General features: G+C 41.2%; 1 protein-coding gene across 2 annotated transcripts; it reads left to right on the top strand.

The window, feature by feature from the left end:
* The first annotated feature begins 15,323 nt into the window (after nucleotides 1-15,323).
* Nucleotides 15,324-60,621, top strand: FHIP2A (FHF complex subunit HOOK interacting protein 2A). Of its 2 annotated transcripts, XM_054982707.1 has the most exons (18): nucleotides 15,324-15,875; nucleotides 21,423-21,501; nucleotides 22,409-22,578; nucleotides 29,293-29,397; nucleotides 29,590-29,712; nucleotides 30,870-30,908; nucleotides 33,394-33,678; nucleotides 34,995-35,191; nucleotides 35,437-35,551; nucleotides 35,657-35,733; nucleotides 35,811-36,003; nucleotides 37,289-37,458; nucleotides 38,302-38,445; nucleotides 40,910-41,000; nucleotides 50,191-50,334; nucleotides 54,191-54,331; nucleotides 56,088-56,191; nucleotides 56,279-60,621. In XM_054982707.1, the coding sequence occupies exons 1-18, from the start codon at nucleotides 15,831-15,833 to the stop codon at nucleotides 56,382-56,384; spliced, it is 2,328 nt and encodes a 775-aa protein (XP_054838682.1). In that variant the 5' UTR covers nucleotides 15,324-15,830; the 3' UTR covers nucleotides 56,385-60,621. The 2 variants fall into 2 exon arrangements, with proteins under 2 accessions (XP_054838682.1, XP_054838683.1); XM_054982708.1 differs by lacking the exon at nucleotides 30,870-30,908 and having other exon boundaries at nucleotides 15,325-15,875.
* Nucleotides 60,622-60,948: the final 327 nt, after the last annotated feature.

Below are 60,948 nucleotides of genomic sequence, written 5' to 3' on the forward strand. Positions count from 1 at the left end.
ATCCCTGACACTCCTTGGGAGTCAGAGCCGGGCATGCCAGCGCCCCGCCCAGCAGTGCCCGTGGCAAGCTCAGACAGCTGACTCCGAGACAGTCTTGCTGTAAGGATGAAGGAGAGGGGATCATACCTGTTAGAGCTTCTTGAAGGGTGAGATAGAAAATATAATCTAATAATAAAAGAAGAATTTCAGTTGGAAGTGCAATCCCAGAAAACAGTGACCTTTTTCTGAATGCTTGCTAGGAGAGCTTATCAATACTGATCTGATTCCAAACTGCGCTAAGGAGAGTTCATCCACTGCTAGGGAGCGCTAGGAGCACCATAATTTTTCTAGATAACTAAAAACAAATTACTTTATAATAATTGTTTATAAATGGGCCTATAATGTTCTTTTGCCTATTTTATGCTGAGAAGGGCAAACCTAAGCCTATAAGGGATTGAGGCCCACATAAGGACTGAGCTGCATATGATTGAGCTGTTGTTCTCTCTTCACTCAGCCACAACAAAACTCTTATGAATAAATAGTAAATATCTTTGTCTAAAACTGTCAGTCACGAATCCCTTCCCAACACTGAACATTATTTTTGCAAGAGGAGTTACAGGTATCAGCAGATAAAGTAGTTGGGTTGAGCCAACCTCAAAATGTGTGACTGTGCTGCCATCTTCAGGGTATATAAAGGAATGATTTTTCTCCCCAGTCATCAGGTTTTCTCATAATTAGATTTACTTCATACAACTTCTGTGTTTTTCCTACACTATACATAATTTTTGTTTCAAACACTTACTCTTGCATATGTTTTTACCTTTGAAGACTTTCTTTAATTCCGGTTTACTTACTAGTCAATTGCTTTTGTCAGCATACACTCAAGGGCTTTCACATTTTTGGATTTTCTCTTGGTTTTGAAAACTGAATTGCTTATAACCTAAACATTTCACATTTTGCCAATACTAAAACAATGGTCATCCAAATTTAATAGGTGCTTGATAGCAACTGTGGAAAACAATTGTGAAATTTGTTCATTGATGCCCTCTGCTGGTGATAATCTATATATAATTGCCAGTTTATTCAGTCTTCCTGTTATATTGATGGACTTATTTATACATTTGCACTGAACACACAGAAATGATGTTTAGACCCTAAGAAGGCCTGAACAGGAAGAGTGATGTTTAAATCCCATCTTTTAAAAAGTGAGAGTAATTAGCTCTGGTTTTGAACAGATTGCCTGTTTTACAACAAATTACCCAAGGAGGAGCTTGGAGGAGTAGAATCTGTAAGACTACAGAAGCATCCTGCTACTATGCTTACTTGGTAGTTTTAGACATGTGTAAATGTGTAAATAATCTCCAGCATTAACCTTTGGGAAGGCTGGAAAAAACTGAGTTTCACTGATAAACTAAAGAGCTCCCACACCTCGGATTTGCATCCCTTCAGCTGTGGTGCCTGGCTGCTAGGCCAATCATTATTCTACCCTCCCTGTTATGGGAAGGGTTAATAAAATCATGCAGCTGGGAGGGCCAGCATGTGGATATAATTGTGTCCAGGCAGTGGACCCCTTATCTTGTGAGAGAGTTCAGCAACAGGCCTAGAGAAAAATGCCCTGCATGCAGATAGGCAAATCGGCCAGGAGAGAGCAAATGAGGGGTAAGGAGGGGATCCTCCCACTGCAATTCATATGGGCCTCTGCTGGTGACATCCTATTAGGCTTCTATTAAAGGGGCATGACTTTTTTTTTCTCCAGGCAGAGAAAAAATATTGTCAAATGATTTAACTCTCACTATAGTGAAGAAGCCAGAGAGGACAAGTGAATGAGGGTCCTAAAAACCCATGTTTGCAGAATAATCACACTTCATAAAAAACCTCAGTTGGGGTTTGTCATGATTAGGAGGTGGCTCCCTCCTTCCTCTTGATCACTGATTCTTCCCAGTAGTATGCCACCACCCAAACTAAACAGGCTTGACCCTTCAGTAATTGCTTGGGAAGCTGCTGAGACTCTGAGCATGTACAGAACACTAGCAAAGGTTCAAGCAGGATATGTTGGCATAGCTTAACCAAAGAAAGGTCTTTATTGAATGACAGCAGAATATAAAATACAGAGAACACACAGTGTATAGGAAGTTGCCTTGCACTAGGCTGGCAGCTGCGTAAAAGAAAAGAAAGAACAGAAAGTTGCTAACGTCTAATTACCATGTTGGGACTTAACAATTAATACCTGAAACATTCTCTGCCAGGGTTGGTGTTCTATACTTGAGGAAGGTGAAGGCAAGCATGGCCTTTCAGATCCTTCACTCTCCGTTGCCAAGCCCCTTTATAGTCTCCTTTTCCATGGCCAGCAAACTGGCCCCTGGTCATGTAGCCACATGTAGGCCCAGATGCGAATCTTATAATGGACCAAAAGGCGAAAGCAACGTCCATTTATTTATCCCAAGGAGGTCAGTTACACAAACATCTCAAGGGGAGGTGTCAGTTGAGCAAATGACGTTTCAGTGTCCTGCCCTCTCCTTCCTGCTTCCCAGGGCTGGATTAGAAAAGGTGAATTACAGGCCAGTTTGATATAAAAAGGCCCACGTCCCCACCGAAAAAAGGAGGAGGGGAACCATACTAAAAGTGAACAGTAGATGTCACAAAAAATAAAAACTAGACTTCAGACGCTATTTGGGATTGTGTAGCAACCCAAATGACATGCAAAAACAGGCAGTACAAAAGTCATAGTAGTGGCAATGAGCAGGAGGAAGAACGGGGTGTGAGGGAGGGAGCTGGAGGCAGTGAGCAGCCAGAGCCAGTAGTGAGGAAGGAGAACCTGAAGCCAGTGGAGGGAAATAGGATTCCCCTACCCCTCTGATTCCTTGTGGTTCCCTGTGATGGATGGCTTCCAGTTCTGTCCTCCAGGTGCCACCATCATTCCCTGATCCCAGGGTATGTATGCAAATTCCTAGATATTCCAGCCAATGAGAGGCCATAGAGGGGAGGAGGAAAGGAGTTGTGGGGAGGGGAGAAAGACCTCAAATAGAGCTTAGCCTGGGATAGAAATGGATAAGTGTAGGTAACTTGTGCTTGACAAGTCAATCTTTCTTAGAGACATAAGTTGGGAATTTTTAAAAGGATCAAGGCAGGATCCAGAGATCAGCTAGACTTATCTCCTGAGTCCAAAGGTGATTGGACTGGGAAAGTGTGGGAACTGAATAGGTGAAGTTCACACCTCAAATATTTCTATCCATGTGGTAAAGGCAGCAGTAAAGGGACCAGATATCCCTGGGTTTGGTGAGCTTTTCTCAAATAAAATGAATCCACCTCTCTTACAAAGAGAAACTAGGTTTCAGTTCAGTTGTTCAGTTTTTACCTGGACAGTCCAGTATTTTGGGGGATTGTCCAGAAAAAACATCCCCCAAATACCGGACACCTGGCCTGGCCCCTCCCCCTCCCTAGTTGGTTGCCTAGCCCAGCTGCCCAGCCTCGTGCAACTGCGTGGGGCTGCCACTGGTCCGTAAAAATGACCTACCAGCCCAGGTGCCAGGCCGGCCTCTTGTGCCTGCATGGTGCCACCCAGAAGTGGCTGCCCAGCCAGCCCAGGCACCTGGAAGGAAAAAAGGGGGGCAGAACCCTACAGGATACAAAAATTGATTCTTTATATAATATTTTCAAAATTTCAAAAGTGCAATGTGCTCATAACGCTTCATACAGTGTCTTCAAAGTTTCAAAAATGCAACGTGCTCATAACACTCCATACAAGATTCAGTACATATTACATAAGCAATCTTACAAGGTAGGATGAATAAGAGATGATACCATTTGAAAAACCAATTCATGAAATATTTTCCGGGAGATAATAGCCCACATAGGCTTAAGTCTTTGTTTGAAGTCAGTTTATCCTTCTATGTTATTATGACTTAAGGTGGAAATATCTTAGTTGTTATTACATTCCAGCACGGTGCAGAGGTAATTGCCAGTGAGGAAACAAACGCTGGGGAGTGCTTCCTCCTGGGATAACACACCATAGAACGCTCTCCCCTGGAATGCTCTCAATCACTCAATCTGAGGCCGGCTGCGAACAGATTTCACGCCTGCTTCTTCAGGAGCTTCTGTTTCTAAACCAAACATAGGGCTTATCAGCTATGCAGCGAGCAACATTCTTCAAGTTTGTTAAACAGAGGAAGTTATACTCACTTAACCACCAAGTAAAAGTAAGCATCAGCCATACATTCATTCATCCCGGTGTGGGCGGCAGTGTCCTTTACACGCACGTCCTTTCCTTCAAACCATCCTCTTAAAAAACCAGCAGTCCCCTCCTTTTCTTAGTGTCTTAAAGTTACAGCACAGTCCAAAAATCCATTACATATATCTCATAGATAACAATTCATCAACAATTCATTGTTAAGGCCATAAGGTTTGATGGAATTGAGCCTGAATATCCAAAACGCTTCTCTTTGTAACAGCCGAGTTTGTGTTAAATCCTGGTTACGTTCCCTACAGACTTCCAAGATAGAGACCTTAATGTCATTTTCTGAATGTCCCATTTCATTGAAATGGGAAGTAAGAGGAGCCTCCACTACATTGTTCCGAACACGTGAGACGTGTTCCAGAATGCGTACCTTAGTAGGTCTCAATGTACACCCTATGTACAATAATCCACAGGGGCATTCTATGGCATAGATTGTCCCTTTAGTGTTACAATTAGCAAAATGTCGAATGGTATGTTTTATGTCTTTGTAGGTGAAGACCTTCTCTTCTTGAAAAAACTTACAGATTTGGCAATGACCACACTTAAAATTACCCATCGGTAGTTGTTGTGTCATTTTTTCCTGGTGGATATCTGCCCTGATCAGGCTGTTTCCTAAGTTGTTTGTCCTCCGGAAAGCAATTCTAGGTCTCATCTCACAACCCTTAATATTTTCTACAAGTCCCCAGTGACGGTAAATGATCTTTTTAATCTGATTTGCTTTCGGAGTATAATCCAGAGCTAAGGTGATCCTATTTTCCTGTGTAGTTGTATATTTCGCAAATAATGATTTCCGATCTATTTTAGTTGCTCTATTCCATGCCCTTTCAATTACTCCTACTGGATAATTCCTTTGTCTAAATTGTTCACAAAGCTTTTTACCGTCCCTCACAAAATCTTCAAGTAGTGTGGAATTCCTTCTAATCCTTAACAGCTGGCTGAAAGGTATATTAGACTTCAAGGGCTGGGGGTGGAAAGACCAATAGTTCAAGTATGAGTTACGGTCAGTTTCCTTATGGTAGGTCTTAATCCCGACCTTACTCTCAACATTTTTATAGGTGATAACATCTAAAAAATTGATTTCCTGTTTGTTGATTTTCCATGTAAATTTCACGTTCGGGTCCCTACTGTTAGCCCATGTACAGAAATTTTCCACTCCTTCCATATCTTTATATAGGAAGTATAAGTCGTCAATAAATCTATAGTATCGTACAATATGCATCCTAAAGGGGTTGGACCGATCCAGAATGAACTGGTTCTCCCATCTGCTCATAAACAAGTTGGCGATGCAAGGGGCAGCAGAGCTGCCCATTGCTACGCCCCTAAGTTGAAAAAAGTATTCAGTCCCCATTCGGAAATAATTTTTTTCCAGTATGAGATCTAAAAACTGGAGTAAAAGATTTCTTGGTAGGGTACCTGTATAAAACTCCAGAGCCTCCTCCACTACCGCTCTTGCCGTTTCATGTGGAATAATCGTATACAGGGAAGAAACGTCCATAGTGAGGAAGCCTGTGCCTTCCCCCATCTCAATGCCTTCAATTTTATTAATAAAGTCTCTTGTATCCTGTAATAACGGTCCAATCTGTGCTACTGCTGGTTGAAGAGTCGAATCAATAAGGATGGCGAGTGGCTCTAATAGGGAGCCACATCCTGAAACTATTGGGCGACCTGGTGGTGGAAAAACTTGTTTATGGATTTTGGGCAGTATATAAAAGATGGGGACCCGTGGGGATTTCACCAACAATGCATCATATAGCTTGTCATCTATCTCCCCCAGTTCCCTGGCCTCGTCTAATACAATCTTAATGATGTTTTTAATATGATTGGTTGGGTCCAAGGGAACTTTTGCATAACTGCTACTGTCTGTCAATTGTTTGTTGACTTCTTCCATATATACATCCCTATCTAGAATGACCGTTCCTCCACCTTTATCTGCCTGTTTAATCACAATATTATCATCTCTCTTAAGAGTTTGTATGGCTAGTTTTTCTTCCCTTGAAAGATTATGCCAGCAATGTGTGGGTTTGTTTTCAAGCTTCTCTATATCTTTAATAAGCATGTATTCAAAGGTTTCCACCCGATGATCTGAGACTGGGGGGACAAAAGTAGACTTGGGTCTAAGACGCTTGGGCAGTCTGTTGTCAGGGTCCTGAGTATGGGACTCTGAATTATTGAAAAAATTTTTTAGTTTAATGAGGCGAATAAGTTTGAATAGGTCTATTCTAGTCTGGAACGACTGATATATTGGGGTGGGTACAAACCCCAGTCCTTTATTAAGGACCGATAGTTCCGCTGGACTTAGGGGCCGTTTAGAGAGGTTAACAACTAAATTCTCTGTTTCTGCTTGAAATAGTTCTTCCGTCGGCCCCGTCCTAAAAAAGGTTGTCTAGTGTTGGAAGAATATATGGTTCTGTTTCGGAGTTGTCGGTCACCTGGCAGGTCTCCTGAGACAATGTGGTGCCACTCCCAGGCCACAGAAATGGCCTGCCACCCCGGGCACCTGGGCAACCTCCTGTGGCAGCGCAGTGTCACCCAGCAGCAGGCAGTCAGCCTGGGCAGCCTCATGCAGCTTTGCAGTGCCACTGAGGAGTGGCATCCAGTGGTGGTGGTAGGGAGTCAGCATGATGACATCACTTCCTGCAGCGACATCATCATGCCGGCTTAGGAGTGTACACACGCAAAAGGTAAGTTCAGTCACCCAGTTTCTCCCCAGGGTCCAGTATTAGTCTGGACCCCATCTGGCAACTCTAGGAGAAACAGCCTATCAGTTCTGTAGTCCTGTGAGTGATTCTGTAAGGATTATTAAGGGAATAGCAACCCAGCTCAGCTGTGAAGAGAGGTACATTTTTCATAAGGTTCCCAGCCCCCCACTGGGGTTAGGGGATCTGTTGCCTTCTCGCCACCGCTCACCTCTCTGGTGGGAGGGAAGGTGTGTGGAGACTGGCAAGAGCATGTGGCAAAATGGTGTATGCACTCCACAGGCTTCTAGTGACATCACTTCTGGAAGCAACAAGGTTTCAACAGTATTTTTTAGGAATCAGCCCACAACATAGCAAAAACACTATACTGAGACCCTGTCACTTTTGGTTTGAACTGCAAGTGACAACATTGGGAGCCATGCCGAGCATGCACTTTGTGCATGCATACATAAAAAGAACCAGTGCCCTTCCCACCCACCTGGCATCCCCTGCCCAGTTTGAAGGTAGGGGGACTCAGCTACCCTGCTTTTACACTATCTTACTTGCCAGCCAAAATAAGCTTTTCAACCCTTCTATGGAAGATACAATAAACTAATTATTGTTTTGTTAAAAGGTTTCTGTATGAGTCCAAAAGTGGGCGGGGAGGGGGGAGTACAAATCCTCTTGGAAAACAGTGCTGCCCACCCTAGATCCACTAGGTGACTTCAGTGATTTACCCAGCCATCTTAATAATTACATTTAGCCTTACTGACCACTTGCAACCAAACATTTATTAAATGCTACCCTTTGCTAGTCAGTTAGTGGGGACGGGATTCTGTTGATAGGCTGAGGGGAAATGTGGATGGACTGTGAGGGATCTACTGTCAGTTTATTCTAGATCAGCCCCTCATTTTGTCAATCATCCAAGTCTACAGTTCCTGAGAAAGAAAAATTGGCCACAGCTGTGGAGAATTGTGATGGGAAATTGAATCAGTAACCAGGAAAATATAGTCTTCTGCTACTGCTATCTTCAGGTGTTACACTTTGCATCAGTTGTGAGGTATTGTATTTTGGCATCCTCCTCCTTCACACTTTGGAGTGCATCATATTTCATGTATTATTTTATTCCCATGTTGTGAGAACTACCACAAACTTTACCTAGCTGGTTAGATTATACCATGAACTAATTAAAGTACTGAAAGAAATGCTGCAGTAGATGGTAATAACAGAGAGGAAACCATCTTAGTCTGTTGCAGCAAAACAGGAGTCTAGGCTAGAACACCTTTGACAATTTTTTATTCCAGAATGTGCTTTTGTGGACTAGAACCCACTTCTTCAAATGCAATTAGTTTCTAGTAGACGGGTGATTACAAGAATGCCATATCCTTTACATGCATTACAAACGAACCTTGCTAGCAGTCATTTCCTAAGGTAAGAATACCTTGCAACTAATAGTGACTCCAGTTCAGTTCAGTTTTATGACTCAATGTGGGCTGGGAACAGCAGCATTGATTTTAAAAAACGTTCTGTGCCCCACATAGTTCTAGCCCTTTATTCCCTTGATTCGTGGTTACTTTCAAAGATACAATTTTCATTCAAGAATTTGCCCACAAGTTACTCTCATCATTAAATAATATAATATTGGAAGGCTTTTATATTTCCTCATCATTGGGTGGATAAGCTTAGCCCCATCTTTGGACAAGTCCGGTAATTGATCTTTCATCGCAAGAGTGACTTGCAGGTGCAGTTGACGGAATGATGGACTATAGCAATGAACGCTGACCTTAGGGTCTCACAGCTTTCCTCCCCAGCATTTAGAATAATTGAATCCCAGGCTCTGAAGGGGCCAAAAGGTTATACCCCCAACAACAACAATCTCCCAAGGGAGCATCCTTCTATGCGGCACAGATTGATACCCACAATTCACGCTAGTATATCAAAGGAGAAAGTGAACTGCACCAGGCTAAAGGGCATTCAGAGAAGATGAAGGATGGCCTTTTCTGTTCTCCTGTGTTTAATCTCCACCACACTTTCCTCTATCCAAAATTCCCAGTTTCATTTAGCATAAATGTGTGCACCTTGTTTTCCTCATAGCTTCAAATCTGAGTTTCTAGTTTGCAAATATGTCATTCATTTGTTTGGTGCAGAACGCACTATTGATATTTTTGACTAGTTTACTATTGGCTTTAGTAAAAAAGAGATAGTAGAAAAGTGACTGTTGTAACTGTTGAAGTTGGGTGGCAAGTCAAGGCACCATTTTGGGACTTCTATGGGCACAGCTGGCATTTCTCTCCCTAACTCTAGTTGCTCTATAGCCACTGCCATCACATATTCAGAGAACTATTTCCCATATAACCTTAACACCTACATTTTAAAATCGTTTTATTCTATGCAGAGATACTTCAATATAAGCCAACTGAAATCAATAGACAGACTGGAGTAAATCCATACAGAATTGCACTGCAGCAGTTACTCAATGCGGTTTTATAATTGAAAACACTTGGTTCCCACTCTGAGCCCTTCAGGAAAGGAGGGTTATAAAAAGTAATGTCCACTTTATGAGGAGCAAGTGAACAATCCAGAGTTTGCAAAACTGTCATGCTGGGCTTGCTTTCATACTGAGGCTCTCAGTTCATCATTAGTTTATGCAATGTGTCCACTTAGTCCCTTTATACCCCGCATAATGGGGCTGCTGCTTCCACATAACCATGGTGACCCATGTGATACCTCCCCCAACAAGTCAAGAGCTTGTAAGGCACAGAGGTTATGTTCTAAGAGATCCAGGTTTGAATCCCCACTCTGCCATGGAAGCTTGCTGGGTGACCTTGAGCCAGTTATATACGTACTTTCAGGTTAACTACAGGATCGTTGTGAGGATAAAATGAAGGAAAAGGATGTAAGCTGATTTGTGTCCAGAGTGGTGAGAAAGGCATAGTATAAATGTATGTTCCTACTGGATAGTTTCTGTCTTGTTTAATATGTCAGATTTAATTGTTTATACTTTGTTTCAGCTCTGTAAAGGATTTCTAATTGTTTTCAAATCTCTGCAAATTTGCATTTACACACCCTATTGTATTGTTCATTAAATGTCCCAGCTGTTGATTGTAGTGACTTGCACTGTGTAATCTGTCTTGAATCCCAGTAAGAAATGCAGACTATAAATAAGAAAGAAAGAAAGAAAGAAAGAAAGAAAGAAAGAAAGAAAGAAAGAAAGAAAGAAAGAAAGAAAGAAAGAAAGAAAGAAAGAAAGAAAGAAAGAAAGAAAGAAAAATGCAGTTAGGGTTTCCAGATACCTACTTATGGCAGGCAATTGGTCAGAAATTCTGGCCTTGGCCTGCAGATGCTGGCTGGCCATAGTGTATGTGTGTGTGTGGGGGGGGGGGGGAGCATGTGATTGTTGTCCCTGCAGGATTATGTTGCTTCTGGAAGTGACTGTGTCACACTAGGGTTGATTCTTTAGCACTCAGCCAAAAATACACTATTTTTGGCCAAAAAAGCTATGGTTTTGGCTGTGTGCTAGAACTGGCTCCAGTATGAGGTCACTGCTTTCAGGTCATGCCAGAAGTGACATCATCACATGAGGATGCCAATTGTGCATCCCTGGTAAGATCCCGCTTCTGCCCCATCTCCCGCCGATTACCAGGGGGACCTGGCAACCCATGAATACGGGTCACTATAAATGTTACTTCCGTCTTGAGTTTGCCATGGAGCCAACCCGGGTTTGTGCAGATACAGGAGCACTGGGGAATGGCTTGCACAAAAAAGGAGGGCCCAAATGGGCTCGGAAAGCTGCTGCGGGGGGAGGGAGAGCTCCTGCTTTTCTCCCAAGTGTTTTCCCCCATGGAAAACAGTGTTGAGGGGTGGCCCATTTCTGTTGCTGCACGCGCACACAACACCTCCACCTGCAACAGCAGAAATAGGAAAACTCCCCTCCCCCCCACCTTTTTCCACAGGTGGGGGGGGGGGAGCTTGGGGGAAAGGCAGGAGCTCTCGCTCCCCTGGCAGCTTTCTGAACCCATTTGGGCTCTCCTTTTTTAAATGTAAGCCATTCCCCAGAGTTGCTGCACATCTGTGCAAGCCCAGGTTGGCTCTGTGGTGAACTTGTGAAGGAAGTATATTTTAGAGTGAAAATAAGTCACTAGACTGGGTCCATAAAGGTCTTCGTTTAGGCTAAAATTCTGGCTAGATCAGGAGTCAAGCATACCTGGTCCCTCACTTCGTCTTCCTACTGGCCTGTTGGTTCCTCACAACTGCACAGGATGACCTCTGTGGTCACTTATCAAAGCCTGGCAAATCCAAGGGCCAATTTCCCCCTTGGGCATCCTAGAGGCACAGTTTTTATGTCCCATCTTTTTCCTTTGCTTGTTGCTTGCGAGCTATGGAAGTCTAAATGGCAAATAAATCTTCTTTGACACAGCAATCATACTGATAGACTTTGAAGACTAGGCCTAGTAATTGCAGAACTCACAGCTGAGTGCTTCCCTGGCACTTTGCCTTTTATGAATAGGACATTCAAAGAGGGTAAGAGTTTTAGTAGGAAATTCACCCAGCATGTTTGGAGCCTCTCTTATCTGAGTAGAAGCTCAAAACTGAATAGGGGTTAATTAACATTGGTTGAATGTTCACTTTGTACTACAATCAGACTGTAATCGCTTAGCACTGTATGTAGAAGAGAAGCTCTTCATAAGGTTTTGCAACCACAAAGCAGCTTCAGGGCATGTCTCCAGAGAGATAATTGCAGTCATCAACATTATCATTTTTCTAGAATAGCCAACAAGCCACAGTAAATGTTTCAAGGCGTGGAATGTTTTATCAAACTTTTTCGACTCCATCACCCTTTACTCTACTTTTGTGTTCCCCACCCCACCCCCACTATTTTTCAGCTGATAAGCGTATGTCAATTCTCAGGAAAAAATAAAACCAAGATACCTTTCTCCTTCTAAGACCATGTATAATGATCTGTTTAATGCATTTTGTACCACCGTTTCTCCGAGGAGTTCAGGGTGGCATACTCAGTGCGGACTTCGGATGTTTTATTTAATTTCTAATGCTACTGCAGGGTTATCTTTTCATTTGAGAAATGGCTTAGTGATATTGACGCACCTAGTATGGAGTAGGAGATCTGGCCTTCCTTCCATACGTCCCCCTCATTTCTTCACCATTCTACTGTGTCCCCCACCACCTTCTCTGCAGCAGAAGCTAACAAACTGTGGAGGGAAAAGTTTTTCCAGTGTCACCAAAGCCTGCTTTCTTTAAAAAAAAGAGAAAGATTTTGCACAAGCAACAGTGTGCATTATATGGCTTTGAAAGCAAATGCCTTCTTGAAGCCACCTCCTCCTCCTTGCCTTTCTCTACACCAGCAGAATAGGCAGTGGCTGCATGTACAGGGGTACCACTATTACTTCTAACATTACAGAAGGTGGAAGCTGGGTGGTGTTTAAAGGGACTTTGTGTGGGCCAGCCAGCTTTTTTTGCAATCAGCTAGTTACATGTGTAAAGAGAGAATTTCTCATTGTGGGTGTTTCATTAAGATATGGCCCTGTGCCTTTCCCCTGTGATATAAGCAAGGATGTTCTCCTCCATGAGAGCAGATCCACTCTTCCAAATTTGCTCTGATGTCATTTTTTGCATTTGGAGCTCCTTTCTCCATAGAAGTGAACCGGGAAGCCCTTGCAAGAATCATGTGGCTGTTAGTAAGGAAGCACTTGTAGGGAGATGGCAAGCTGGTAGGTATAGCTATAGGGAAATTGTGCACATAAGGCCTGAAGAAGCCAATGGGATCTGGGAACATCAGCATTTTATATCACACCTGCTTAAAGTTCAGGGTGCTAAGGTTTATGCCTTTTAAATTGAGAAAATCATTGCTATTTCAAGCTGCTCATTTTTACAGTCATGCACACTGGAATTACTAAAGGTATTCCTTAAAGTAGTTATGTACTCAAGGCACTTATGGAAAACCAACCACTCCTCTATAACTCACACAATCTTTACTTCATCTAGCCACATGCTTGCAGGTGATTTATGACTGTATTAATTATGAAGAATGCTGGAAGGAACTATCTTCCTTGAAAATTATCTTCTTGAATATCTTAAAAGCAACTGCTTAGAGTGTCTTCTGTTTGTTTGTGCCTTAATGGAAAGCCACTTCCAGTAAGTGTAAATTCAACAGATTGGATCTTACCTGCTTTTAAAGATTTATCTCATTGGGTTCCACCTCTCACCGCAGCTCCAAATTCCATATGACTTTTGTCTACAGAGTTTTCATGAACCCTGGCACAACTTCATAGGTGGCAATCCAATGTGGCTCATCCTCTCTCTTTGGCCGTTGTAAAAACATACGATCCAACCCCATATTATCAGTTCCAATTATCCCAGTTTATATAATATGAAATAAAATATAGAAATTTAAAGGAAGGAACTTGAAACTCAAAACTTAGGAAGTTATAAGATGACTCTGTAGGTAAAAGGTTGAAACAGAACATTATTATGATTTATTTAAAAAAACTGTCCCAAAGAGACGGTCCCAACCCCTCCTCCCTTTTATCCTCACAACATCATGAGGTAGGCTGGACCCTGAGTGGCCCAGGGTCACCTCACAACTTTTCATGACAGAAAGAGGGTTTGAAACTGGGTCTCCCAGACCCTAGTCCTGCAGCACTCCAGCCGAAACCCACTCATTTCTATAGACTCTGACTTGTTGCAACAGGCTGAAAGACTGCAGGGCACCTTTGAACAAAGAATGATAGATGCAGGGAAGCAAAAGTCTAGACTATGTCTCAGGAAAAAAGGACAGAGAGGTGAATCAAGTCCCTGGAGAGCTTTAAAGGATGCACAAGAAGTTTGTGCTGAATTAGAAAGGAATCATCTGAGGAGTGTTACCATGTAGATTGAATGAAAAGAAATGAATAATTTGGGGAGAAGATGGAAGAGTGACAAGGAAACAGCTGAGAAAAGTTATCTTTGGTTCTTCTAATTCTACAGAGCATGAACATGTTTTAGCTAAGAAGACACAGTACTGTATCCAGAGAAGCTACCTCATTTGGTGACAGACAGAATATGGTAATCAAAGGAAAGATCTATCAGATCACAGTTCTATAGAATAAAAAAAATGCCCATTATTCCAAATACCATAGTTTCACAAAGCATCCCTTTTATTTTATTGTATTTTGGCAAACCAGGGAAATCAAACTTGGTAAAAAAATTGTTTTAATTTAATAAAACAGGTCAGCCAGCATCAGATGAAGTGGACTTTAAAACAGTATGATTTACAACTGGATGCTTTGCAAGTGGAAATGATGCAAAAGGTCCTGCCTTCTGAAAGACTCAACAAAGGCAGTGAAATGAATGGGATGGGAAAGGAAATTTAGAAGTTCAGTGACATGAAAGGGATAAAAGACAGAAAGTTTGATGGGAAAAGATGAGACTGAAGAATTCCTTTAAACATATACAAAGAAACAGTCAAATGAGTATCAGTAGGAAGAAAATTCCATAGAGAATTCCAGAAGAGAACATAGATAAAAGATGTTTGCAAACTAAGGAACTAATGTAGCACAGCACCTACAAGAACAAACTGTGACCAGGAGATCTGTGGTTCAAATTCTGCTTCTCTAACAAACTTAATAGTCGCATTTTAGCAAATCTCCCACCAGCAATGTGGAGATAATAATATGGCCCTGCTTCACTGGACTGTTAGAAGGTTCACCATAATTTATCAAGATGGGTAGCCGTGTTTGTCTGTAGCAGTAGAAAAGAGGAAGAGTCCAGTAGCACCTATAAGACTAACAAAATGTGTGGTAGGGTATGAGCTTTCGTGAGTCAACTCATTTCTTCAGATGTAAGCTGTGACTCACGAAAGCTCATACCCTACTACACATTTTGTTAGTCTTATAGGTGCTACTGGACTCTCGTTCTTTTCTACCATCATAATTTATGTTAAAAATTTTAACAATGAGAACTATAAAAAGTCTAAGTGTTATTAGAAGGTTTAAACCTTTATAGCTCTACCTGGCTATAAAGCAAGGGAGATGAGATCTACAGCCTGTACCTTTCCCCTTATAACTGCAATGAAAAGGAGATACCACTTTTTAAAAACTGACACTAATGAGGATGGAACCTGCAAAATTTGAGCTTGTAGAGGGAAAGTGGGGTGAGTGCTGGGGCTCCCATCTCTTTTCTTTTGGGAGGCCACCTGGCAGCCCTAGTTCCCAACCCCCGGATGGGAACTCCTAGAATTTCAACTGATCTCCAGACTACAGAGATCAGTTCCTCTAGAGAAAAAAGACTACTTTGACGGGCATTATACCCTACTGAGCTGCTTCCTCCATCCCAACCCCCACCGGCCCCAGGATTTACCCTCAAATCTCCAAGTATTTCTCAACCTAGAGTTGGCAACTGGAACTAAGGAAACGAAGTCTGTTTTGCTGTTGGCGGTTGTAGCCGTGGGTGGCTGCATGCAAGGAGATCCCTTCCTTGAAAGATCAGTGAGAGGATCTCCGCCTGAAGAAGCGCTCCTCACATCACAGGGGCGCCCCTTCCTTCCCTCTGGGGTAGGAGGCTGCCTGGGCTTGTAGCGGAGGAAGGTATTTGCAACGGGAACGGCAGAAATCGCGGCTGCAGAACAAGCCGTGGGGAGGGTGAGCGAGAGGGGAGGGAGCAGCGGGCCAGGCGGCGTCGCTGGGGAAAGACGCTTGGCTTCCGGGCGCTGCGGCCGGGCCCGGGTGGGTGGCGGGCTCTGTCAGTGCCACGGTGTCGCTTGCTGCTGCGGAGGGTAAGAGGCGAGCGAGCGATACAGCGGAGAAGCCTCCCAGCCTGACGTGCTTCGCCAGCCGATCCGATCCCAGCGGCCAGGCCCACCGCATGCAGCCCTCACCCTGGAGCGGAGGCGGCGGATCGAGGAGCTTTCGCGATCCTCCCGGCAGCGGCTGCTTCAGTCTCGGGACAGGATGTTCTCCAAGTTCACCTCCATCCTGCAGCACGCCGTGGAGGCGGTAAGGCCATCGGCGGCGCACGCCACGCAAGTCCGGGGATCTTTTGGGGCCTAGTGTAGGGGACGCGCATTTGAGGCCCTCACTTGACTGCCAGCTCCCCCCCCCCCCCGTCGCACACGCCGGCATCACTCCGACACCCCCAGTTTACCCCAGAAAAGCTCGTTTCCAGACATAAGGGGAGATGGTGACTTGCATTTGGGTTGCTAGAATGATGACAAGACTCCGCCCGTGCGTCTTTCATTGTAGTTCCCGGTTAGACAGGATTACGTGGCCCTGTTTGACTTTCTTCAGAGGTCCATAAACAGTAATGCTCGTCTCTTCCCCTTCGAAAGAGACGCCGAAACTAAGTTCCCAATAACCGCCGACCCTTGCGGGCGTATTTCCCTGGACTAAAGCGCCGGGACTTGGCGCCCTGCTCAAGCAGCCCCTTAGCCCGGCCACCCTCCTGCTCTCGCAGTATTCTAGCCAAGAAGCCCCCTGAAGAGCTCGATACTGTCTCCTTTTTCATAGAGGCATCCAGGAAGTTTTCCCCATTTTCAAAGCACATTGGATAGAATTTTGGTTATTGGGTTTATATTCTGAAATATCTACAGCAGTATTTCCCAAACAGAATTCTGCGAGAAATCATGGAATAAATAAATAATTTTTTTGAAATACTGTGAAAAATCCCAAATATACAAGCACAGGCATCACACTGAAAGTAAACTTCGCATTTACTTTGGATGTGAACTTTATTTTGATGTTTAAGTAAACTTTATTTTGATTTGATATTTTGATATTTAAGAAATATTTGATAATACAAAAAGGCAGGAAAATGCTTTACTTTTTTTTCTTACGATGTAAGCTGACATATGTAGCAGTTTTTTTCTTGAGAATAATTTAGAAGTCATTGAAATCTGCTCCCCTCCATCAACTTCTTCTGACCTGTGAACATTTTGATGGGTAGGGGTTCCTCAGGATTTGAAAAATTAATTTAGAAGTTTATCCATAGAAAAAGGTTGAGAAGCTCTAGCAATAAGCAAGTGCCTCTGGGTTTGTGTTGATTTCTCTTGCCACTGCAGTCTACTCCCAGGCTGTCTGGGTTAAGAAGCAGACCTTTCGGTTGTAGAGTATGGATGGGTGAGGTGGGGCTTGGCCCCTTGCTCCTTGTCTCTGTAGAAATTAAACATTAATTGTCTCTCACCCCCACTGTAAACAGTACCAGTTACGTTTCTATCTTCATTACCCTCACAGTTCCCCAGATGGGAACTCCAATAACAAACTGTTCATACTTGCATAGATCCTTTCCAGAACGTGTTCATTATTAAGGATTCCCCAAGCATTTAGCATTACAACCCCACTGTATTCCTGTTTTTGTTATATGTGTTTATTTCACTTTGTGATATTTGAAAATCACATTGTTAGAGTATTGTTATAAAAGGTTCTAGTGGAAGGAGACTGTTCAAATAGACATGGGATCCCCAGGTGCTTGGCTTCACTTTGTTTCATGGTCCTAGAACTAGAAACAGAGAAGAAGCATAGACACCCAAGACTCAGTGTAGAGGTATGATATCTGTTCTCTGAACACCTGAGGAACTGATACACTTTTAAATAAGGGACGCTTTATGCTCAAAATTTGATTAAAAAGAAGCCAGCTAAAACAAGATGTCAAAAACAGAAATGTCATCTGTCAAACTTGATGCTTCAGAGTGGAGTAGACTTTTCCTTTTTCAGTGATGCATTATAAGGGTCTTGTCAACTGGGCAGTGAGTTAGAAATGTATGAGGCCTGTCATCCTTCTAGTAAACAGAGGGTTTTTTTCTTTAAATGTTTCAGGCTATTTGGGCTTGTGTAATGGAATAGGAGGCACGTCATACACTAGCCCGTCTCCATTCTTGGTTGGGGCAAAAGTTCATTACAATTACTATTTTACCTTCCCTTAAAATATCCAGGTTACTCCAGATGATTCCATGACCTGTGGCAAAGAATTCCAAAGGTTGATTATATGCTGCAAAATAGAACTTGCCTTTGAACTGTTGCATTGCCCTTTAATTTGCTTGAACCTCTGCTTGCATAAGTGTTATGAGACACACTAAAGATGAAGCCTCCAGTATTTTCTTTGCTCTTTGACAACTTTGAATGTCATTCCGTACAGGATAGGCCTGGGCTATAACCACTAATCGCTTCTTTCTCGGTTAAAGTGTTTAATAAGAAGTTGTCAATTCTAGTTTACATGGCATTTTACCATGTGCTAATTTCTTAACATCAGGGCTGTTTGTTCTCCTCATTCATACTTTCTATGCACATGTTTAGGTATTCATACAAAATGGTTTCATGTACACTTAAAGGGTGAATGCGGCAAATGTTTTTGCAAATGTGTCATACAGGTATGCCCACTAGGGAGCTGGGAATGGCAGCAGCTTCTTTGCAAATGTACACTTGTTGGACAGTCCAGGTTAGTCATGTAATAAATGAATCAGTTGTCATTTGGAGACTGACAGTGTCATTCTAAGCAGACGTACACCTCTCAAAACCCATTTACTTCAGTGGACTTAGAAAGGTGTAACTTTGCACTGTAGGATATGATAAGAGATGTATTATAAATTACTGTTGCGGTATAATTGCAGTACCACCTATTTCATGTAAAATTCTAGACAATGCACAGTAAAATACCAATAAAATTTGAAAGCAGAAAATCGCATAGTGTTGTATCATTGTTTTCGACAGTGAGCCCTGATGTGTTTAGCGCGCAACTGGACATGAAATAGCACAACTCTGAGTCTGATGGGAGGGGGTTCTTTTGGCACTATTATAAAAATTAAAACATATTTTAGATTACATTAGAGCCTCAGCAGCAGCAACCTCTGACTTTTTTAAAAAAAATCAGGGATCAGTGAAAAAGGCCACAGCCTGTTACTGAGCTCTGGCCCTGTGATTAAGAATAAATGCTGTAGTAAACAGAAGTCAGTTCCTTGATGAGTTGTGATTTTGTGTACTCCCCAACCCCCCGTCAGCTTTGTACTATTTAACTTTTCTTGTGCAGTCTAAAGTAAGGGTCCTGGTATCTAACAGTGTGGTTTAGAAAGAATCTCTGCTGGATATTGGTTCTCAGAAGCTGAATTTGTTAAAAAGAATTATTTTGTCTATTTCACTATTATATTTCTTCCTAGTTCCAAATATGAGGATAATTCAGGATCATTGCAGCTCTGCTATGTTTGTTAAAAGATTTAAAGGTGCAGTATAAGCACAAAAGAATGTTACAGCCTGATCCGATGCAGAGTTAAGCATGCCTTACTCCACTGAAATCAGAGTTAGACTCTAATTCTGTGTAGGCTCGAACTGTTGAAGTTCTATGCAAGTAATAATTTAGTACAGTACACCAGTGGAACCTTTAAAAAGAAGAGCCCCATATTATTATTTCTTAAAGAACAAAAAAAATTCATAAATACAGTACAATGAGGAATGTTTGTAATACTAACAGTGCAATCCTAAAAAGAGTTACTCCAGTCTAAGCCCATTGAATAACTCTTCTTAGGATTGCACTATAAGTGTATTTGCTTGCTAGTATTAAATCTATAGGCTTACTTAAATCTTTAAGTAAATGTGTTGAGGTCTGGGACTAAACAATTCACAACTCCTTGTTAGAAAGGGTGTTCAATGCAGTGTACACAGGGGTAATTGAGTTGGGGGACCTGTATAGAGAGCAGATTAGAATTTTCATTGGATAGAACCTTTTCCAAATTTTTCAGGATAATATAGTCATGCCACTGGAATCATGCTTTTCTTGTCTCATTCTGTTTTTCTTTCAGTTTTTAAAAATATTATCATCACTGATTTTGCAACTTTTACCTTAACACAGCTTATAATTCAAGAACCCTATTTGAATAAAGTTTTCAGGATTTTGGTCCCAAGTTATTTTTCTGACCACTAGGAATAGAAACACAAACACAACCCACCCCCATCTTTAATTGTGTCACAAACATGGAGAAACTAGACAGGTACACACTTCTCTGCACCAAAGAGATAAATGATGGAAAAACCTGTAATGGTTGGATTTTATCTGCCAGGCATTTAGTAAAAGTCACAGAAGCTTTTTTTTAAAAAAAGGTGGCAGTCTTTTGAAGCTGATGTTATATGTGAAGGATCAGGGTTGAGCAGCCCCCTCCAGTCTTTAGATGAAGGATTGTCCGGACTTGGAATGGAAGTTGTCATCCTGACACGTGAATCCTAAATTCACCTAGAAAGACTGAGAACTGAGTACATACCAAGAGTTAAAATGCATCTGTCAAGACCAAGAGTCATTATTTAATGTCTCCTGTCCAATGAGCCACCTTTTAAATAATGTGACCTGAAAATCCCACAGAACAAGCTCTTCATCCCCACAAGCAGTTTTGCAGCCCTTCCTAAGGGAAAAAACACAGTCTGTGTGTTTTATTATGAATCTGAGAATTTGTAGTAAGTAATAAACAGATTTGCCTTTAACAGTAGCATTTGTGGTTCAGCAACAAGTCTGACACACAAAACTGTATCCTTTGGCTTTAATTTATTCACCACAACCTAGAAATGGCAATGTTTTCATACCAGAGTGTCTCAACTTTTGGAACCTTTTTGGGCCAATCAGAATGTTATGGCACCATGTGGAGACTATTGGTGTGTGGGGTGGGGGGTGGGATGGGATGAGATGCTTGAAAATAGCTTTCCCATGATAACCGCCGATGGGACTGTGAGTTTTCATACTAGTTCCATGTATTTCTGACAATTACTAGCATGAAGAAGAACAGTACAGCACGGGATACCTATTATGCAGGCCATTCCTGGCTATCATTGGAAATGTACCCCCACCCCACCAAGAGAGCTGCTGAAGAATGAGGAGGGAATCTCATGCATATTTGCCAAGTGCAAACTATTTACTAGCACACATATTTTCTTTCTGACTATTTTAACAAAGCTTTGTTCCTGTGTTTGTATACACTGGCTGTAGGCCTTTCCCAGGAGTAAGCCCCATTGAATAATATAAGACTAGCTTCTGAGTAGATCAGTTTAGGTTTGGTCGCACTATGTAAATGATAGGAAATAGGATTATATGACTACATCAAGGTATGTGCTTGGACTCATAATCATTAAGTGTGCTGAATATGGAAAAAAAACCTTCTGAGCCTTATTGATACTGGTGCACATTCAGTAAGTTGTGCATTGTATGAGAGTATTCGAAGCAGACTGCAGGGAGAGATTAAGGGAGCCTGAAATTTATCTAGGCCCTGAGCATGTATGTCAGAACATAAATATGGATTGGGGTGATTGATTATTACTTCAGCTTGGTCTGTTGAATAAGCTGAGGAAGGCCCAAGGCCAGTGGCCGTGCTCCAGGGCTCACTGTGTACACAGAGTTCCTATATCTGGTTACAGCAGGAAAATGTTCACTATTTCAGTGGATCATGTTGTAAGTTATACTTTTCCTTGGATTTGTTCTGAAACATTAATAAATCTTTTTGTATCTTTCCTGCAATCTGTAAGTTTGAAACTGTCTTATTTGTCATATCTGCCTCCCGTTTCTTTTTATTTCTGAAGCTTGCACCATCCCTTCCACTGCAAGAAGATTTTGTTTACCACTGGAAGGCAATTACCCACTACTACATAGAGACTTCTGGTAAGAGTTAAACTTGTTTGCCTCTTCATCAGATAGGTGCTGCTTTGTTCTGAGGTACCTACATTATGATCTAGGAAATAATAAAATCATCAGGCATGTAAGATAGTAATGGGCCTTGTGTATGACACATCACAATTCTGCGCATACCCCCACATGTTCAGTAGTGCCAGTCTAGTGATCTGTCATCTTTGGATGTTGCAATTCATTCCTCTGACCTTGTTCCTTTTATTTGTAGACAGTTGCATAAGAGGGAACAGCAAACCTACCACTAGATTATTTATATGCTTGCAGCATGGCAGTGAAAATTACTGCTAGATTCATCATACCAAATTATATCTCCTCTGCATTCAACCTGCTGTGCAAATTAATGTCAGATAGAGTTCACTGACTTCAGTGATGTCACCTTACCCCAGTATAAGATTCAAAAAAGCCTTTTATTTCCCTTCTCAGCTAAATTAGCTCGATTTAATACTGGGATTTAACCTCAGAAAAGGTTTTGCAAAATGTAAATAACATGGGAAGTGTGCCGCTGAGTTTATCCTCAAGCAGTTTTTTTAGCAGTAAAATTAAACACACACAGTTATGATTTTGTTTTGGAAAGTTATTTTTGTTAGTTAGAACTACAAAGTTGTCGTCGTTTTGATGTATTTTTTTCCCTTGCAAATATATATGCTCTGAAACAGTGTGATTATCCTCCTCCGCTTCTCTATAAAGCACAGTTCCATGCATGCATGCTGATTTCAAGTTCAGTTGAAACAACACATTCGATTTTTGTCTTTTTTTTCTATTTCTCCTATAATAGGAGAAAGTGAAAAAACCCACACAAAGTGTGTGATTGTATGAATGTAGTAGCACAGGTATTAAACTAAAAATTAAGGCTGCATTTTAATGGTTTCTCTTTCTGTAGATGACAAAGCTCCTGTGACTGATACCAACATTCCATCTCATCTGGAGCAGATGTTGGATATTTTAGTTCAGGAAGAAAATGAGAGAGAGTCTGGGGAAACAGGGCCTTGCATGGAATATTTGCTACATCACAAGATCTTGGAGACGTTGTACACCCTGGGCAAGGCTGATGTAAGCATGTCAGATTCTACTATCGCAAGCCCATATTCTGTTGTTAAGCATAAATGTGTACCTTAGTATGTGGAATTCTCCAATTTTTCCAGTCTCATTGAGAAAAAAAATGAGGATGCATGTTAGGACTTACGCTATGTAATCTGCCTTGAGTCACAGTGGAAAAGGTGGACTATAAATAACACAAATAAAATAAATAACTAATAAAGATGTGGGGGTGGAAATAGGGAGTATATGACATGGATTCAAGTCCAGTAGCACCTTAGAGACCAATATCTGTATCTGACAAAGTGAGTTTTTATTCATGAAAGCTTATACCCAGAAAATGTTGTTGGTCTGTAAGGTTCTACTCCCCTTACCTGGATGGCCCAGTCTAGCCCAGTCTTGTCATATCTTAGAAGCTAAGCAGGATCAGCCATGGTTAGTACTTGGATGAGAGACCAACAAGGAAGTTCAGTGTTGTTATGCAGAGGCAGACAATAGCAAACCACCTCTGTTTTATTTGTTGCCTTGAAAACCCTATAGGGTCTCCATAAGTCAGCTGTGACTTGATGACACTTTACCTGTAAGTTGCTACTGGACTCAAATTGTGTCCTGCTACTACAGACTAACTTGGCTACCCAGCTGAACCTCTAAAGACATGGAAAGAGTGACTGAGATCCATATGAAGGTCCTGGGAGCTATGCTGCATACAAAACATATTAACTTCTAATTGAGTTGTCCCTGTGTTGTTCCTAATCCCTTTTCAGAAACTGGCAGTATGTTATCAGATCTTTTTCCATATACATGAGTTAGAAAGTAGTGTTCATCGTCGTGTCTTCTGTTCTGGCACACATGGGAATTGCACATGCACAGTCCAGCTGTGGATATTCCAAAGCTCCTAGAGATGTGAAACACCTAGCCTTTTCGCGTACTTTCCCCTTAGGTGCAGCTATAAAAGACAGGGTGAGCGGCTCCCTAACTCAGTTTTTTTTTTGATGCCACCGAAGAAGGATGTGTCTTCTTACTGCTCCTTGGTTTCATGCAAGTTAGGGACTTTGATTCCATGGCGTCAAAGGCCCTCTTCAAGACGTGTTCACATTGTAGGACAAAGATGGCCCACTTAGATGGGCATGAGTGAAAGCCGTGACACGTTGCGGTGTGTGGTCTGCAAACAATTTATGGCCAAAGCACACAATGAAAGGGCATTGAGACTTAAACGGATCTTTGGAGTCTCCAGTCATAATGCCACAGATAATGGACCACAGCACCCAGAATGGGCCTCTTTGGTTCGTCCAGCATATTTGGTGCTTATTACTGCTCAGAAATACCAGTTGGTTCCAGCTACATCTTCATCGGTTCCATCTCAGTGCCAGTCAGCATCAAGTACAAAAAAAGGCTAAACTCAAGTTAAAGCAAGCTGACTTCTAAGTAAAAAAACCTTCTTCTTCAGTTCTGAACTCATCAGTTGCATCAAGTCTGCCCAGGGTTCCGGAACTCCATCTTTACTTCAGTTCCATCTCTTTCAGAGGAGAGATTCCTGATATCATAGAACCATCTTCAGCCATTTCTCCATTGCCGCCATCACCAGTATGGCCTGTGGAAAGATAGAAGGGTTCCTCAGACCCATCTAAAATAACAATAGCTTTGAACTGGCTCCTCACCATAGACACCATTGATTCTATTATTCTCCATATGGTTCACTTTACCATTACTATGCTTATGGGTTTGAAGATTCACCGCACATGTACCCACCCCTTCATTACTTCTTCCATGACGAAGATCCTTAAGTTTTGGTTCACTCAGAACCAAGAGGTAAAGCTAAACCTGCATCAGTTCTGACCAGTTTCAGAAGACAACGCTGCCCTGGAACCAATGTTGAAAACACTATGCATTCTGATGATGATTTCGATGTCGTCTCAGATCTTGCATTAGAACCTTCACCAACAGAATTTCTTACTGAGGATTCTACAGTATCCCTGAGTGAGGATCTCCACTTGTGAACTAAGCAGTTAGTCCGGAAGGCAAGATCTCAGGACATTGAGGTGATTTGCTCTACTCCAACTTCTTTGGATCTGGTCTTCAAGATCTTGCACTCAGAAGTGACCAGACCAGTCACATTTCCAAACATGCGAGGCATGCTTGACATGACCAAAGATGTGTGATTCAGACCAGCCTCGAATCCAGTGATGTCAAAAAAGCTGGATAATATGTATAAAACCAAACAAGAAGGATCAGGTCTTCTGTTTGCACCTTCTCCTGCCAATTCTACTGTTACCAAGACCCTCCAAGGCAAGGGCCTCCAAAAAAGCACTGGCCATTCAGCTCCGATTGATATGGAGGACAGGAAACTAGACATACTGGGTAGGAAGTATTATAGCCATAACCTTTAGAATCAATAATTGTGATTTTGCAAGGAGAAGCTTTGAGGCTCTCCAAACAACAAATTAATACAGCCAGGCTTATTTGTGATTGCTCTTCAAGAGTTATGGCCTCTGCAATTGTAATACATAGGCATGCATGGCTCAGAACCAAAGCACTAACCCCTCACAATAGGATGAGGGTAGAAGACTTTCCCTTTGAAAGTACAGACCTTTTTTTGTCCACCACGAATGAGGCACTCAAAAAGATTAAGGTTGATAAAGTGGCAACAAGGTCCTAGGATATCACACTTCTCTACCCAAATCCTTTTAGACAGAGATTTTCCCCAAGGTCATATACACCTTATAATAGTAAATTCACTCAGTTCCATCTCCAACTGATGCTCACATTGCCCAGAGGCTCTTCAACAGCGCTCTTCCTCTGCCTCTGTTCAACCTCAGAGGAAATGTTTCTGAACCAAATTAAAGGACCGTACCAAATCCCCAAGGTCTGAATCCAATAAGCAAGGCTTTTGATGCCACACCTTCATATGCTGTGTCAGTCAACCATTCACTTTCTCTACAGGCTTGGGAGTCAATCTCCCAGGAAGCTTGGGTGTTGTCCACAGTCAACCAAAGCTACTGCCTGGAGTTCAGGACAATTCCACCCAACATTTCTCCTCCACCTCCTCCCACCTTACTCTTAGAGGAAGTGCAGTCATTACTGAAGAAACAGGCCATTGAACTGGTTCCACCCATTTATACTGACAATGTTTTCTTGGTATTTTATTGTGAACAAAAAGTCTGGGTTCCCACCCCATTTTAGACCTTTGTTCTCTAAACAAGTATAGTTTTGAAAAAGTTTCAAATGTCATTTGAAATGTCACTTAAATTAGGAGATTGTCTTACTGGTACTTTTCTCTATACCTACGACCGATACACAGGCCCATTCCATATGGCATACTTTAACCCCGCAGTACTGAGTATTTGCACCGATCAGTGCTGAATCAGCTTGAGCTCCAAGCATTCTGCGCTGCTCGACCCCGAAGCGATTTGGAGCCTGCAGTCTTACAACAGCAACATTTGATTTATATATTGTCCTTTGGGACAGCTTAATGCCCACTCAGAGCTGTTTATGAAGTGTGTTATTATCCTCACAAGGTGGGTGAGGTAGGTGGGGCTGAGAAAACTCCAAGAAGCTGTGATTGACTCTAGGTCACCCAGCTGGCTTCAAGCAGAGGAGTGGGGAATCAAATCTGGTTCTACCATATTAGAGTCCTAATGCTCTTATCCACTACACCAAACTGCCTCCCTGACAAGTTAAGTGTTTGTTTCAAGCCGCCTTTTGTGTGGGCTGGAGCTGATGTCATTTCTTTTTTTTTAATTTCAGAGCATGCATTGTAACATTGCAGTGTTGGAGACCAGTTTGTTCACACTACCCCCTTCTTCTTGTCCCTGTATTCGCTGATTGGGCAGTGTCATGCCCACCAATTTTTTTATTTTAGAACATGAGCTCCGGTTGTAAAGAGAGGAAATAAAAAAGTAAATCCAAGAAGTGATCAGTGAGGAATGTGGATTGCCATCAGGGAATGGGACACACATCGTGTTTATAGGGGAAGAATGCTGGAATGTTTCACAGCTTTGCGATTCTCCCTTCATTAAAAAGGGGTTGGGATTGGGTGCACGTTTGCTTGGGGTTTGTTTCAGGGTTTTCCTAATGTCCAAGAGGGAAAAAATAAAGACATGTGTAGAAAGGTGGGGAGGGAGGGAACAGTTTCTGCAGCTGTCTGAGAAAGGAGGACACAGCACTATGATCCTTCTCGGAAAACTTCTCTGTGTGCCAGGTAATACGAGTTTTTTAGATTAAGAGTTTAGAAATTAGAAGGAATATTACCACAGTGACGTTTCAGCATTACTACCGTACTACTTTTTTTTTACTACACAAAAAGCGGAAAAGGAATTCAGAGAGCTGAAGAGGGAGAGAACGGTTTCCGCAGCCATTTGAGAGAGGAGGACTCAGCACTACGATCCGTCTCTGTAAACTTCCCCGTGTGCTAGCCAATACTTAGGTGGAAATGTTTAGATTTAGGATTTACAAATTAGATGGAATATAAGTGCAGTAATGTTCCAGCGTTACTACTGTTTCAAAAAAGAAAAAAACGCAGAAAAAAAGTTTGTGGAGCTGAGGAAGAGTGGGTGTGGTTACCGGCAGACAGACCAACTGGCTCCTGGGGAAAAAGAAGAGGGAGAGACGAGAAGCAGAATGGGAGTATGGAGCTTCATGCAGACAGGACACGCTGCAGCATCAACTGTGCAGTGGCTGTAAAAATAAATTGCGAAATATAAGCAAGGAAAAGAAACGGGGAACAGATGGATAGATGATGTATCTGCATCCCACGACTCCTTTGCATGTGTGGAACTCTGGAGAACATGCGAAGCAGAATGGGATACTAAACGCTGTAAAATGACCATGCAGAAAGGGCCTGAGAGACTTTTGCACACCCTTGATGTTAAACGTGCTTTGTGCTTCTTTGGGACAGGACAGCTCCTTTCCGAAAGAATCCCAATTTCTTTGTCTCATTTAAAGGGCCCAAAAGGGTCTGAAGGTCAGCACACAGACCATTTCAGATTAGTTTGGCTCATTAAGGATTGTTCTAATCAGTCTAAACAGTACGTCCATTGCACATAAGAGCCCACTTTACAAGGGCTTAATCCACCTCGTCAGCCTTCAACTTGGCCTCCCTTAGTGAACTTGTGTAAGGCAGCCACCTGGTCTATTCCGTCCACATTCATCAAGTATTATGCCGTTGACGTGGACTCCAGAAGGGATGCAGCTGTGGGCAAGGCCATCCTGAAGAGACTCTTCCATTAAAAAGCTTCGCACCCACCTCCTGGGCAAGTTAGTTTGCTAATCTCCATGTGAGACTGCACAGAAGACACAATGATGAAAACAGGGTTGCACTTTTCTGTAACCATTGTTCATCAGGTGATCATCTTTGCATGCACACATCCTTCCTTCCCCACTGTGTGATCTTTTTCTTACCCTCCTATGCTGGCAGCTTAGAGAACTGAGGGAGGAAGCCGTTTGCCCTGCCTTTATAGCCGCACCTGGGGGGGGGGGAAGCATGCAAAAAGGCTAGGTGAGGGTCTTGCACCTCAAGGAGCTTTGGAACAGCCATGGCTGGCCTGCGCATGCACAGTTCCCATAAGTGCCTGCATAGAAAACCACTCGATGAACAACAGTTACAGCTAAGTGCAACCCTGTTATCTTCAGGATTCTGTAGAAATGACTGGATTTTGCAGCTGAGACTGCCACACAGTTCTAACCATCCAGATGTATAAATTCACTTTAATCAGGAGATGGTTGGATAGAGCATGAAATCCCTTCAAATAGTCTGGAGATATCACCTAGAAATGCAAATGCTTCAGCTTTCAGTCTTTCTCAGTCACTAGCAGAGTGAAGGCGTGGTTCTATTAGCTTTGCAAAAAAACACGCTCTCCTGTTACAGAGCTTGTGTTACCTTAGCATTTGGTACTTCTCAGTCATGCTAGGCAGGCATGGGGCATATAGCCCCTCTTTCTATAAGTCTTGTTCAAGAGAAACATGGGTGTTGTCCACATCAATTCATGTCAAAGCAATGGGAACTACTTTTAAGATAGTAATCACTGAACCATCTCAGAAGAACGTTGCTATCCTACAGATGTGGAATTAGATACAAATACTGTTTTCTGTTGACAGAAGGCATGCATGCTGGCAGAATAAAACTTACTAACCTCCCCTTTTCCCTGCTGCTCCCTGAGCTCCCTGAAATGCTGCTCCATGAAAACAAGAGACCCTCAGGAACAGCATGAGGTGCCAATTTGGGGGTCTGCTATCAGAGGGAAGTCATGAAAAATCAGCCTCTTTTCTGCTGGCAGAGGGTTCCCTTTGGATCCAGTACTAATCCTAAAATGTATTAACAAGAATGCTTGGAACTGAAAGTGCTTTATGTGATGTGGTGTGGTGTGGTGTGGTGTGGTGTGTGTGTGTGTGGGGGGGGGGGGGTTTCTGCATGAGCATCCTTTAAGGCACAGGGTGCTGCTGTCAGAAATAAAAATGAGTCATTCCTGAGCCTAAAGAAGTTCTCTGTGCATGGCCTTTTTGGATCCTGGCCCATGTAGCTAATTAAATCAAAATGCTGATGTGAACTTCATAATGTACATTAGCAAGAGCTAACATTCTTGGATCAAAAGCTTTGCATCATTTGTCTTTATTGTAAAATTAGTCAGATGTTTGATGTTGCTAAGTTAATGTTCCTAGAGTCTTTATTGCTTTTGTTTATCAGTTTTTACCGTTTTTATTTGATGCCTGTTGTGTAACTGTTGTTCTTTTCAGTGTCCTCCAGGCATGAAGCAGCAGGTTTTGTCTTTTTATACAAAACTTCTGGGAAGAATACGGCAGCCTCTTCTTCCCCATATAAATGTTCACAGACCTGTGCAGGTACTGATATAATTTTTAAAAAACATATTTTTAATCACTGCTTCTTGTGTTGTGGATGTAATATTTCACTATTACTATTTTTAAAACATCACAGTGTTAAACTTCTTTTGAATGCAAAATTCTACAGTAGACCGAGAACTAGTTTTTTCCCCTTGAATTTTAGTTTTGACTATTTGTTGTTTCCTTCAACAGAAATTAATCAGACTTTGTGGTGAAGTATTGGCTACACCTACAGAAAATGAAGAAATTCAGTTTCTCTGCATAGTGTGTGCAAAGCTGAAACAGGATCCGTACTTGGTTAACTTCTTCCTTGAGGTGGGTGGATCACATAGCTTACTATGTGTTGTACTGTCCAGACCTTTTAAAAGCTCCATCCCAGACAAAAGTGAACAGATAGTTATTTATTTAAGTCATTTTCATCAGTCTTTTTCTATTGCTTTAAGTATATCGGGGCACTGTCATAGATCTCTGTACATAACCAAAGAAATACAGCCATCTCTGCTTTCTGTGGTTTAGTTAGATGCATTCAAGCCATTAACGAGTATCGGTGCACTTCTGGTATGACTTAGGAAGGAATTTTTTTTCCAGTTTGATTTTTTTTCATCGAAGACAGTGATGAAAGCTAGCATTACAAGAGAGGAAGTAACAAATGCTGACAAGTTGTGGAAATATCTGCATTTAGGAATGGGCTTGAGAACTTTATTTTCTGTTTTGTCTTTGAGACACCAGGTATTACTAGGCTTTTATGTATTGCTGCAAACCTTATTTGTATATGTTGTTTAGTTATCTAGCTGATATATTTACCAGTTTCTCCTTCTACATTCTACAGTGTCTCTGTGTTTTAGTTACAGAGAAAGCACTTTTTCTATAGAGTATGTTACTTTCTAGACTACAGGAATTAAAGCTAAGAGTAGAAGTAGAAAAAGTTCTGCTTGAAGGGGAACAAAGAAAGGCACATCTTCTGTAAAGCCAGTCTACACCCATCTTCTGCTCATAGTTGCCATGGGCATTCAGGATAATTTACACACAACTCCACAGGGAAAGGGTGCAAATACATAAGCAAGAGATGACAACTCCTTACATCTTTAAAACTGATTTTTATATTCAAGCAAAGATCAAATGATAGAACACTTTATACCTGCAGAACACCATGTTGAAAACAGTGGTCGATACTGCACCTGTCACACTAAGATTTATTTATATTGTGGAAACTTTATTAGGACATTATGTGTTGCTGTACAGCTTTTTAAAAAGTTCGTGTTGGGATGGGTTTTTGTCATGCTCAATCTTTACAGAGATTTAAAGAGTGTATCTGCTTGCCATTTGTCACTGAACTTAGGTGGGTTTTTTCTTTTTATTATTTGTAGCAAACTGTTGGTTGTTTTTACTATCAGAGGGCTCATAATGAAGTCTCTTGGTAGTAATCCTGAATCAGAAATCATAGAGCTTATTTCATTACATTTTCCTATTAGGTGGTTCAAGATCCTGTCTTGCACACTTCCGGGAGGCAGGTGAGCAGGTGGGCTTCAGAAGTGCATGGAAAGCCCGTGACTCTTGACTGCTTTGCTGAGTTGATGCATCAATTGACAGTTGTCCAGGGTTTTTTTCTTTTTTTGTAACCCACTAATTCTGAAATACAGTGAGCTGATTTCAGTCTTCAGCCACAGTATTCTTGTGGTTTGTAGTATTTGACTAACTCCAAGAAACAGGACACCTGGGGCTGTTTAAAGAATACTTAGAGCCAGGCTATTGAAGGGTCCGTTCTGTTTCTAGACATAGCCTTTCTGTTCTGTCTTATTTTCATCTTACAGCCATGCTCTTTCTGTTTTTATGGGGAAAGGAACACAAAGGCTGGTTGTGGCAGTGTTGTATGTTATTAGCCCACCTCTCCTCTGTAGACCCAAAGGTCCAAATTCCCAGTTAAACATGGCACTGGATTTGAAAAAGAAACTTAATTATCAGGACTTACACTTAGCCAGTATCACATGTAAACTGATCATCAGTTCCTAAGTGTGCAGATCATGAATTCCTGGTGTGTTAGATGCATGCAGTCCTGTTGTGCAATTGCTGCATATGTAGGAACCAGAGTAATTTAGACATGATGCCAGATAGCCATGTATAGTTACGTTTTTTAATACCCAGCATCACTTTTAAATTAGTCATTTAAAGGGCTGGAAGAGGTAAAACTTAAAAACTAGATGGAGAACCAGTGCTATGTATTAAAGTGCTGGATTTCTCTCCCCTTGTATCTAGACCATACACTAGGAATTAGTAGTGTGGGGAGGATACAAATTTAAATATATCTAAGTGCCATGAGTTCATTTTCTCTGATGCATGGAGTGTTGCACGTTCCTCCAGAGAGAAAGCTTAAGTGTGACCATACAGCATTGTTCGGGGGTATTTATATACACAATTGGTGTTTATCAAGCTTAATTTAATAGATGAAAGTCATCCTGTTGCCTCCCCCCCCTCCCCAAAGATGCATTTTTTGTATTCGATAAGATTTTTAGCAGGTGTAAATAATTCAAGAGACTTCAAGAAAATGATTTGAGAGACCTCCAGAGCCTTCAGTAAGATAATAAAATCTTGTTACCTCTGCAAGTGCAATATTTCAGGGGTAGAGGAATATGGCTACATTTTTTGTCTTTTGAGCTATTTCCTGAGAACAATTCCAGGTTCTTAGAACATCTTTTGTTTTTCTTAGAGGCAAGTTGCCTAGAAGCATGATTTAGATTGGAATTGGAAAAGGTATTTCCAGAATCACAATGATAGGATGGATTGGGGTCTTGACCTGAAAATCCACATTTTCTGTTGCATCTGTTGGTGTCGAAAGGTTGACTTCATGAGTAAATGTGACATTTGTACTGAAGATTGGACAAATCAAGCAGCATCCACTTATTTCAGTGACTTGATGGAATAAAGAAAGGACATTTCTTTGCAGATCTATTGGGCTGACAGACACAGAGGCTGGTTTAAAAGATGTATGTTGAAGAAGGATATCAGCCTTTCAGTTATTCTTGGTCTGTTATCATTGATGTATAGCCCATAACTACTGAGTATAGTCTGCACTTCAGAAGCACCTTAGCATTTTCTTAGTTGGAACAGCCAAGGCTAAACCTATATGTATAGTTTGGTGATCATTGGTATAGGCTTGGTTATTGCAATTTATTTGTTTGCATCCATTTGAACAGGCATGCCACAGCTGATTATAGAACTTGTGAAAGATTGATATACTCTGTAAATTACTATAGGTATTTTGCATGCTTGTTCAACTCCTAATGTATCATGTTTCATATATACCTAACCTTATTAATGAGAATAACTTCAGGTTATTTAGTTCAGAATTGGGAAATAAAAGAAGTGAAGCAAAAAAAAAAAACCTTGGTGAGTGGGACAAAACCCAACCCAAAGAAACAGATTAGGTAACAAAAAAAAGGTTGACTGAGTAAGCTTTTTTGTTATTTAAATGAAAGAAGTGAGCCTGTGGAAATGTCAGATTATATAATGTACAAATAGTTTTTTAATTGTACAAGTATATAACATACATTTCAAGTCACCACAAGATTATCATGGATAGAATACAATCTAAGATATGTGAATGAGAGCCCAGAAGTGAAAGATTGCTGGAAGCAAGTTTATGTATTTTGAGAAGTAAATGGGCAACTGGTCACCTTATCCATATCAAGCCCCAGTTTGAACTGGAAGTGTCAGCAGTCTGTGAAAGATAAAATCTTGCATCTCCCCAGTGCTGGTTGAGCTGCAGTAGGTTGCAGATATTTCAACATGCGTTTTATGATTAAAAGTTCTTTAAACCCCAAGGAACCAATTCTCTGTCTGCCTGTTTATTCTTTGGTTGTATCTTGATTAATTTAGGAAAACTTTCTTTGCATTTGCGACTGCTTTAGTTAGGAAGCATTCCTTTTGATGTATTTCTGCTTTAGGGCAAACACCATTTTTTGTCTATGTAATTCTTTGTACGGATCTTACACTTTTCAGAACAAGCTAAAAGCACTGGCTTCAAAAAGCACAGCCAGTTTAATTGCAGAAGACATGCAAAAAGGCCAGGATTTTGTGGCAACTGATACAGGACAATCTGTTCAGCTTGAAGAAACAGGAAGAGTGGAACAAGCAAAAAGAGAAACTGACCTTCCTCATGTGGCAGATGGCCTGTCCACAAGTCTGGATGAATTAAATCTCCCTTCATCCCCTGAGGCTTTGGCTGTTCATCCACACGGGGACTATAATTTGGTGAATTCTCTGCTCAATCTCACCAAAAGTCCAGTGAGTTGTGTTTGAATTTTGAGAGGTGTGTGTGTGTGTGTGTGTAATGAGAACAGAAGGCTTTCCTGGATTTAACAGAAATTCTTGGATGAGGGAAGAAACTGAAGGTCACTGAATGCACTATAAGCTGTTAGCTTTCATTTTCATATTATATATACTGTGAATGCAGTTTTAATATTATTGGTAGACAGCATGTATTTTTTCTGTTCATACACATGAATATCACTTTGTGGCATTTAATATGGGGGGGGGGATTCCCAGCTTGGTAGAAAATATACAGTGTGTTTCTATTCCCCCCTTCTCCCCTTGAGGCTGAGGTCCAGGAGTCTAGGCAGGGTGCTGGAGCCAGCAACATGATAGCAAAAGCTGAGACCCTACACATTCTTTCAAGGAGGCAGAAATACAGGACCCTCCCCGTCACAAGCAGGCTGCCAGTACTTAAAGGTGCTGCACCCAGCAGTGAGTACCATGACAAGGCTGAGGGGGTTTAGGACTTTGAGTGGCTTAAGGGATCAGTTGAGGAGAGGCCTTGGGTGCTGCAGTGGGCTCTGAGATGGAGGGTTCAGGGTCCAAAGCCAGGGCTGTATCCCAGGGTGAGCAGGCTGACTCAGTCTTGGGGCTCCCCCTGCACCACCAAAGAAGACTCTTGGAGGTGTCTCATCTGCCTCCTTCTATAGCCGCATCCTCTGGGTCTTTGGCTTCTTCATTAGGAGTGTGCACTTCTGTTTGAAATTTGGATTAAAATATAAAATTTTGGCTGATACCGTAAAATCCGGGTGTTCTGAATAAAAAATTAGATATCCTGAATTTTTACCAAATTTTCAACAACAAAACAGTTGGTAAAATCTGGGCATTGTTTTCTTTGATAAAATCACTCTGGGAGGGATCATTTTTCAACCAACTTCACCAGATTTGGTGGGAAACTTCAGTAAAAATTTGGAATACCTGATTTTTGATTCCAAATACTGGATTTTACTGAATCATCCAAAATTCAGTATTTTATTCCAGACCGCACACCCCTAATTCTGATGATAAATGTTTCTGGAAAATAAGTCCCACTGAATTAGGTAAACAGGATTGGGTTGAAAGTTTCCCATAAATTGTAGTATGCATCTGGCATAGAAACTAGTATGATAGAAGTGACTGAGACTGCATTTTGTTGATTTTTTGGAGTGTATTCTAGGGTGTAGTGCTGGTCATGTAGAGTTCTGCTTTTTTTCCTTTGTAAACAAAAAAGAGTAATGGAAATAGCTGTTCTAAGCATTGAACTTTTAATCCTCAAAAAAGTGTTATTTCTGCCTTCTCCTATGTGGCAGGATGGCCGAATAGCTGTGAAAGCTTGTGAAGGCCTCATGCTTCTCGTAAGTTTGCCTGAGCCAGCTGCTGCCAAATGCTTAACACAGAGTACGTGCTTATGTGAATTGCTGACGGACAGACTGGCCTCCCTCTATAAAGCCCTCCCTCAGTCAATGGATCCCTTAGATATCGAAACAGTGGAAGGAGTTAACTGGGGGTAAGAATGTTGTCTTTATTTGCATTACATCTTATAAGACATTTTAATTAATATATTGGTTTAGAAATTTGCTTCCCACCTTATCCACTTTGCTTCAGGTAGCTCAGAAACGATAAACATCAAAGCATCAATAACATAAGCAGTCTCTCAAACAGTAGTTAGTTTAGCTTTAGTTGTTTTTTGATGAGAACAAACTCAAAATGTATATGTTCAGGTTTTTGTTGTTTTTTTTTGCTACCATTCAGCTTGGATTCCTACAGTCACAAAGAGGATGCATCTGCTTTTCCAGGGAAAAGAGCTCTGATTTCATTTCTCTCCTGGTTTGATTATTGTGATCAGCTCATCAAGGAAGCTCAGAAGGTTTGAGATTCCTTTTTTAAACCTTTTTTTGTGTATCATCCAAAATGAGTTTAGAAAACTCTTTTCTCAGTCAGAAAGGCAACTTCTTTGTGTTCTTTATTTCAGACCACAGCCATTGCCATGGCAAATTCCGTACGAGACCGTTTTTTTGTTGGTGTCATGGAACCCCAGCTAATGCAAACGTAAGTAATTTTCTTCCACTTGAAAGAGATTGGCTCCTCCCCCCACCCCAGTTGCTAAAAATCCTTCTTGTGTTTAGTTCAGAGATTGGGATTCTCACATCAACTGCTTTGTTACATCGTATCGTTCGTCAAGTCACTTCAGATGTCTTAGTGCATGAAATAGTTTGCTTCATCCTTGGAGTACAAAGGGAGCCAGAAACACTGATGGACATCAACAGGCATCCATTACGACATCGTTTAATCGAACATTGTGATCACATTTCGGATGAGGTAAGAACTTATAACATGTACCCAGTGGTGTCTTCCAAAAATCAGAGTCATCACATCAGTAAACAATTATCTTTAGATCCTTATTAATAAGTTGGTCCTTCAGATGCTTAGTAACATTGAAACTTATTGTGTTTGGATAGCTCATCTGCAGATATTTGATGGCCATAAACAAAATAAGTTGCAACATATTGAGTGTTATGTACAGTCAGATTATTACATCTTCAACTGATCTTTTCTCAAGCCATTCTATTCCCTAGTAAATAGAACATTGATCTTGAGGCAGAGTGATCCACTGAATAGAATATTGAATTTATACCTGGAAGTCCTGAGTTCAACTTCTATCTCAGTCACTTCCCAAGAGATCTCCCTATGAGTGGGAAAATCAGTGAGAATCCCAACATACTAGACTGACAGAGAGGCAAAATGATCATAGTTTCTGTGTGTCATGAGATCAAGCCTAACTTGCTGCTTGCTACTACCTTGTCCCTGGACTCCATAAAAGTAGAGACTGGATATCCGTAGTCTGATGGGTTTCTTATCCATAATCTGTTGCAACAAGCCAGTGTGTCTTGTCTCATAGTTTTGGAAAGATGAATGGACATACAGTGCTTTAACTCATTAAAAGTATTATTTAAGTGTTAGATGATCATTCTTTAAGAGAACAGAAATTAAACCTTATGTTCTGTAGTGATGTTTGCTTGGGTGTAGGATTTGAAAGCATTGTTCAATGTTTTATTTTTAAACTGATTACCTCATACTTTTATATTTCTCCACATATTTAACTGTAAATTTTTAATGTGCATAAATGTAATCTGCCCTGAGTCTGCTAATGTGGGGAGGGCAGAATAGAAATCAAAACAAATAAAATAAAATAAATAAAATATGCAACCTCTGTCATAGACTGGACTTTCAGTACCATCTTAAGCAATGTTATACTGAGTCAGTTAGAAGGGTGTAACTTAGCTGAGGGTGATACAGTTTGCTGAAGCTTTAGATAATGGCTGCTTGGCAACGCAATCTTTCTGCTGTATATTGATTGCAAAGAACCAAAGTAAAATATATAAATGGATAGTTCATGGGTTGAATCTTATATCTGCTGGCTTTGTCAGTGATCAAAAGTTACCAACAGTGGGAAGATAAGTGTGTAAAAGACAAAACAGTTAAAGAAATCGGACATTGCTCATATATGGTGCATATTGGTATGGTGAACTCAGTCAAGCTGGATCTGTACTTTAGGTGAATCCTGATTCACTGTGTTTAATGCCATTTTTTTTTACTATTGCAGATCAGCATAATGACACTCAGAATGTTTGAGCACCTTTTGCAAAAGCCTGATGAGCATATTCTTTATAACTTGGTTCTTAGAAATTTAGAGGAAAGAAACTACACCGAATATAAACCACCCTGTCAAGAAGATAAAGATGTGGTGGAGAACGGCCAGATAGCGGGAGCTGTGTATGTTCTTTCACCACCCCCTTACCCCATAATCGTTCATAGTATGCTGTCTGTACCATGTTAAAGTAATTACAGCATTGTTACAGTGTTATTGTACCCTTCTTCCTTAGTGCATGTCTGAATTGAGCTTCCTTTTTAGTTTGCTAATCTCGGTCAGTTTAACACAGTAGCTGGGTGCCTTGGTAATTGCATTATTTCATGGTACAAGGGTCCTATGGAGCAAATCCTTAATTTTTGCAGGGTTCATTGATGTTTTCTGAATTCCATCTTGAGGACCTTAAAATATACATTCTGTTAATCTTAACCTGCTTCTTCTCTTTATGATTGATTTCCAACTACCCTGTATGATTGATTTACAACTCCTTGGTAAGAGTAAGACACAAATATCTTCCGCAAGACTTTATGCATGATACATTTTCTTTCCAATGCATCAGAAATGTGTAAGTCCTCTTCCGACCATAAGAATATGCTTCCTTGTTTTATTTATCTCCCCATCAAATTGTACTTAGTAAACACTGCTTTAAGATTCTTAAAGTAGTAAAACTAGGGCAGGATCCAGAGGACTGTGGGACTTATTCTGTTTGCCCAGAGAGAAACTTTGTACTTTAGTTTCATGCACAGCAATACCACATTGCAAATAGTTTTTGAGGTTCATTTCTAAAGCAGTTTGTGCTTTGGCAAAAAGGCAAAAGTGTCACTGAATTCATTAAAGCCTTTGAACCTTCCTAACGTAGCTCTTTAGATACCAGATTTAAATGTTTTTCATCAGAAAAGTTAATAATGTTCTGTGTTTTCAAAATCCGAAATAAATCTTCCTGTTTTTGCTTTATGACAAATTCACAGAGACCTGGAAGAAGATCCATTATTTACTGATCTTTCTCCTGATACGATGCTGTCAAACCAAGAGTGGCTTAGTGCTTCTCCAACTGCCAGCCCAGAACATCTGAAAAGTGATGGGAAGACAGAAGTTCATAAAATTGTAAATAGGTAGGAGTTGAACTTAATAAGAAATTAATTTTCTTTTAAAATGAATACTCATGCAACTTACATGATTAAAAAAAACCCTGCTTCTTCTGTGTGTGCTGTGATCCCTCCTTCCTACTTCACTCCATTAAAAAGTAGGATTATAGGACTGATGGAGCCAGGCATCTATCTCTGACTTTTCAAAAGATGATTGAAGATGCTGTTTGGGGGATACAAAAGACCATTGCCACTATTCATGGGTGAGGGAATGTGAAAGGGGAAATGAGTGCAGGAAGGGAGAAAGCAAAAATGAATTGGCTGTGTGGAAAGAGCTTGTTCTCTTAAGTTCTCAAGGCACAATACCCAGGCTAGATGCTTCCTGAAATCTTAAAGACAAACTGATTCTCAAACTTTCAAACATATTCCTTATATTCATAGCTATAACCCTACATAATCATCATATTCCTACATTCATAATAAATGTTCCTATATTCATATAATCTTTTGGGGTTTAGTCATGAGTAGAGATAGGCACGAACTGGAAAAAAACTGAACCATGTGGTTTGTGGTTCGTCACATTTCATGATCCACGAACTTTCACAAACCCGCCCCGGTTCACAAACTGGTTTGTTTGGTTCATGAAAAACGGCACATCCAGGTCAGCACATCGTCACTTCTGGGTCAGCAGAAGGTCACTTCTGGGCCAGCAGGTCTGCAGGAAGTCCATCCTCTCTTGCCTAAGAAACTGATTGATCAGCGCCAGGCTGTCTGCAGTGATGAACCAAAAAACAAACCAGCCTAAAGTTTGTGGCGGTTTGTCAGAAATGGGCTCTGATGAACCGCCAGTTCCCGAACTGGCCTGGTTCGTCACAAACTTTGGTTTGTATTTCGGTTCGTGCTCATCTCTAGTCATAAATTAACTGCTGTATGAGCAGACATTCTGGTGTGTCATGGTCAGAACTAATAGAGCAAAGCATACAGCTCAAAGGGAGAAGCAGAAATTAAAAGACAAATGCCACTAGGTGGTGGTGCTTTTCCAACAGTGGTTGACAGGAAAAATCAGTTTAGGTTTCATTGGAATTTTATAGACAGTTTTTTGGTTCATTTATGTTGGAAAGATAAGCCAGCCTAGTCTCAACTAGACGGCAGGTTAAGAGTTACTGTGTTGTATACACATCGCTGTATGCATATTCTCCTCCTGTGCGAGATAAATTCACAGTCTGTTTACCCAAATTCTGTATTCATTAACCAGGGTAAATGTTGGAACAATTATAAACTATGCGGTATTAATTATAATTATAATTAATTTTAAACTATGCAGTATAAATTATGCAGTATTTCCTGACAGGAAAACAAAATTATACATTAGCATGGGGTATCTAGATACCTCTGTAGTTAACTAAGGAGACAAGAAATCTTCAGAATGATAAACATATAGAATGCATAGATTTTCTACAGCCTTGTAGGAGGAAAAAGGGAAGAGATTTAAGACTCTTGATAGAGAGCAAACTAAGCCGATCATCTCAGAAGGAAGTTCCATTTTATTCAATAGAGATTATTCCCAGGAAAGTGTTCTTAGGATTGCAGCCTGAATAAAATAATGGAGAGAGCATGTCATCATGCAGGGCACCAAAGCTCTACCTTTTGAATACTGTAAACTTTTAGAAATGCTGCCTTCCTGTATATTTCCAGAACATACACACAATCATAGTTTCAGATGTGTAGCCATGGTGCTCTGCAGTAGAACCACAAGAATTGAGTCAAGTAGCAACTTAAAGACCAACACAATTTTCAGGGCATAAGCTTTCGAGAGTCAGAGCTCCCTTCATCATGTGGCATTAAAAGGAGAAAGAAGACTTACTGCTCAGGTTCCAATATTCATTCTCCCTGTTGAGCTTAAACAGAGCTCCATTATGGTCATACTCAAGTAAGTCCGAAACAATTAGAAGACTCACAGAGACAGCTATAAAATTGAAAAAGGATCAACGACCACAGCTCTTTATTTTTCTAGAACCCCCCCAAAACCAAAAGTGCATAAAAATAGACGTTTCAGTGGGCCTTGCAGATGTTGCATGATTAATTGAAATGCAAAAATGGTAAACATGTTTTAAAACAAAAAGAAAACAATATTTATTCCTACATTCTACCTGTTGGATACAACAATAGAAAGAAATGCAGTTTAGACTCCAGGGATGAATGGCATCATATAAAATTGAGAGAACTCTCCACAGGCATTTTTTACCCCTTAGTGGGTGCTGCTACTGCGAAGTTAATGTGACAGCTGAAAGCACTTTAGATCAACCATTCTCTTCTTGCAGTGCAAAATCTCTGGAGCCAGATTGACAGAAATGCCTCTACTGATTTCTTCATGTGTCTTTGCTACACAGCAGTGCAGATAACTGCTGGGGCTTAACAATGTTTGACATACCCATTGTTCTAATGATTAAAAAACAAATGATATTGACTAGTTTCTTATTTCTCTTTTCAGTTTTCTCTGTCTAGTACCCGATGAAGCCAAATCTTCTTATCACGTGGAGGGCACAGGTTATGATACCTACCTCAGAGATGCTCATCGACAAGTAAGTGACAAAAGCAGCATGCTTGGTAGTTGAAGCAGTGACCTCTGAGAAAGAGAGCGTGGCAAGGATGCTGCAATTGAATCTCTGATTTAGCTCCTATTTTTTCATTTGTATTCAGTTGCTATTTAGACCACCCTGTTTCAAAGGCATTCCTTCCGTCATCTTCAAAGACATTCCAGTTCAATCTTTCTCTGGTTTGTTGAGAGTTCACTGAAATTAAGGTCCAAGTACCTGCGTATTTAATGTTCTAAATGTGCATTTTCTCTAAAAAGAGGTGGACTAGGTTGATTCTGCCTGGTTGCTGGAAAATAAATAGCAACAGCTCTGCATTGTGCTCCACATAGGAGTTGAGAGCTCTAACTCTGCTCACCCCAGTGGCATATGGTATTATAAAGACCACTGTATAAAATGAGGATTGTAGAAATGTATACATATTTGGGGGAGGTGGGCAGTGTATCGTAGAATGGCCTCTGACATGCTGACTGTGTCAGGAGAAAGGTGGGGTATATAAATATTCTTAATAAATAAATACAAATTTAAAGAACATGCTGTTAATCAGTGGGTAAAACCTAAAAATTCAGTTCACAGGAAATAAATACATCTCAACTCAAGAAATCTTATTCTATCACATTTTTATTCTGCCTCTTCTCCAGGAAGCTCAGAATATGGTGTACATGGTTTTTCCCTTACTCCATATTATCATCAGAACAATCCTGTAATATAAATTAGGCTGAGAGAGGGTGACTGGCCCACTGTCACCTTAGGAGTTTCATGGCAGAGTTGGAATGTGACCCCTGGTTTCCCCAGTCCTGGGCCAACACCCTAACTCACTGCACCATATTGGTTCACCAGACAGTATCTGAGTTACTTACGTTTCTGTGTTCAGAGGATGCTGTAGGTGCGATAATGAAAACAGAATAATTCTGAGAAATCCGCTGCACTGCACTACACAGCAGTTGGCAAGTTGCCTTTATATTTATTTCATTGTCTGTGTGTGGTAAGGTCTTTGACAGAAGCAAGTCACTGTGGAAATGCTATGCAAGTTATTTTTGAAGCCATAGCTGTGTTAAAGATTCAAAGCAAGTAATGGGCAGTTTCAGGCAGACAGTTTTGAAGTGGGTAATAATCATGAGAAAAGAGAATGTTAATGTTCTTATTTTGCAACATCAGGACACATTTCTTTTTTGGAAAACTTCAAGTCTCTTTGGTCTGAGAACAAACTGCAATTGACTGCAGCCTTGCAATTCACTTGCAGAGTGCTAAATGGCTCTGAGCTTATGCAATAGAAAAACAACAACAAAAAGGTCAGGGAACTAAATAAGTACTAGACAGATATATGAAATGATAATTTTCAAAGTGTTATGCTCTTGATGATAATTAATGCACTAGATTATCCAGTTTGGTAGAAAATATTTCCTTTATGTTTTGAGTTTTTCATTGTCTTGCCAGCCTTCCTAAATATTTATTTTAAAACATTGTGCAGTCTTTCTACCCAAATAGGGTCCTCAAGGCAGCAAACATTAATATGTTAAAAAGTTTAATACAATATTTTAAAACAATATTTAAAATAGTATAAGAACAATACAGTGAAAACACACATAAATATGAAGAACACAAGGAGATGGAAGAGCTACAAAAATATCCTCACCAGTCTAAATCTGAAAGCAAAAAATAGCATTCAGTTTTCTTGACAGTGTTTGCCTTGAAAGAAGGAAGAAACTAGTTGCCACCAGAATAGGATAATACTCAGCTATATGATGGTTCCTTTAGTACATTACATTCACAGTCAGATCTTACGGCTTTAATTGCACCTAGCGGCTTCTTAGCTTTACTGCACTTTATTCTCAACTTTATACGCTTGTACCAAGCGGACAAATGCCTTCTGACTGTAGTGAAGGATGGCATCTTGGGAGGCTTTTACATTCAAAACTCTGGGCAGGCCCTTTTTTCTTCTATTCTCCATGATAGGATTTTAAAGTGTTTTGGTGAATAGTACCAGGATTTTTGTTTCAAATATAGCAAATTTTTTTGTACTTGGTTTGTTTCCAAGGTTTCTAACAGTTTGCGTTTGTTTAATAGTTTGTGATAAATTCTTTTGCTTCCTTTTTCTTTATGTTGCTGTTCTAGCTGCTTGATTCTCTCCAATATTGCTTGCTTCTGCTCAATTTTCTTTTTGTTTATATGTGCTGATATATAGACCCCATGCTGGGTCTATGTTTGACTGTTAAGAATGTACTACTGTCTCCTGTATTTATGAATGGATTTATGGAAGTATTTATGAATTAGTAGCACTTTGCACTTTCAATTGCACTTAATAATTACAATTTTTTTTAAAATTGTCAACCTGTTTCCTGTGGGTGTAGTTTCCCTCTGTGTTCGATAGCTTGATACAGGAATGGCCAATTTTGTTTGTTGGGTTCAGCTGATGGGCTGAAGCCAGTGTGGGGTGAGTGAAACTGACAGCTCGGGCGGCGGGAGAACAGGGCTATCAGTATCACACACCCCATGTGGGCAGCGGTGCCAGCCTGTCTGGCTTCATGAACAGCTTAAGAAGCTGACAAACCGGGTCCAGAAAGTTGTGGAGTTCGTGAAAAATGCAGCCCCATGAACCATGTTTTCATGAACCACGAATCGGCTTGGTCATGGCTTTTCTTGCTTCATATTGCGATTTGTGCACTCCTCTAGTCTTAACAATGTGATTAGGAAAAAAAGAATATTAACAAATATAGCACAAGTAAAAGCAGATGTCATATTACTACAGGAAACTCATTTTCGCTTCATTAAGAATACAGATCTAAAAGCTTATTGGATCCAACAACAATTTCATGCAAAAGGGTCATCTAAATCAAAAGGAGTCTCAATCATTCTTGCTAAGAACCCTAAATATCAGCATAAAGCTACATGCTTGGATCCTTTAGGAAGATACATATTTATTAAAGGCATATTAGAAGAACAATCAATCACATTAGCATTAATTTACGCCCCTAACCACAACCAAATAAAATTTATAGAAGACACTCTGAGAAAACTAAATGAATTCCAAGAAGGAGAAATAATTGTTGGAGGAGATCTTAAGTATATAATAAATTACAATCAGGACAAATCTCACCATAAACATGATAAATCTAGATACAAAAAACCAAAATACCCGATTGGCTACATTACTGAAAAATGTTCAACTAATAGCCCATCAGCTGGAGCCAGTGCGGGGTGAGTGAAGCTGACAGCACCATTCTCCTCCTGCTCAGGTGGCAGGAGAACAGGGCTGTCAGTTTCACTTACCCTGCACTGGGTTCAGCTGATGGGCTGAAGCTGGTGCGGGGTGAGTGAAGCTGACAGCCCCATTCTTCTCCCGCTCGGGCGACAGGAGAACAGGGCTGTCAGTTTCACATACCCCGCGCTGGGTTCAGCTGATGGGCTGAAGCCGGTGTGGGGTGAGTAGTGCTGACAGCCCCGTTCTCCTGCCACTCGGGGGACAGGAGGGCTGTCAGTTTCACTCACCCACAAATCACGTGGTTTGTTATTTTTCCGGTTCGCACCCATGTCTAGTTAAGACCTCTCACATTGTAGGAAATAACATTTAATTTTGATCGCATTGTGAGAATGATTTAATTGCAGTATGGGTTTACTTACAAATCACCTCCTTTTAAAGATTTCACTTTTTAATTCATATAGCCAGGTAAAGTTTTGATGGTCAAACTTGTGAAATTATAAGATTTGCTTGGTTAATCACAATGTCAAAATTAAGATTTAGCATAAATACACTGAGATATTTCATAAAGTGAAATACAAAATCAAGTGATATTAAAGTTATAGCAATGAATTTTGAATTACAGGTAACAGATATTGAACAATCTATTCTCTGTTGTTAAATTTTTAATAAAAACTATTTTAGGTACTTTCTAAAACTTCTTAATTACCACTCTTCCCCTCCCTCCCCTCTCCCCTCTTTTCCCTCCTTTCTTCCTCCCCACTCCACCCTCCCTCAGATTATTGTTGGTTTATGGTATGAACTTGTTGTGGGTCTTACCTAAAATATTACAATACCTTGCCTAAATTAAGACAGTGCCAACAGTGGAAAGATAATAAAAGCAGTACTACTAATTCTAGTTTTGATATATGTTATTAGGGTAAACCAATAAGTACTATTAAACTTACAACAATGAATTTACAACTATAACCAATAATGTTTTTCCACAGTATCCCGTTACTTATTTCCTTAATAACAGTGAACTTTTAGTAACAATTTTAAAAAGTGTTAAGCAAAATTTCCCCGTTGGTAACTTTTCTAAGGCAATATAAATTGCTTTCTAATAATTTATAGTTATAACCTTTCTCCCCTCCTACACCCTTTCCCTTTCTTTTTGCTTTCCCCCCTCCCTTTTGAATTTTTAGTTTTCTAAGGCTTCTATTCATTATTGATTCCTTTTTTTCTATTTTTATTTTTTAAAGTTTTTGCTTATTAATACAAACTCCCCCTTTAAATTCCCCTCTTCTACCCCCACTTCGCCATTCCCTTCCTACAATGGGCAGCTCGATCCTATGCCCCAAGGCAACATTGTTGCTCATGCACTGACATAAATGGGGCACCGTTCCACAGCTCCCTATGGACTTTTGCAGGAGAGTCCCTCCAGCGCCCAAGCACGACAAGGTGAGGTGTGGCCGCTGCCAGGAGCACCCGCCCACCGTTCCCCTGACAACCCCGCTCACACCAGCCAATGGCCACACCCCTTCCCTGACATCCAGGCAAGGGGCAAGCAGTGGCACAACCAATGGGGAGGCCGCAATCCCCGCTGCCGCCAATAGGCCCACCCTTCAGAAAGCAGGCATCCCTGCCAGGGAGGGGGGCAGAGGTGACAGTGAAGGTCCAGATCGAACACCCACCCTCTCACCCGTCCAGCCCCCATTTCCGATGAGGGCCAGGCTGGTGGCTGCAGTTTGGTGCGCCTGCAAATCCACACCGCCGCTGCCACCACCACCACAAGAAAGGTTCCCCTCCCTGAAATGTAGGGCCAGATAGTAGGGAACTCATCTCTGTTGCCTGGAGATCAGTTGTAATTCTAGGAGATCTCCAGCTACCACCTGGAGACTGGCAACCCTAAGTAGTCCCCAGGTTCTGGAGAGGCAGGTGGCGGAGAGGTGGGGTCTTCAATGAGTGACAGGAATGCCCATTGGGAACCACGTGGGAGGCCATTTGGAAGTGAGGGGAATGAAAAACGCCCACATACTTGCTGTGGCACCGCTTGAACACATGACTGCATCTCTACAATGCGAGAATGTGGGTTGGACCTCAACAGCCAAGCCCCAGTGTGGACTAGCAGGCCTTCCCCACACCAGATTGCCCAAGTCCATCTCTGTTTCCGCAAACACATCCCCCACCCCCTGGCAGCAACTTCCCACGTGCAGCAACCATCTTCCTGGCTTATCAGATGCCAGCAGCTCAGACTATCAGAGAATGAAAGTTCTCAGTGCCCCCCCCCCAGCAGACATTCATGGGCCACAGTTCAATTCCCGCCCCACTGCCTGAAGTTACATTGAGGGGAGGAAGGGGTCAGGGAGGCTGGACAGGGCGCCACAATACATTTGCGGGGATGTGTAAGAGGACGTGTGACAGGGAGTTGAGGGCGACTGCAGGCGCCAGTCTGGCATGCAAACAAAGAAGTTTGTTGTTTTTCAACTCGTTTTATTAAACTCGGAAAAGTGCCAATGTCTCTCGGCTGGAAAGGGAGCCAAGGCATTTTGCACAGCCCTCATTCTGCACTCCCAGGGGCGAGGCTGAGATGTGGACTGTCTTGAGATATTGCTTCCTGGGCTGGATCTGAATGACGCTTGCAGAGGATTACTGGGGGGGCAGAAGCAGACATGCTCGGTCGGTCGTCTCCTGGATGAGTCACAACATGCCTGCAAGAGAAAGAGACACGTGTGCTGCAAGTAACCCAGCCTGGTCCATGGCCGAGGCAAAGCCCACACTACAACATCTGAGAAGATGCACATAGTAGAGAGCAGCAGCGGCAGCCCCACAGGTGCATCTAGCAACCAGCTGATGCAAGACCCTCTGGCGAGGAAGCGCTCTGCCTTGGGGTGATTTTACTTTTAAGGGAGGAAGTTAACAGGTAGTTACAAACACTTGGTCAAGAGTAGTTTTCTCGGCAACTGCCTCTGGGGCAGGCAGGGGCTGCCGCCACCATCCTCTCCCCTGCCAAGCCTCACCTGAAAAGGCTAGCGGTAAAGCGAGTTCAGGTGATGGGGCAGCCAGCACAAATCAGCGAGCCACCCCTCCCCATCTCCTCCTTACCTGTAAGTGCTACCTCACTCCTTACTGAGATGGAACTTCAGAGTCAGATAACCTGCAAGGAAACTTGAGTGGTTATTGTTAGTTAGCCAGACATTCTGGACTTTGCCCTTCTTTGCTTGAGCAAGTGCAAAGTTCTCCCAGTTTTCTCGCTAAGTCCCCCCAGTGCACTCAGTGCCTGCCACTATGAGTACCCTCTCTCCCGCCTTGTGCTCAAAGTACCCACGGCAGAAGGCTGATGGGCAGAGCTTTTGGCCGTGCGCTCACTTACCTGAGGTCAGCAGCGCAGCCGGACGTTTTGTAGGATGTGTGAGCAGGTGCGGGGAGAGGGGTGGATGTGGATTGGCCCCCGTGGTAGTTCCCATCCTATGCTCCTTCGGGCTGTGGTGACCGGGCTGAGCAGTGAGAGAGGGGCTCATGTTTTCCCGTTCAATGGGCGCCTATGGGCTGCACCTCCTTTTTTCCTGGCATAACTTTCCACCACTGGAGGGGGTGTTCCCAGGGCTGGAGTAGCTTTGGAAGCCCCTCCCGCACCGGCGTGGGGACTTGCGCCTCTGCCCAGCCGCCAACATGCCTGTCTGCAGTACTGCACCTTGGGCAGGCGCCGGCAAAGAGGGGTTTACGTTGGCATAAGTGCCATTTATGCCCGTGCAAGGCTTAGTTCTCTCCCTATGCAGTTTCCACCCTGCTACTTAGGATTGCACTGTAAGAATATCATAAGAACAGTCTAATTTCCTGTTATGATTATACAGCACACTCTAACTGATGGGTTAAGATCCCACACCAGTTGTTGGTCAAACACCAATCCTGTGGTGCTGTACAAGAAAAAAGGGAAGCAAACTATGGGAGATCCATTCCCTCCCTCCCCAATCCTCGGCAGCTATTTAACAGTAGGATTTTCTCATCATAACAGTCTCCTTGTCGTTTTATTATGACATGTTTAGTTATATACAACAAACAGTCAACTTATCTTTAATTAAAGTGGACAGGAATCTTGCTTCCCTTGTGTGGGGAAAGAGATTGCAACGTCTTCCTTTTTTGTGTGGTTTTGTCAAAATCCATCGGTGTTTCAGTGTTGATGCTCTGGAGAAGGTCTAGCCCAGTTTCTGAGTCAGTTGCATAGTAGGATTTTTCTTGCTATTAATAGTTTGGTGAAGTTTACCCATTTATATCGAACATTGGCTTGTCTTAGGGCTTCCATTATCGTTTTAAGTTCCTTTCTTTTATTGAGTACTTCACTGGGCAGGTGGATGAAGACGTAGATCAGTGTTCCTTTGTAAAGGACCGAGCCATTGTTCCTGGCTGCTTCAAGTATTTTTCTGTGGGTTCTCCAATCAGGGAATTCCACTAATATATCTCTTGGTCTGTTTTGTTTAGGCTGTTTTTGTGCTCCTATGCGATACGCTTTTGTTATTAAAGGAGCTACGCCATCCTTTAATTCAAGTGACTGTGCCAGCCATGTTGCCAGAAATGTTGGTGGATCTACATTGCTCATTAATGATTCCTCTAGCCCTCTAAATTTAAGATTATGTTGCCACAATGTTGTTTCTAGGTTAAAGATTCTTTCTTGCAGGTTAAGGTTTTCTTTTGTAGGTCCTGTACTTCATTTTGCACAGTAATTCCCAGATCTGTTGCACAATCAGCTTTTTGGGACATTCTGTTTAATTCCATTTGAATTTTGGCTAATTGGTCAATAAGAGGTTGCATTATAGATGATATTTTACTTAGAATATTTTGTTCCATCTTAGCCAGTTGTGGGGTAAGTGCAGAGTCTGAGGGGTTTGTTTGTGTTGTTTCTTTGCTCCTCTGCATGTCCGTCATCACTTGCTGATCATCTCCGTTGTTTCCCTGTGATGCAGTTGGGAGCGTTGGTACAAAGTACTCTTGCAGTCTTTTAGAGACCTTGGAGGTAGATTTTCTTTTGTCAATGTCTTGTTTTTTCATATTAGAGTTCATAACAAGGGCGTTGAGATATTTTTTGCCGAGGTTTGGTTAGGGGCAGATGGAGCTCTCTCTTCAGGCTCCAACGCCCCCAGTTATTCGCTCTCTTTCAACACAACCTACTATTTGGAGCTGGTGCTATGATAAAATGGAGGGAAGGGTGCACAACCACGTATGCTACCCTAAAGTCATTGGAGGAAGAGCTGGTTTAAAATGTAATAATTATTACATTTGTGTTCTTAATCCTTTTCACTTGAGAAGGTTGATGGGGAGCTGTTCATTGATGATCTCCCTGCCTGTAGGTGACCAGAGGGGTATGATTATATATGTACTTTGAACAAAAGTCAGACTACATGAATAATATTTTTTCTATGAGGAGATTAACTTCTGTGTAAGAAAACAAGGTATATTTTTCCTCCTGAGAAGCTTCATGTTCAGAAACATTTCAAGACTACATGTGGTAGTATGTACCTAGAGGAGGTGGTGTACTGTGAACACACGAACAGTCAGTAAAATATGCATTTTTGTTATTTTATGCATGGGAAATTATTTTCATGTAGGAAACACATGAAGCCTGGTATAAAGAGGGTTTTTTTGTTTATTTTTAAAGTTAAACTATCCAGTTACAGATCGTTTATAACTATCTAGTTATAGATAGTTATAACTTTAAAACTAGTTTTAAAGTTAAACTACCTAGTTATAGAAGATAGAGTCCATGTTAATGGAGTATACTATTTTTAATCTTGAAATATTTCTCAATAGAAAGCTATTTGGGCTGGAAAAAATCCTACAAAACTCTAGTTTGTGTTCTTGAGAATGACTAATTGCCTATTGTGCCTAACAGACAAAAGCAAATAAGCAAATAATTGCCATTGTTTACTATAATAACTGCCTGTTAAAATTGGCTTTCTAAAATAAGCTGGTGATTACTTTTTTTTTTTTTTTTGCTTTTTCTAGTTCCGGGATTATTGTGGCATATGCTTACGATGGGATTGGCCAGGGTCTCCGAAACCTTTGGAAAAGTGCAATTTAGAAGCTTCATTCTTTGAAGGACATTTCCTGAAAGTTCTGTTTGATAGAATGGGCAGAATTCTTGATCAGGTAGGCCTGCAATTCTTGATGCTTTCTTTTCAAACGTGGTTGATTTTCACATGATCACTGAGATTCTTAATATATGCACCTGTAGCTACGGGTCACCTTGCAGCTGAGTGCAGCTTTTCAGGGAACTTGCAAGAAACCTGGTTTAATGATATAACTTAAAACAGTATCAGAGATTCAGGTGCTCTTGTATCATTTTGCCTGGGTTGTACAGGTGCAGTAAGTCCTCACTGGGGAGAAAAGTAAGTATAAATATCTAAATAAATTATAATTTAGGTGGTACCTTGTGTTTCTCTCGTTTCTTAGTCCTTGGTATCAGTATTCAATAGGTTCTGTTTAACAATATATATTCTTAGTCCTTTGAACAAAAAAGCATGGACATTTTCAGGGGGAAGCTTCGTTGGCCTACAGTAAAGAGAATTAATATCACAGCTCTTCTCATAAATGCTTGTGCATATCGGTGTATTCTGAGATTTGCTAGACTGATTAGGAGGTATCCACAAACTGGCTTAAATCCCCGATTGTGTCAGGTGAAGGACGCCAAGCAGCACACATTCCCTTCCATGACCTTTCACATTCTTTATGGTTTGGAGAAGGAAGAAGGAGCAGAAGTCCCACCCAATGTTCCTTACCTTCTGTATGTGTTGCCTGTCCTTCGAGTATTCCCTACATGGCAGAGGACCAGGAATATGGAGGGGAAGGAGTTTGGATATGAACAGTTGAAGTTGGTTCATAAGCTAAGCCAGTATCAGAGGACCTGCTCAGCATTTATTACAGAGCCTTGGAAGTAGTGCTACCATAAACATTATTTTTAGTATGTAATTTAATAAGACTCAGGTCAAACTGAAATGTATATAGGTGGTACAGTGGATTTCTCAGATTTAGATAACGCAGGCCATATATGGATGGATAAAGAAAACTGCTAGCTTTTATATCTTTGAGGGCTTTTGTTCAGGATGCAAATGAAATAACCTTTCTGTTGATAATATGACTTGCAAAGCCTCTTCTGTTGCATTTCCTTGTTTGTGATTTGAAAGTGGCTCCAGATGAGCTGCATGGTAACGCAGGAACACTCTGAGCTGAGCCTGAGCTGCATGAAGAGCAGGGAAGGTTCTGGGGACTTTGCCAGAGCTGTGCACAGGGCCGATTTTGTGTGTTACATTTGATTATGTTTCGAGAAGCAGCAGGATATGGTGACTTTCAAGCACAGCAAAATACAGACATCCCTTCTGCACAGAAGGGAGTAGATGTTATTGATATTCCTGCAGCTTATGCATGTAGGGGTGGCAGCAAACCCAGACCCTCAGCTGTGAATCTGCCCTAATCGCATCTAGGATGAGGGGTGTCATGTGAAGTGCCAAAAGGGCGTGTGGGCACAGGATCACAGCTGCTTTTCTCCTATCTAGGCTCACTTCTATCTAGGGTTGCCCGCACCCTGGAGGAAAACTGGCCTGCCTTTTTAACAGAGGCATAATGGGAACCATTTCATGGCATGGCCTCTGTTAAAGCAACAGGATATTTTTGGCTGTTGGCAACCCTGCTTCCATCCTGGCTTGGGAGGAGAATGGCCACAGGGGCTAAAATGTGAGAGACGGGTAGGGAATTCTGGCAGCTCCTTCTCCACATGCTGCTTTTTGTGTTTTTAATCACACTGGCTGCCTGCTGAACCCTTGTCTGCAGCTGATCTTTACTTTAAAGATATGGGTTTGCAGCAGCACATGTAGTTGGCCATCAGGGTTTACCATTCCCATATTATTAAGACTTGCTATCTGAAAGCGTTTTCTGCCTGCGATTCCCTTCATGTGTTATTAAATAATTGGCAGGTCAGTGTGACACTAAAGCAGCCATGATTAGACGTACACATGCCTCTTCTAAAATGACGACTGGATTTGAGACTTAAATCCGAGTCTCAGCAGCTTTAGGAAAACTAATCTTCTGCATATGAAAATCTGGTCCTGGTGATGAAGCTGCATCATTAAAAAAAGGCTGAAATTCCTTTTCTAAAGATTGTCAGGCAAGAAAATATCTAGCAGTGTTGCAAAAAATACTATGGGTTATTATGGCATGATGTCAATTTGATACAGTACCTGTCAGAATGACAAAATTTCTGGATCAGTCAAGTGTGATGCTGTTCTCTCTCTTGTGTCAAGGGCAATACTTGATGCTCTGAGAATTATAAACTATACAGTAAGAAGAGAAAATTATGAAACCTTTCTCCTACTCCCCCCAAATCTTTACTTGGAGCCTGAGTTGGGGGAAGTGGGTTAACGGTAAATTGTTTTATAAAATACTAAGGCAATTCAAACAGAAATCTTAGTTTAGTCAATACAGATTAAAATCACTTGGCATAATTGTTATGCCAGATGAAGTATATGATAGAACTTGATACAAGTCTTCTGACATAAGTCTCTTAATTTTTATGAAGGATTGTTATTATATGTCATGCTTATATGTCTCTGGCCAATTGTCCTGCTTCTGTTCCTTTATACAGAAAGCATTTTCCTCTTTAAATCCCAGTTTTGCAATGATGCCAATTCACATAAAGCGTTGGATTCTAAGTACGACCAGCAGAGTGAAGCCAGCAGCATTTGTGTGTTTGTTTTGTGTGTGTGTGTGTGTGTGTGTGTGTGGTGTATGTAGGTGTTATTGAGCCATAACAGGAAGGGGGAGGCAGGGCAGTGTGTGGGATTTCACCCTCTGTGTTTATTCTTAAGTGTGTTGTTACATGCAGTAGGCCTTTAGTTTGGGGTAGACTGTATATTGAAATAAGTATTTCCATTTATTGATAGCATTGTAAGCCAGAGAGAGGCTCCCAGTTAATCACTGCCACAGCCCAGCGTTAATTTACTGTACTTGTCCTTTTGCCTGCATTTCTAGGTTCTTTGGCCATGTTCTCATGCCACTTCCTGCTGAGATATCGACAGCAACTGTAAACGGTGTCTGTAATTGCAACATCAGCACTTCTCATTGCTCCCCAAGGGTTTTTCCTTGACTCTCAAGCCACTCACAGATACCTGCCACTTGTCTGCTTATCCCAGTGGCTGAGATTGGTGACGTTTTGCAAGTTGCCTTGTATCAGTTCAGTGTGTTGCTGATATTGTTGCAAGCAGTAGCTCAGTATGCTGTGAATAATCGATCCACTGCCACTCCGTCTTGGGCTCCTTGCTTCTGTATCCCTTTTTAGCTGCACTGTTGGCAGCCTATCCCTCCTGCTATTGCCACATAACACATTGCTATAGCAAAGTCAAGAAAAGTCTGTGGAATGTCTTTGGGGAAACCCCTGCAATTTGAAATTCAGGTTCCAAATTACACATTTGGAAAATTATTTCAGTTCTGTGGCTAAGATTTCTTAGTTCCACCCCTCCCTAGCTGCATCCAGAGGTGTCACTCTGTCTGTGCTGATCCCAGTCTGCCATTTGGATTATGGTGATCAGTATGGGGAGCGCTACGATTCCTGTATGGTGTGCTGGTGTTGAGTGTGCTGAATCATTGTACCTGACACAGAAATAGCCTCCATCTACAAGTAGCCTAAAACCGTAACCACGGATTTCTGTTCCCTGCTTGACTTGCCATTTCTGCTTGCAGTTAGAAAGATTTTTTTCAGAGCATTTTTGAGACTTTGCTTGTTTTACAGATCTGTGCAGAGTATTCAGATTGTGGCTCAGAGATGTCAGAATGTTTAAAACAATGTGCCTATGCAGCTGATGGATATGACATACAGTAAATTTTTATAAGGGAAGCTCCTGAAACTGTTAATGTTTTATTGAAAACCAGGCATATGGTAATGGATAGAACATATGGAGAGAGGAGGAAATAAGGCAGTCAGTTCATGGTTTTCTTTTGTTTTTATCCTCCACAGCCATATGATGTCAATTTGCAAGTCACATCTGTGTTGTCCAAGCTCTCCTTGTTTCCCCATCCACACATCCATGAATATCTTTTGGATCCCTATATAAATCTAGCTTCAGGGTGCCGGTCTCTTTTTTCAGTGATTGTAAGGGTGAGTAAATCAAAAGCATGCAAATGTCCGTTGTTACTCAATTAGACAGCTTTAATATGTGGCGGTCAGCCACTTTCATCGCTTTTCTGTTTTCCTGTTAAAAAATCCCAACAGCTTCTCATTCATCAGTTAGGCACTAGTGAAAAGTGCCATTTATGGTGCCAAATTAATTGCTGCGCTAAATTAATAACTACTCTCCGTCAGCAACCTGTATTGTGTCGATCTGTTCTCAGTGCCCTATTGTTTTACTGCTTTGTTTTAATGTAGGTGACACACAAAGCAGTTGTGATATTTCATCAAAGAAGGTCTTCGGTCTGAGAGTTCTGCTCTAGAACTCTATTTGCAAAGTTATTGAGGTTGAAATCTTCTTAAGTATTTATATTTTCCAAAACTGTTATTTGCAGCGGTTAGGGAGTCGAACTAGGATCTGGGACACCCACGTTCAAATCCCCACTCTGCCATGAAAACTTGCTGGGTGAGCTTGGGCCAGTCACACACTCTCAGCCTTACTTGCATCACAGGGTTGTTGGGAGGATAAAATACAGGAGGGGAGAATGATGTAAGCCACTTGGGATCCGCACTGAGGAGAAAGCTGGGGTATAAATTAAGTAAATAAATAATAAATACATTTACTTGAAACATTTATATCCTGTATTCTCATTCTGTTGATTCTTGAATAAAAATCTCAAGGTAGAAAAAAACTCACTTTATAGAATGGCAATTATAGCACTTTCGTGTAGGAAACTGTATGTGCATTGGAACCTCTGAAAGGGCAGAACATCTGATTTTCCTGTAAAGAGTGGGCAAATTGGGTAACTGAAGCATTCTGTATTGCGGTCCTGGTGTTAAAGCGTGGGGATGGAGGGACCAGACAAGGTGACAAAAAACACTTGACACCAGGTTGGAGTTAAGCAAGACCACAACTTTATTGGTTCACAGCTTATGGAGCATTGGTGCTGCATAAGGCATGGATTCCTAGCATCAACTGACCCACCTGTCAGCTGATGACCCTCTACCCCTCAGCCCACCTGCTGGGGGGGGGGACTATGGGATGCCAGTTAGCAGGATACCACGTGGGTGCACACTTCTGTGTGGATCCCTTGTCACCTGGGAGTGAGGATATTCTGACAGCCCCCATGCTGGGCATGCACCTGCCGTGCATCCCTCCCAAGATTCCTTAAAGGGATCCCTGGAATTGGGAAACTGGGTTCAGAAACCCTGTTTCCCTCAAAAGGATCCATGCCCAATGCCAAAACACCCTACTTCAAGTTTTGTTAAAGAAAAATTAACAAACAAGACCCCTCCCAATGTATTGCAGCTGCCAGCTTTGAATAACGAGTGGGCAGGGTGGGAAGCAAGCTGCAGGCAAAGTGATGCCATACCCAGCTGGCTCCTCCTTAAATCCTCAAGTGGCAGACCTGAGTTAAAAATGCTCCTGCCAGGTCCACCGCTTGACCCGCTCCCTGGGGAGTCCAACCAGCGTGCTGCAAGTGGCTGGCCTGGATTTGAATCCTGGGCAGCCTGCTCTGCCCTGTGTGGAGCTGTTGAGAGCCATTGGACTCTGAAGATGGCAGCTGCCATGTGCCGAGCCTCCCTCCCAGCCCACAGACCGCTACCTGAGCCACAGTTAAGTCTGTGGCTGGTGTCTTCAGACATTATATTGTATTTGACCGTACTTAGATAGATGGATGTTGAGCTGTATGGCTTTATTGCTGTTTGTTTCATTTCACTCACTGCTGTCTTGTATAATGTGCAGGTTGTTGGGGATCTCATGGTAAGGATCCAGCGCATACCTGATTTCACACCTAAACTTCTGCTGGTCAGGAAGCGTCTCCTTGGCTTAGAACCTGAAGGTCCTATGTAAGTAGATTTAATTGCCTACAACAAACCGTTTCCAAGGGAAGGTTATGTGTAGCTTTTGATTAATTCCTTCTTTCCTTTCTCCAGTGTTGACCACATGACGTTACTAGAAGGTGTCATTGTGCTAGAAGAGTTTTGTAAAGAGCTGGCTGCAATTGCATTTGTGAAATACCATGCATCATCAACGCCATAAGTATCTACTCTTAAGTGTCCAACTAGGAGGTTGTCTTATATTTCAATCAGAAAAGACTCATAACTATCCCCAAGGAAAAGAAGAAGAAAAAAACAGTGTTTTTAGAAGACTTGTATGGGGCACATTCAAATTATACTGCTGTTTATTAATTCATTGGCATGACTATATGGAAATGAAAAATGAACATTTTAACCCACAACACAATCAGAAAGATGCATCAGTTGAATAGAATACTTTCAATGAGGACACATCAGGATTTCAATTGAAGAGTACTCTTATTTTTATGTACTTCTAGCAGTTTTATGTACTTTTGAGTTCATAGGGGTTTTTTTTAAAAAAAGTTTTGCCTAATAGCTAAGGTGTGTGTTACCCCTTGAAATGAAAACCAGCAAGTGAGTCAATCTTTTTACAGTATTTAAAACAAAGCAGAAAAGAAATAGAGGCTGCAAATGCACACACAGCTACGATACTTTTTTTTTGCAAAACATTTTATGTTGTCTGAATCCTTTATCCACTGTGTTGTTTGACTCTGTTACTGATGTATTACATTGGAGTAACAGGTGGCCACAGGTATACTTAAGTATTGGTTTTCCTCAAATCCCTATTTTTACTCCTTTGTTATGCTGCATAATTTAATTTGCCTTCTGTTTTGTATTGAACCCTAGCCTGTATGATCCAAATGTATGTTTACACAAATGCTAGTAGTAATACAAGTCATTTGACAAGTTTTTTTTAAAAAATTTCCTCTAAAATTAATTGGTTGAAATGTATTTGTGCCTTGATGATTGACAGTATCAATGTTTTGTGGTTTTAGAAACCCGTTATCGCTTATCTAATATGAATGGTTGTAGCATCCAGGCCAAGCAATGTCTGATATTGTATATGGAGCTAAATTCTTTATAAGCTGTTGCATGCTTTGGGTTGTGAATTTGTGATGTTACTCATCACTGCCAGCTGTGACCTTCAGACCAGTATACTGTCTTCCCTGAGATGTAACGAGAAACAGAGGAGTGGAAGCCATGTGTGAAGAGGTTGAATGGGACTAAGTTGTTTGTTTAGGTGGAAGGGCACAGCAATGATTGACTGACTGTCCCATTTTAGTTCATAGAGCTGCCAGTGTAATTGTAGCTTGTATTTCAGCTAGCTATTGCTGCTCAGTGAAGAGTACGCACTGCTCGATGGGGAGGTGAGGGAGATTAGATGTATTCTTTAGTCTGTTTGCTGGTTCTGAAATTGTAGTGCTCTCTGTACGAAAGAGGAGGGACAACCCTAGTCACTAATACAAAGGAGCTTGAACCTTTGTTCACCAATTTGTCTATTGAGAAAATACCATGGGAGCAACAGAGCTGAATTTAATCCTTAAATAATTGTTCTGGTTATCCAATTTATAAGTATGTTAGGATAATTTTAAATTCATACTTGTTGCCTACTTAAGATCTTTTTGGGATCAGCTACAATGGGATTGAGTTTTGTATCAATGATGTCCTGAACTCTTGCTTGTCCTGCAACAAGGCTGAAAAGTAAGCTCTGAATTTTGACCCCTCCTGGGATAGGATAGGAAGGGACCTCCCTTCCCACCCTAGGGACCTCCAACCCTCTAGAAACTAGCTGTTAAAGAGCAAGCAATTAGTACGTCAAATCATGAAGGACAAGTGTTGAAAAGTAGCATAATTTGGAATAAATGGATTAAAGGCCCTTTCCTTCACATGGGACTCTCATGGGGACACACTAAAACAGAATTAAAAGCCGTACAGGAATAGAAAGGATAGTTCTTATTACAGGAGAAGCTTGGCCCAGGAGCAGCCCGGCCTTACAGATTCTCAAATGCCCCTCTGCTCAACAAGGTAATAGTCTCCCTGGCAGGAATCAGTACACAGTGGAGCATTTTTGTTCACCAGAGCTACAGAATTTGACTTTCAAATTCAGATCAAGAAAGTAAAGACAAATAAGGGATCAGCTCCTTTCCTGAGCATCTGATGGATATTAGGAAGGAAGTAAACGACATCGGGTATGGGAGTTGGCCCATCTGAAAGCTTCTAAGCAAGTACACAGGCAGCACAACCTATTTGGTCAGATGCAATGGTGATTAATGCACATGGCTGTCAATCTAGATCTTTTTAGTAAACCAGTACTTCAGGAGATACCTAAAAATCAACTGCGTATTTAAGTTCTGGACAATGGTCCTGAGCTATGTGATACGAGGTCAAATGTTTGAGCTCTTTCTTCATTGTTTGTGGTAGATTTTAGGCTGAAATCTGTAACCAGATTATTATAGGGAAATTACACTGAAGTTGATTAGATTTATTCAACAGTTCTCCAAAGTAAGTGGAGAAAGTAATTTTTAAAGTAATACTATTGTCACTCTCTTAAGAAAAACTTAATATTTAGAGCAGTCCCATGTACTTATGTTAGATGTAAACGGGGAAGAAGTTAACTGTTCAGAAGTATACAGAAATGATTCTTTAAACAATATAGTCTTCTAATCCATTGCAATGCTTAACTTATATAACCATTCAAACCACATTAGATTCAAATTTTCATTTTTTTTCTTTTAAGGGATATAGTGATTTGTTCAAGCAGAGTAACTGTAACATGAAGGTTGGCTTTGCTTTTATCTGGGCTTGTTTTCACAGGTATGCATATTAATAGAGAGGGAGAATTTACTTTTAATATGCTTGTGTTCAATATATGCGCAGTTTGTCAGTAAACCCCAGTGGTGTCATTTTAAGACACCAACAATTTCCCATAACTTTTAAAGAAGGGAATCTGTTTGTCATGATGTGTGTCACAGCACCAGGAAAAGCTTGAGTCCTTCCTCCTGGCGTGAATTGTTTTTATGATCCTGTAAATTATAGCTGCAACCTTTTATTTTTGTAAAAATTGTTGGATTTTCCTTCCAAAAAGAAAACAGTTTAACTTTTATATCATTCTTTTTTGATGCACTTTTATTTTAAAGGCTAGTTGAGTCTTTGCTATGCATGTTGTAACCACCCCCATTCTGGCTAGTGTGTTTGATTCTCTGTATGTGTAGATGCATGTGTGGTTATTTATTACCGAACAGTGAACACTGGAGAACATACAACATGATCTCCAAAAATATTGAGCAACCACCATTTGCCAAGGTGTTAATGGTAACTACTGGCTCCTCAGTACCATAAAATATACAAAGAATAGTGTTTATGTATGTGAATGGATGGGAAAAGCTGGAATCTTTTGGTTTCTAAAACACAGATCCAGTTTTTATTTTTACCATGATGCACACTTGTGTAAATAAACCTTTTCATCTTCCCACCAACTATTGTATATATTTGATTTAGATTCTGTTGTTGGAAACTTTTATGATAAGAAACATGCCACATCTGATAGAATGGCCATTTCTTCTTTGTCTACTTTTCTTGTGGTTATTGTCATCTACCTACAACTCTGACCTTCCCTATGTAGCAATCTGATATTATAGTATTTTATCAGTGCAATATGGGAGCTGTAATACAAGACACAGCTTCAGCCTGGTTGTACATTACCTGTTTACGTGTGTATATTTGTATACTAATGGACTGAAATCCCGCTTGCAACATGACCAGTGCAAAGATTGTAACACTAAGTTCTACAGGACACAGTAATCATGGCATTTCTTTGTAAATGCATGACAGCAGCTCAACATGAGCTGTTGAACGCAGCTAATTCCTCTCATTTAACTTGGCAAGAGCAAATGTAAAGTACACTGTGAAAGTTACACGGTTACTGTTACTCTCGACTGAATGAAAAATTAAAATCTGCATCTCTCAACAAACACACCTGTACAACCATGATTAATAATTCTTGTGTCCTGTTATCTAGTGCTACAGAGTCCCTCTTTTATACACACACACACGCTCTTGTTTTTTCCTCTTGTGTTGTTTACATTAAACAGAAGACGTTAGTAAACTTTTTCTATTGAACTTTGTGCATTTTGCTTGCTAACAATGTTTACCAAGATGTAATTGACCCATGGAGAACAGTTGGAACAGCCGTGTTACAGTACAAACAGTGATAACTTGTATAGAGAACAGCGCAAGCAAATTCAGGTGTAGTTAAAAAGCATGCATGAAGGATTAAAGGGATATTCTTAAAAATAAATTAATATAATTTAAACAAAATGATTCTTTATCTTTTTAGACTTCTGTGTGTGTTTTAAAAGCCTGTTTTAGAGGAAAATGCCTGAATCTAGGACCAAAGGGACAAGATTTAACACTTGTACTGAAGTTTCATCCCTTGGTCCTTAGGACCAACATGCAGTTAGGGTTGCCAACTACCTGGAGGAAAAATGCTCTGTCCCTTTAATAAATGCTTCATAGACTATTATTTACCTGGTGGTGTTGTTAATCTCCATGCCATGAAAAGCTTCAGCTGCCCACTTCCACGCAATAAGCCTCTACTGAAAGGAGAGGATGTTTTTCTCCATGTCTGTTGGCAGAACTAACCTTTCCCCTGTTATTGGTGCCAGTCTCCAGTAGTCTTGCTCCTTTCCTGTCATCCTGGGCTCAATGATCTTGTAGTAAATTTTGCATGGGAACTTCAGATTCCA

The sequence above is a fragment of the Eublepharis macularius genome, chromosome 6, assembly GCF_028583425.1.
Source record: "Eublepharis macularius isolate TG4126 chromosome 6, MPM_Emac_v1.0, whole genome shotgun sequence".
Lineage (NCBI taxonomy): Eukaryota > Metazoa > Chordata > Lepidosauria > Squamata > Eublepharidae > Eublepharis > Eublepharis macularius.

What these genes read in the sequence shown, in the direction of transcription:
- FHIP2A (XM_054982707.1), top strand. Translation starts at nt 15,831, where the DNA reads ATGTTCTCCAAGTTCACCTCCATCCTGCAGCACGCCGTGGAGGCG. An exon ending in TGCACACTTCCGGGAGGCAG is followed by an intron (nt 30,909 to 33,393) that starts GTGAGCAGGTGG and finishes TACACTTTTCAG; the next exon opens with AACAAGCTAAAAGCACTGGC. An exon ending in GAACCCCAGCTAATGCAAAC is followed by an intron (nt 35,734 to 35,810) that starts GTAAGTAATTTT and finishes TCTTGTGTTTAG; the next exon opens with TTCAGAGATTGGGATTCTCA.